Source organism: Eptesicus fuscus, chromosome 2 (assembly GCF_027574615.1).
Source record: "Eptesicus fuscus isolate TK198812 chromosome 2, DD_ASM_mEF_20220401, whole genome shotgun sequence".
In the NCBI taxonomy this organism is placed as follows: domain Eukaryota; kingdom Metazoa; phylum Chordata; class Mammalia; order Chiroptera; family Vespertilionidae; genus Eptesicus; species Eptesicus fuscus.
The window spans coordinates 23188252-23260340 of NC_072474.1; the positions used below are offsets into that span (position 1 = coordinate 23188252).

At 41.9% G+C, this 72089-nt stretch overlaps 2 pseudogenes; one reads left to right on the plus strand and one right to left on the minus strand.

Annotated features, from left to right (window-relative positions):
• Positions 1-6520: 6520 nt before the first annotated feature.
• Positions 6521-7449, plus strand: LOC114234216 (developmental pluripotency-associated protein 2-like; annotated as a pseudogene).
• A 31235-nt stretch (positions 7450-38684) lies between these two features.
• Positions 38685-39024, minus strand: LOC114234215 (60S ribosomal protein L34-like; annotated as a pseudogene).
• Positions 39025-72089: the final 33065 nt, after the last annotated feature.

Consider the following 72089-nt stretch of genomic DNA (forward strand, 5'->3'; position numbering starts at 1 on the left):
CTCTGTAAGACAGTTCAGGTGAATGTCACCTGAACACTCATCCTATATAATAAAAGCCTACTATGCAAATTGTCCAGTCATCTGTTCGGCCGTTCAACCAATCAAAGCGTAATATGCTAATGATATGCTAAGGATGCTCAACCGCTCGCTATGACGTGCACTGACCACCATGGGGCAGACTCTCTGACGTGTAGGTTAGCTTGCTGCTGGGATCCCGCTGATGGGGACTGAGCTAGATGGGCCGGACATGCCCTGGAGCCCTCCCACTGTCCCTCCCTGGCTGGCCAACCTCCCACATCCCTCCCCGACCCCGATCATGCACCAGTGGGGTCTCTCGACCTAGCCTGTGCCCTCTCACAATCTGGAACCCCTCGGGGGATGTCAGAGAGCTGGTTTCAGCCATGCCCACAAGCCAGGCTGGGGGACCCACCGGGCCTCTAGTCTAAAAATAAAATGAAATACAAAAATCTATACTGAGAGATTTAAAAATTGAACCGTAAACACTCAATGCTAAAACAGAACAGAAATATAAAAATGCAGTTTTGTAAGGGCTTTTCAAGGTCTTAGAGAAATACTTATCATAGAATACTGATTAATAAAAATATTGACTTCCAATCATAATTTCCAGGGCTATTTTTTTAATTTTTTAAATCCTCACCCAAGGATATTTTTTCCATTGATTTTTAGAGACAGTGAAAAGGGGGGCGGGGGGGAGAGAGAGACAGAGAGACAGAGAGAGAGAAAGAGAGAGAGAAACATCAATGTAAGAGAGACATATCAATTGATTGCCTCCCATATGAGCCCCAACCGGTGTCAGGAATCGAACCTATGACCCTTCAGTCCTTGGGCCAATGCTCTAACCATTGAGCAAAATTGGCCAGGGCTTTAGGGCTATTTTAAGCTTCATCTTCTCAATATAGATAATTACAGATTTCAATTCCTCTTCCACTTTACCACCCATCTCTCTCTCTCTCTCTCTCTCTCCTCTCTCTCTTCCTCTCTCTCTCTACTCTCTCTCATACACACACACACACACACACACACACACACACACACACACACATGCATATGTCTATACAGTTAAGAGGAAGTTAATCAGGCTGGTCAAATTTGTAATGTGAGATTTATATTTTCTTTTGTTACTCCATTGATCCTTCAACATTTTTCTCTTTCACTAATGTCTTCTCAGTCAAAAACTACTAAATCATCTCTTTCCTTCACACCCCCAATCATATTTGTTAGCATATTCTATTGGCTCTACCTTCATAATACATCTAAAGTCTTATCTCTTCTCACCACTTTAATTTGTTCCTCCCTTTTCAGAATTTTGTGATAGGAATCAAGAGAATGATAAATAGAGGGATGAGAAGAAAGGAAGTTTTGTGGTGTGTACAGTACATAGTTGGTGGAAAGTTGGTACTATAAAGGGAAAAACTCTACACTTGAATCCTATATAATTTTATTAATCAACTATAGGCCTGGTACACAAAAATTTGTGCACGCAGGGGGGTCCATCAGCCTGGCCTGTGCCCTCTCACAGACCAGGAGCTCTTGGGGAATGACCAACTGACAGCTTGGGCCTGCTCCCCATGGGGAGTGGACCTAAGCCACAGTCTGGCCTCCCTCTGTGGGAGGCAACCCGTGGGCCAATTGGGGAACGGCGCTGGCCAGTGAGCAGCCAGCCCCACCCCCATTGCCCCTCTGCCACTGCCGGTCACCGACACCCCCCAATCACCATCCCCTCCCTCTGCCTGCTGGCACCCACCTTGGTTGGCCTGATGCTGTCCACTCACCAACCCCACCACCCACTGACCGGTTGTGCCACTGTCCGGTTGATTTGCATATTAGGCTTTTATTACATAGGATGTCATCCTAAAATATTTAATTGAAAAATGAATACTTTATTATGTATTTTTATCTCTTTCATAGTAGTTGAGCAACACAAGTAAGTACTTCAATTACTTTGATTTAGACTGGTTGGACTATATGCTTTTGGGTAATGAATCCTTCTGTCTAAATGAGTTCTGGCTTAGTAGAATTACTGTAAAGACTCCCTTGGTTGTTTTTAATCATTCCCATACCTTCTATATTCTTCTTACATAGATTAATATATTTATAACTCTAGCCCTGCTATCTGTCCTAGCACCAACCTTGTATTTTAACTGCCTTCACCTCCTTAAACTTTATTTGCTAGTGTTCCTTCTAAACCTTACCCGGATCTTCTGGTCTCTGTGAACAGCTTCTGTTCATTTTGCTAAGCAGCATCAACTTTGCCTCCTGCTCTCCTCTACCTAATATATTACATCTCCTGCTACTATTCTGTCCACCTCAACCACTGTTCAGTCCTTAGAGAGCTAGAGTTTCTGACAAGAAGATAAATTAACTGTATTTCAGCAAGTCTAGAAGAGGCACAGTACTGCAAGAGATAGGTCTCCCAAATATAAATCAGAGAGCAATTCTGGAGTGATGTTCATCTCAGAACTTCTGTTTTTTACAGTCCTGATGGAGTACAAATGCCTGACTATACTGGAGAGCCCATGGTGTTCTGTTCAGGTACCCTTCCATCTCCCCTGCAATCCCTTGCATATCCATCTTGTGTTCCATCAGACCCCCTAAGTTTTGGCCTATGGGGAGTCTCCTTCATAGTTACAATGCATTCATCAAAATTTCATTATAGAATACTGAGAATCTTGATAAGGCTGTAAATTGTAAAATGAGTTTTTGAGAATTTTGGGGTTGGGTAATCCTATATCCCTATCACTTTCTTTCCATTCTTGGATTATTATTAAGAATAAATTTCATTCTGTAAATCTTCAGAAACAGTTACCAGTTTATATTGCCAGTTATTAACCACTAAGTGTTCCTATATACTTAATAGCACAGGAAGCACTAATGTCATTAGTGGACATAACTCATAATTTTGCCAAATAAATGCATGGTTCACCAGTAATTGAATCCTCCACTGTAAATCAGTGTGCCAACCCACTGGCCTCACACTCATTAAAATGGCTTTGTTTAGGTGATAGAGTTTCAGCTAACCCCTGGAGGTAAGTTATATAAAAGCAGTATTATAAAACAATTATAGAAATGGAGTCCTAAGTTAAATGACACTTAAGTCATTGTGTTCCATTAAGTCATTTACAGAAGCCTGAGCATAACTATGTCCATAAGTATACTCTGTTGAATGATTTAAGTAAAATAGAAAGCACATTTCCTGACCTCAAGCAGTATATAATTTAATAGTAAAAAGTGGGAAAAAAAACAAAACCCTAATTAGGCTGGCCAGTTTGACTCAGTGGATAGAGCGTCGGCCCACAGACTGAAGATCCCCAGGTTCGATTCCAGTCAAAGGCACGTACCCTGGTTGCAGGTTCCCCAACCCTGGTCGGGGTGCATGCAGGAGGCAACCAATAGATGTGTCTCTCACATCGATGTTTTTCTCTGTCTCTCCCTCTCCCTTCCACTCTCTCTAAAAATCAATGGAAAAATATCCTCAGGTGTGGATTAACAAAACAAAACAAAAGAAACACCAAAAAAAAAAAAAAAAAAAAACTTAATAAAGTGGGAAAAGAAAACCAAAATATAGCTAAACACATTTCCCATCCTTCAGTTCTCAATTCAAATGCCAGTTCTTCAAAATTTTCCTAGCCACTATCAATTTGGTTTTGCTCCTAGAACCTGTGAAAATTCCCTTTATTTGATGAACTCCATTGTTAAGCATTAGCATATGTGTGATTATTTGGTGAATGTCTCTCTCCTGTGCTGGCCTGTAATTGCCATGGAGATGGAGTCCATGTCTGCTTTTTGCTCATCATTGAACCCTCAAAACCTCATCTACTGGCTACAACTAGTGGTACTATTCAATAATATTTCTGAATAAGTGATTGAGTGTAAAATGTCTCCATTATATTTATAGCACTAGTTATATCTTTGAAAGAATGCCCAATGGTGAAAGAAGTCTACTATTTGACTTATTATAAAACCCTGAAAATGTCCTTTCCTTCTCTTTCTCTCTTTACCTGAATTTCCTTAGGACTAAAATGGGGATTAAAACATCTGAGTAACCTATCATTCCTTATATGGTTGTTTTCCCACTTACTATTACTACATAACAAACCACCCATTAAACAATGGTTTTAGGATGCTCACAGACTCTGTAGGTCAAGAATTCAACCAGGGCAGAGGAGACTTTGTCATTTCACCTCTAAAATGATTGCAAACCTAATTGGGAAGACTCAAAGATTGGAGGTGACCCAATGGCTGGGAGCTGGAATTATCAGGAGGCATCTCCACCCACATATTTGGCAATTAATGCTAGTTGTTGACAAGGAGCTCAACTGAGCTGTTTGCTAGAAAACCTGTGAGGGGCCTCTCCAACTGTCTTCTCCAAGTGGGCTAGTTGGACTTCCTTGCATTAGTGTAGTTGAGTTCCAAGAACAAGTCAGAAAGGAGCTATATTATCTTTTGTGATCTAACTTTAAAATTCACATAACCTTACTTGAATTTGTGCAGTCCCAAGTCCATCCAGTCCAAGGTGACATAGTTTATAGACCCAAATGCTCAATGGAAGGACTTTCAAATTCACATTATAGGGGGAGCATGTAGATGGAAAATATTGTTGAAGCATTTTTGAAATATACAATCTGTGTGTTTTTTTAAATTTCTTTATTGATTAAGGTATCACATATTTGTCCTCATCCCCCTATTTCCATCCCACACCCCTCCCCACACATGCCCCCACCCTCCTGTTGTCCTTAACCGCTGGTTAGGCTCATATGCTTGCACACAAGTCCTTTGGTTGATCTCTCCCCCCTACCCCCACCCTCCCCTACCCTCCCTCTGAGGCCCGACAGTCTGATCCATGCCTCCTTGTTTCTGGGTCTGTTCTTGTTCATCAGTCTATGTTGTTCATTATTTCCCCTAGATGAGTGAGATCATGTGCTATTAGAAATACACTTATAAGAACCGAAAATGAGACAAGCAATAATGGTTATGCTGACAGGCAGATGAATCAGTCTGTAGTGAGTTTCTTTCTGAGTCAACAGTTCTTTTGAGACCCAATTTCAATGTCCAACAGTTCCTTATGTGTACATGTCAGCACTGACATTTCAGTTCTGCATGGTGGACAAATGGTGTAAGATAATAATTTTAGCAGGTCCAAGCTTCTCTGGTTTGGTCCTGGCCAACCTGTAGTGACGCACAGCTGTTAACTGCTAGTATGGCAAGGCAACGTTGGTGTCTTCCATCTCTGGACTGCTTCTCTTCTTTCTTCATGGCTGGAGTAGTCCTGTCAATTCCTCTCTCTTGCTGGAATCCACATGGTCTCGGAGTTGTTTTCTGAAAATATACAAACATATTCTCGACCAAAAGTTAATAAAGGAATATTTTCTATAAATTTGACTTGGGATCCTATTTCATTTTTTGCCCAAATGATTTTCCTCTAGCTTGTTTTGACACCTTGTGTGTTTTTCATGGGTGTCTTGCTTTTAGCCTTACAAACAATCTGCCACGGTTGCTTGATAATCAAAGAAAGTACCAGCAAAAATACCAAAATGCATCTTTAAGAGTTAATTATTGTCCAAGTCTTGACCTTTGTTATTCTAACAAAATCTTTGAAATTATATATTTCTAAAGATCCCTTATGGTCTATATCGGCATCTTTATGCTGTTGTATTGGTTCTTGATAGAAATTAAAATCCTAGAAATACCGCTGAGACCCTAATTTAAAAATTGGATGGACATAAATTATCAATTGAAAGTGAAAATATGATTCATAAACATGAGAAAATTATTAACCTAAAATGTGTAAATAAAACAAAGTAATTTTAACTGCCAAATTAGCTTAAAAATTATAATGCCAGCAAGGACTCTACCCCAGCTACTAGTAGGAGTGGGTATTATTTAACTCTGATGTGTAACAAATTTTCCTTAAAAGGTAACAAATAAAACAACAAAAAATTATTATCTTACACAGTTTCTGAAGGTCAAAAATCCAGTAGTGACTTAGTTGGGTGGTTCTGGCTCAGGAGTTCTCATGAGGTGGCCATTAAGGTGTTGGCCGGGGCTGAAGTCCTCTGAAGGCTGGACTAGAGCTGGAGGACACTTGCATGATGTCTCACTCATGGTTGTTGATTGGAGGACTTGGGTCCTTACTGACTCTTGGCATGAGGCCTCACTCAGTTCCTGGCCACATGGACCACTCCTTGGGGCTACTTAAGTGTTCTCATAATATGGCACCTGGCTTTTCCCAAGTCATGGGATCCAAGAGAAGGCAAGGCAGATGATGCCACATGTCCTTTGACTAGCCTTCATTTTCATATATTATATTGGTTTACAAAGATTGACCCTACTCACATGGAAGAGATTACACAAGTGCATAAATACCAGGAGGTAGATATTGACATCATTATCAATAAATTGGTATAGCCACTCTGGATAGCAATATCACAGGATGTATCAAAAGCATTAAAATGTTTTCTATAACACTGCTGGCTTTGCCTTCCTCTGAGTGTTCCTGGAAATGGCAAGCTCAAGTTCTGATAGCAGTGAAAAGGGTTTCTTTGAGGATGAATTCACTGAAGAAAGTGTGATAGACTTCATTTGATGAGGTATGTAATGAAGAACATCAAATGAAACCTCAGAAGCCAAACTGAAGATGCCTAGGACAAACGGTAAAGTTTATCTTCCTCAAACAAATGAACAATTCAAAGCTTGCCCCAAACCAGTCCTTCCCTTGCTTTTCATTTTTCCTTCAATTAATAAAGAGTGTTGCGACACTTTGCAGAATTGTCAGGAACTATTGAATTTGAGTACCGATGGCAAGAAAATAGAGGTTTATCTGAGGTGCAGGGAACACGCTTGCTCTAAAGAAAAACAAATGAGTGGGGAGCATGGAGCCAGTGTAAAGAGTGTTGCTGAGACACCACAGGAGGCCACATCACAGTCATGTTTGAGGAAATGCAAGATGGTGACCAAGAGAGCAAGGAGTGAGTCAAGCTGTCAGATGTGTAAGAGAGAGGAAGGTACCAATACTGTTGTTGAAGTGACAGCTTCAGCCCAGGAGGCCGGCCATGTTGGCAACATGGTCAAGAATTGCTGCAAGATCCATGCAATCTGAGGCTGTGACTTCATGTTCCATTCTTATGCCTGCTGGGAACTTCCTGCTGCAAACATCTGGTGTCAGGTGGTGTGTGGTCCATGGCAGACCTCTCTTGGCAGACAAAAAGGGTTGGATTTGCCTGAAGTTCCATGCAGGTCAGGCCTAGATGCCTGACACTCCCACGAAAATGATCTCTCTCTTACTGACTGGCCTATGCTTTCCCATCCTTAGACCTGGAAGATAATATATTATGCCCTGGATGCGTTAAGAGGAAGAAAAGGATGATGGAAAGGTTAGTTAAAATGAGGAAGAAAAAGCAACCTGGTTTGAACACTCTCAATAAAGAATAAAAGGTGGAGAACTCACAGCTAAATTATTTGTATCCCAATGATTCCTGTGCTCTGTTCTGGATATCCACATTGTTATCTGATGCCTTGAGTACAGACATGAATGTCTGGATTCTGAACTTGAGGTTTGCCAAAATGTGACTGCCACTGCTGCTTCAAGTGTTCAGCTATGTAGAATATAATTTGGTTTTGTTTTAATTAACAGATTTTTTAGCAATTTTAGGCTTTCAGAAAAATTGAACAGAAAGTAAGAGTTCCCAAATTCTGCTGCCCGCTATTGCCCCTACTATCAACACCCTACACCAAAATGGTGTTGTTGAATTTGCATTGACCCATCATTATCACTGAAAGCCCACGGTTGACATTAGGGTTCACTCTTTGTGTTTTACATTCTATGGATTTTTTTTATTGACTTCAGAGAGGAAGGGAGAGGGAGAGAGAGAATCATCTGTCTTCTGCACACCCCTCCCCCCACCACTGGGGATCAAGCCTGCAACCCAGGCATGTGCCCTGACTGGGAATCAAACCGTGACCTCCTAAATTCATAGGTCAAGGCTCAACTACTGAGCCACACTGGTGGGCCATTCTATGGATTTTGACAAATCTATAATGACCATTATAGAATCATAAAAAATATTTTCACTGTCCTAAAAATTCTGTACTCCTATTCAACACTCCCTGCTCCCAATCTCTGACCCACTGATATTTTTACTGTATCCATAGCTCTGCCATTTCCAAAATGTCATATAGTTGGAACCATACAGTTGCCTTTTAAAAATGACTTCAGTTGCAGCAATATGCGTTTAAGGTTCCTCCAGGTCTTTTCATGGCTTGATAACCCACTTCTTTTTGGCACTAAATATTCCATTGTCTGGATGTACCAAAATTTGTTTATCCATTCACATATTGAAGGCCATCTTGGTTGCATCCAAATTTTGATAATTATGAATAAAACTTCTATAAGCAACAAAAAAAAGTTTTATAGGACAAAGTTGGCTTTCAAATGATGTTGGTTGCATGAATGATTAAATTAATAAATAACCTGTTAGCTCCACTGTTAGGAACCAACTCTAAATAAATAAGATGGAGACAATAAAGATTTATATATCAAGACTAGGAGCCCAGTGCACAAATTCGTGCACCTTGAAAGGAACTGTGGGCCATGAGGCTGCAGTGGGCACAGGACCGGGTCTCTGCCCATCCTCCGCTCCTCCAACCAGTCTCCCCATTGTGGCCCTCCCTCCCCCATCCCCTGTCTGCTGGCAGACCCCCTCCTGCCTCCGCTGCTCCCACACGCTGATGGCGCAGAGCGATTGGGGCTGTCACCAGCAGCAGCTGCGAGCAGCAGCTCCGGCGCCGCTGTCAGCAGGTGTGAGAGGCAGCTGCTGCCCCGTCCTCCCTCAAGAGCAGGGGGAGGTGGAGAATCCCTGAGGGGTGATTGGGGCCAGCAGCCACTGCTCGCACCCACTGACAGTGCCAAGCAATCGGGGCTGGCACTGGGTGCTGGCAGCAGGTGTGAGTGAGGCTGGCGCCTGCAGCAGTGTGAGCACCGTGGACCACAGTGCACGGGAGCAAAGAATTTTCAATAACCACAAGAGGCTTGGCCTAATGGCAGCAACCGGAACCCCGCCTTGGTCTGGTGCCCCCACTCACCTGCTCCACCAATCTGCCACGGCTGACGCCTGCTATGTTCTGCGCTCTGCCGCCTGCTGCCAATGCCCACCATGTTCTGTGCATGCCCCCTGGTAGTCAGCACACTTCATAGCAACCGGTTGTTTGGTTGTTTGATTGTTCTGCTATTCAGTCTATTTGCATATTAGCCTTTTATTATATAGGATGTTCATTATGCATTATTTGTAATAGGGATGAAGTAGAAATAAATTAAATGTTCAAATAACTGAATCATTAAATTCTATTATATCATGATTGTTTTCAAAGAATTTTAATGAGATGTTTCTGATATAATGTTAAATAAAAAAATGAATGCAAGAGAGGAACCAAGATGGCGCCATAGGTTAAACACCTAACCTGCAGCCGGGCACAACAATTTCAAAAATACAACTAGAGGTCAGAACGGACATCGTCCAGAACCACAGGAAAGTTGGTGGACTGAAATGCCCACAGCTGGGGGGAAGGAGAAGGCCACGGGGACAGTCGGGGAAGCCGTAAAAGCCTGAGGTATGGAGAAACGGGCGGAGACACGAGCACACGCGCCTGCGGGGAGGATGGAACCGGAGAGGAAGGGGCGGCTGATGACCTGGCTGGCGTTCACTGGCAGGAAGGAGATAAAGGCTCCGGAGTGCGCTGAGCGCCGGCTCCGATTGCACTGAACCCCATTCCGGGCGAAACCCTGGGAAACTCACTCACTTTCGCAACTCCGCCGCCCCCGCAGGCCGCCCGGCCCGGGACGCTGGGGACGCCGCCGCAGCGGCGGCGCCCGGAGCCCGGCGGCCTCCCAGCACCCGTCCCCGCCGCGCAGCCCCCGCGCGCCTGGTGCCGCGGGCCACGCGCCCCGCACACCGGACGGAGGCCCGGGCGCCCTCTCCGTGCACCTCCCGGCAGCGCTAGACTTCAGTAGAGTTGACTGAATTCAAGGGATTAAGAAGTATAAATTGGGGGGACGCCGCGGCGGCGACGCCCGGAACACGGCGATGGCGGTGCCTGGAGCTCGGCGGCCGCCCAGCGCCCGTCCCCGCCGCGCGGCCCTCGTGCGCCTGGTTCCGCGGGACGCGCGCACCGTGCACCGGACGGAGGCCCGGGCGCCCTTTCCGTGCACCTCCCGGCGGCGCTAGACTTCAGTAGAGTTGACTGAAATGAAGGGATTAAGAAGTACAAATTGGGAAGTTTGAAAAAGATGGCGGCGGAGGTTAAAGGCTGTTCTGTTGCCTCGCACCCAGCGAAATCGGAGGGGATGAGGTGTGGAGGCGCGTGGGTCTGGCTGGTGGCGGGGGAAAGGGGCTTTTGTTCCAAACCTAGGGGAGATAAGCTCTCCATCACCCTGAAATCCATCTTCTGGCGAACCGCGGGAGACCCAGATGCCTGCGGGGAGAGGCGGGACTCTTGCGGAGGTGCGCCCAGCAATCAGTGTTTGCTGCGCTGGAGTGCGGAATGAGGGGACTTAGATACGTGGAAGGCAGAAGGACCGGACTCACAGCCATCGTGGCTCGCTGCACCATGGCCTGTTGGCGCCCTGAGACCCCGCCCCGCCCAGGGACCCGCCCCGCACGTTTGGAAGACCTGCCCCGCAAGTCTTGCAGGCACACCTGCGCCCCAAGCAACGGCTTATGCATGTGGGTGGCCTGCCCTCTGGCAGCGGACCAGATGAACTGCTGTTCTAGTCGGACTGCTCCAGGGCCACTCAGACAGGAGGAGGAAACTACAGTTTTTGCTGTAATCCCTGCTGAGTGCCTAAGGCAGTAGCTGATCTACACCCCATTGGAGACCCAGAAACGAGGGCATCTAGTGGTCTGTGGGAGATGACACCAGATTTCAACCACGTGCATAAGGGACACATTCAACAGGAATATTCAGTGAGCGCCAAAGCTTTGCTGCACCAAGACCCGGCCCATAAACGTGTCTCCTGCACAGCAACTCTTCCTTTATAGACAAAGAGAGCCCCCCCAGTGACACCAACAACAATCAAGACTTAACTATACAAAGGAGGACCAAGATGGAGGCATAGGGCGGAAGCCTGATTGTTGCCTACCACAACAACTTTGGGACTACGACAAGAGAGCAGAGCAGACACCATCCAAGACCACCATAGGGCTGGCTGAGTAGATGCTCTACAACTAGAATAAAAGAGGGGTATGTGGGATGATGCTGATGCCGGTGACCCAAAGACCACACTTTAAGAACTACGGCTCAGGCGACACAAAAGAACTATGGCTCAGGCGATACAACAGCGGCCTGGAACGTGCTCGGCGCAGTTCCCCCAGCGGTCTCCGGCTGAGGGGACGGCTCCACTGGCAGCCAAGCACGGACAGACGAGCCCCTATGAGACATGGGGTGGGAGACTCCGCGCTTGCTGACCTCCGAGTCCGTCAAGAATCTCAACGCCCCGGAAGCGGCCAGGTGCGCATGCTCGGCGACCGGCCACCGATGCAGACCCAAGGGCCGACGCAGCGACGCCAGACCGGCCCACCGCCCTGCACCGGGCGCACCGGAGCTTCGCCGAGCCGCCGCCCGACGAGTTCTGCAGCAGCCATACTGGAGCTCTGGAAGGATGGCCAGGGGAATTGCTGAGGAGGGATTGACCGGCAGGAATTGGGATCGGGAAGACGGGGCCCCACTGAGACCCGGGTGCGGGCGGGGTTGCGCGCCTCTGGGCTCGGGTGTGGTCACACGCCTCTGGGTATAAGTGAGGCCTCACGTCCCTGGGTCTAGGTGAGGCCACATGCCCCTGGGTCCAGGTGAGGCCGGACTCCGGGTCCGGGTGAAGCCATGTGCCCCTGGACCCGGATGACGCTGGATCCCGTGCCCGGGCGAGGCCAAGCGTCCCTGGGTCTGGGAGAGCCCACACACCCCTGGGTCCAGGCGAGACCATGTGTCCCTTGATCCGGGTGAGGCCTCGTGCACCTAGGCCTGGGTGAGGCCACGTGCCCATGGGTCTGGGAGAGGCCAAGCGTCCCTGGGTCCGGGTGAGACCATGCGTCCCTGGATCCGGATGAGGCCTCGTACACCTAGGCTCGGGTGAGCCCAAGTGGCCCTGGGTCTGGGAGAGGCCAAGCGTCCCTGGGTCCGGGTGAGACCATGTGTCCCAGGATCCGGGTGAGGCCTCGTGCACCTAGGCCCGGGTGAGCCCAAGTGGCCCTGGGTCTGGGAGAGGCCAAACGTCCCTGGGTCCGGGTGAGACCATGTGTCCCTGGATCCGGGTGAGGCCTCGTGCACCTAGGCCCGGGTGAGCCCAAGTGGCCCTGGGTCTGGGAGAGGCCAAGCGTCCCTGGGTCCGGGTGAGACCATGTGTCCCGGGATCCGGATGAGGCCTCGTGCACCTAGGCCCGGGTGAGCCCAAGTGGCCCTGGGTCTGGGAGAGGCCAAGCGTCCCTGGGTCCGGGTGCGACCATGTGTCCCTGGATCCGGGTGAGGCCTCGTGCACCTAGGCCTGGGTGAGCCCAAGTGGCCCTGGGTCTGGGAGAGGCCAAGCGTCCCTGGGTCCGGGTGAGACCATGTGTCCCTGGATCCGGGTGAGGCCTCGTACACCTAGGCCCGGGTGAGCCCAAGTGGCCCTGGGTCTGGGAGAGGCCAAGCGTCCCTGGGTCCGGGTGCGACCATGTGTCCCTGGATCCGGGTGAGGCCTCGTGCACCTAGGCCCGGGTGAGCCCAAGTGGCCCTGGGTCTGGGAGAGGCCAAGCGTCCCTGGGTCTGGGTGAGACCATGTGTCCCTGGATCCGGGTGAGGCCTCGTTCACCTAGGCCCGGGTGAGCCCAAGTGGCCCTGGGTCTGGGAGAGGCCAAGCGTCCCTGGGTCCGGGTGAGACCATGTGTCCCTGGATCCGGGTGAGGCCTCGTGCACCTAGGCCCGGGTGAGCCCAAGTGGCCCTGGGTCTGGGAGAGGCCAAGCGTCCCTGGGTCCGGGTGAGACCATGTGTCCCTGGATCCGGGTGAGGCCTCGTGCACCTAGGCCCGGGTGAGCCCAAGTGGCCCTGGGTCTGGGAGAGGCCAAGCATCCCTGGGTCCGGGTGAGACCATGTGTCCCTGGATCCGGGTGAGGCCTCGTGCACCTAGGCCCGGGTGAGCCCAAGTGGCCCTGGGTCTGGGAGAGGCCAAGCGTCCCTGGGTCCGGGTGAGACCATGTGTCCCTGGTTCCGGGTGAGGCCTCGTGCACCTAGGCCCGGGTGAGCCCAAGTGGCCCTGGGTCTGGGAGAGGCCAAGCGTCCCTGGGTCCGGGTGAGACCATGTGTCCCAGGATCCGGGTGAGGCCTCGTGCACCTAGGCCCGGGTGAGCCCAAGTGGCCCTGGGTCTGGGAGAGGCCAAGCGTCCCTGGGTCTGGGTGAGACCATGTGTCCCTGGATCCGGGTGAGGCCTCGTGCACCTAGGCCCGGTTGAGCCCAAGTGGCCCTGGGTCTGGGAGAGGCCAAGCGTCCCTGGGTCCGGGTGAGACCATGTGTCCCTGGATCCGGGTGAGGCCTCGTGCACCTAGGCCCGGGTGAGCCCAAGTGGCCCTGGGTCTGGGAGAGGCCAAGCGTCCCTGGGTCCGGGTGAGACCATGTGTCCCTGGATCCGGGTGAGGCCTCGTGCACCTAGGCCCGGGTGAGCCCAAGTGGCCCTGGGTCTGGGAGAGGCCAAGCGTCCCTGGGTCCGGGTGAGACCATGTGTCCCTGGATCCGGGTGAGGCCTCGTGCACCTAGGCCCGGGTGAGCCCAAGTGGCCCTGGGTCTGGGAGAGGCCAAGCGTCCCTGGGTCCGGGTGAGACCATGTGTCCCTGGATCCGGGTGAGGCCTCGTGCACCTAGGCCCGGGTGAGCCCAAGTGGCCCTGGGTCTGGGAGAAGCCAAACGTTCCTGGGTCTGGGTGAGACCATGTGTCCCTGGATCCAGGTGAGGCCTCGTGCACCTAGGCCCCGGTGAGCCCAAGTGGCCCTGGGTCTGGGAGAGGCCAAGCGTCCCTGGGTCCGGGAGAGACCATGTGTCCCTGGATCCAGGTGAGGCCTTGTGCAACTAAGCCCGGGTGAGGCCACGTGCCCCTGGGTACGGGTGAAGCCAGATCCTGGGTCCGGGTGAGGCCGTGCGCCTCTGGATCCATCCTGGTGAGGCTGGGTCCCAGGCCCGGGTGAGACCACGCGCCCCTTGGGTATGGGTGAGGCCACGTGCCCCTTAGTCCGGGTGACGCCGTGCCCCTGGGTTCGGCCGAGACCAAACCAGAGGGAGTCGGACCTCCATTACCACCATTTGTCCACCATCCAGAGCTGAGGGGTCAGTGCTGACATGTACACATAAGGAACTACTGGACATTGAAATTGGGTCTCAAAAGAACTGTTGGTCCAGGGGGAAGCTCGCTACAGATTGATTCATTTGCCTGTCAGCATAACTATTATTGCTCGTCTCACATTCAGTTCTTATTAGTATATATCTAGTGACATATGATCTCGCTCATCTAGGGGAAATGATGAACAAAATAGACTGAGGAACAAGAACAGAACCAGAAGCAAGGAGGCATCGATCGGACTATCGGGCCTCAGAGGGAGGATAGGGGAGGGTAGGGGGAGGGTGGGGGGAGGGGGAGAGTTCAACCAAAGGACCTGTATGCATGCATATAAGCCTATCCAACGGTTAAGTTCAACAGGGGATTGGGGCATGCGTGGGGAGAGGGGTGGGATGGGAATGGGGGGATGAGGACAAATATGTGACACCTTAATCAATAAAGAAATTTAAAAAAAAAAAAAAATGAATGCAAGATAAAAACAATAATTAAATATGATCCCAATTAATTGCACTCATATATGAAAGTAAAGAATACTGTCAGGGAAAGGTCAATGGGGGAAAAAAAGGAGACAAATGTACTACTATTCGTAATACTTTAAACAATAAAATAAAATTTAAAAAAAGAATACTGTAAAAAAATACAACAGTTAATATTTTCAGGTTGTGAGTATTAGTTTTTCTTTCTTCTACTTCAATGTACTTTCAAATTATCGATATTGCAAATATATTATTTTTTATAATCATAAATACTATTGATTTAAATGTTGATTTATTGCTTTTCCTTCTCATGTATGTTCTTCTCAACAGTTCATGCTGCCCTACATAATCTTCTCAATAAGGTCATAGCTAAATTTTTGCACTTTACTATTAAAATGTAAATGTGGTGTACATAAAAAAACTATATTCCTTATCTCAACATCTATAATCACTAGAAAGTCAGCAATATACATAGCTATTTATGAGACTATATTTTTGCTATTATAAATCTGGGTGGAATTTCACTTGCATGTTACAAAATTATTCTAAAAAAATATTGCTATTCAAATCATAGAAATCACTGTTTGAGTGAATATGCAATGAACACCATTTGGAGACAATCACTTTTTGTTTTGTTTTTTCTTTCTTTTCTTTCTATAGATAATTCTAGTATAATTCTAGTGACTTTAGACTCTACACATAATTAGTCTGGACTGCAATTCTAAGTTTTACTCCCAGCAATTCTGAAGTTAACTTTGCCTGTTCTGCTACATTATAGTGACACTGTCTTTCATCCAGAAACTCCATTTTTTTTTTTTACAAATGGCTCATTAAGACATTAAGACACATGTTCCTGCGATGGCTGGTGTAGCTCAGAGGTTAGAGAACTGTCCCGTGCACCAAAGGGTCGTGGGTTCGATTCCCAGTCAGGGCACATGCCCAGGTTGCAGGTTGCAGGTTTGATCTCAGCATGTATGAGGCAACTGATCAATGTGTCTCTCTCTCCTTCTCCCTTCTCTTCTCTCTAGAATCAATGCAAAACATATCCTTGGGTGAATATTTAAAAAAAGAGAGCGAGAGATACCTATTCCTGAAGGTAAATGTAATAATTTAATTGTATAAGGTAGCACAAGCAGAAATTAAATGACCAATAGGACTTCCAAAGAAAATATTTAAAAGCCCTGGAAAGAGGAGGCTTTTTTCTGAAAGACTGGCCTCTTTCACCAGAGTCTTTAAAATTTTGTCCTTCTTTGCAAATAACCACTAATGTAAAAGAGAACTTGAACCTTAACACCAGAATATCCAGCTTTTCCAAAACATCTCTATACAACAGGTAAAAATGTCAACTTTCTTAAAAATAAGAGCTACACATAAATAAGACTATTTTCTGTTCTTTAAAAATTAAAGTCAACCCATCCTTCTTGAAATAAATACATGTTTGCTGTATCCTCCTTCTTTAAAATGAAGTATGCTTCAAACTAAGAACCAAGTTAAAAGAAATAATAATTAGGACAAGACCAACAAAAATGTTTTCATACATTCATTATGGGATCTTTAATATTTTATCTCCCCCATTAAGCTGGAAACAATGAATCCACTCAAATATGACATTAATTAAAATGCTCTACACTTCTATCAGAGTCTATTAGTTATTAGCATAAAGCTGTTAGCATTTTTATAAAGCAACTTACAAAGTTACTCTAAAGAAGATGGTAACCACATCTATCTATATATATAAAACCCTAATATGCAAATAGACCAAACTGCAGAACAACCAAACAACCGAACAACCGGTCACTATGACGTGCACTGACCACCAGGGGGCACGTGTGGAACATGGCAGGCATCGGCAGCAGGCGGCAGAGCACGGAACATGGCGGGTGTCAGCCATGGCGGGATGGTGGAGCAGGTGAGCAGGGGCACCAGATCAAGGCGGGGCACTGGTCACTGTCATCGGAGCGAGCCTCTGGTGGTTACTGAAAATTCTTTGCTTTCACACACTGTGGTCCATCTGGCGCTCACACCTGCTGCCAGCACCGGCCCCACTCGCACCCACTGCCGGCACCATAGCTGCCGCTCGCACCCGCTGCCGGTGCCCAGCACCAGCCCCAATCGCTCGGCACTGTCAGTGGATGCAAGTGGTGGCTGCCGGCCCTGATCACCCCTAAGGGCTTTTCCACCTACCCCTGCTCCTGAGGGGCAATCGGGGCAGCAGCCACCACTTCCACCTGCTGACGGCACTGGCCCCACTCACACCCACTGCTGGCACCGGCCCCAATAGTTCTGCGCCGGCCCCAATAGCTCCGTGTCATCAGCACGTGGGAGCAGTGGCGGCGGTAGCAGGGATGCCAGCAGACAGGGAACCGAGGGCTGTGGCAGGAGGGGCCAGGCGGGGGCACAGAGGATGGGCCAAGACCTGACCCTGTGCCCACCACAGCCTCGTGGCCCACAGTTCCTTTCAAGGTGCACGAATTCTTGCACTGGGACCCTAGTATTTAATAATGTGTGATACTATGCCAAGTGTGAGACTGTCCTTTCCTTGGAAGTAATAGTATAATTCACAATTGAAAGAGTAAGAACTGGAGAAAAGATATAAACACTTTTCTTTATAGGCCTTTTTCTGTCTTCAAACGTAAGTACTGGGTACTCTTACTACAGTGAAGCTGAAAGCAGGCTGTTGGTTGGCACATTACTACATCACCCAAAGGCTTTTTGGCAAATTGCCAAACTTACAAAAGAAAATGTTTGGATTTTACTATGAAACCTACAATTGATTAGTCTAATATGTACAAAGGCCTCAATTTGGTTTTGCATATAGTATAAATCAATCAATTATATATGCAAATTACATCTCTGATACGGCAAATACAAAATTTGTATCTGAAAATATAAATGCCCATCATTTTAAAGGCATTTGAATAGATTTATGTTATCTATACTCTTTTTTTTGAAAGTCAAAGAAGGACATCTAAAAATGTACCTCCCATCATTCCATTTTTATAGTGTATTATCTATCCTTAACTCAAACAATACACTATGTTGAATAAACAGTTAAAAGTTATTTAAGGGAAAGAGATGATGCTGTTTATCTTCACATACAATATGTAATTTCCAAGTACTATCCAAATTTCTTCATAAACATCCATTTTACCCATCCCAGAGGCAATGGGACTTAGCAGGTAAGAGCACAGACAGTGTAGTCATATTGTCTGATTGGATCCAGGCTCTACCATTTAATAGTTATGTGCCATGGAGAAGTTACACAACCTCTCATTGCCTCAGTTTCCTCATCTGTAAAATGGGGATGATTTTAAAGGTACATACCACATAGAGTTTTTACAAGGACTAATAAGTAATAAAGGAAAGGGCTTATAAGACTATCTGCCACAGCATAGTGCTATGTGTTAGTACATAGTGCATAGTGCTATTAATTTTTTCTGACCATTTCTGTTCTCGTTGCCACAACTTAATCCAAGAATACTTATGTTCCCCCAAGGTTGCTGCCCCAGCCTCCAAACTGGTGTTCCTGCTTTCCCTCTTTTCCATATCTAATACACTTTTTCTTTTCAAGAAACTAACAAGTAAATTTACCTATTGACAAGTTCTCACCCAAATAACTTGCCCTATTCCTAATTTTCTCCAAAATAAAGAACTAGCTCATCTTCATGGCCTTCCACAGTTTATGTATAACACTAGAGGCCCAGTGCATGAAATTTGTGCACTGGAGGGGAGTGTCCCTCAACCCAGTCTGTATCCTCTCAGTCCAGGAGCCCTCGGAGGTTGTCCGACTGCCAACTTGGGAAGAGAGCCTAAGCCGTCAGTCGGACATCCTTAGCATGCCGAGGAGGCAGGAGATGCTCTCCCTGTGGGAGCACACTGACCACCAGGGGCAACTCCTGCATTAAGTGTCTGCCCCCTGGTGGTCAGTGCACATTATAGCGACTGGTTGTTCCACCGTTTGGTTGATTTGCATATTAGCCTTTTATTATATAGGACTAGAGGCCTGGTGCACAAAACTCGTGCACTGAGGAGGGGTCCCTCAGCCCAGCCTGCTCCCTCTCACAGACTGGGAGCCCTCAGGGGATGTCCTACTGATGGCTTAGGCCCCCTCCCCATTGGGAGCGGACCTAAGCTGCAGTCTGGCCTCCCTTTGCAGGAGGTGACCGGGCTGATCAGGGGAAGGCGCCAGCCCCATCACCCCGCTGCTGCAGCCACTGCCAGTCACCGCAGCCGCCAAGGTATTTTCATCAACACGGACTCCAGTCCCTTCACCATGAAAAAATGACAACTTTCTTTAGGCATCTTCAAGATGTGTCTTTCATAGGATATGACATTTCTTTCTTTCTTTTTTCTTTTTAACCTCACCTGAGGATATGTTTCCATTGATTTTTTTCCCCTTTTCCTCCAATCCCAGGCTCGGCCCCTTCCCAAGCCTAAAGCCTCTGCCCCAGGCTTTAGGCTTGGGAAGGGGGACACACCCCCCCCCACCCCTTCGATCACAGGCTCGGCCCCTTCTCAACCCTAAAGCCTCTGCCCCAGGCTTTAGGCTTGGGAAGGGGTCCCCCACACACACCTCCAATCACAGGCTCAGCCCCTTCCCAAGCCTAAAGCCTCCTCCTGATGGCCGGCTGGGAGTGACCTGGGTGCCAAGGAGGTTCCCAGGACCCAGGTATGTATGCAAATTAACCGACATCTTTGTTGGGTTAATTTGCATACTCACTCTGATTGGCTGTGGGCACAGCAGAGGTATGGTCAATTTACATGTTTCTCTATTATTAGGTAAGAGGATGATATTTCAACATTATCTTTCTCTGGCTGCCATACATGTTGGTTCAACCAGGCTGCCTCCCTATCTTCCTTCTGCCTCCCTAAACTCTGCTCTGCTGTTTTTCCCAAATGTCTTCACCCCATCATTCTGTCTACCCAACTCCTATTCATTCTTCAAAATTACTGAAGTCCCAATCTGTTCACAACATAAATACTAAAATTCTTTGTCTGGGATGCACATTTTGGGTCCTTTGTCATATATTGCCAGAATTTCAGTGTGTCAGGGTATCCTCTATAATAAAAGCCCAATGACTGAATGGCAGAATGACCAGAACAACCAGTCGACCAGTCGCTATTACATGCACTGACCACCAGGGGGCAGATGCTCAATGCAGGAGCTGCCCCCTGGTGGTCAGTGCACTCCCACAGTGGGAGCGCCACTCAGCTGACCAGGATGAGCGGCTCTCCCACAGTGGGAGCAGCTGCTCAGAGGGCGGGTTCATAGCCATTTGGCTGACTGTGATGAGCTGTGCTCCCACAGTGGGCCGATCCCCACAGGCCATGCCCCCCACCAGTGCACGAATCCCATGCACTGGGCCTCTAGTAATAACATAAGACTACATCGTACCTAGCTTTCAGTATTCCTCCCAATTAGCCTGCTTCTCTGAGGATCAGGACTGTGTTTTATTCCTCTTTTATTAGAGCTACAGTCAGTCACATAATGAGCACTACATGGAATTGATTTGAATATTTATGATCTCTGTCTAAGCCGACATCATCACATTAGCATACTAGCATCTTGTAACTGACAAAAAGATGAGGGAAGCTCTGCTGGGAAAGCTCATGGAAAAATGCACAAAATTCATCAGATGATTACCCAAGGTTTGTATTTGGGGCAAAAGGACCAAAGACCACAAATATGAATCCTGATAGCTATCTTGGTGTCCTGGATGGAATTCCTAATAGTGTAGATTTCATCTAGTCCTGTTATAGCAATTCCTGTCAAAGGTGTAAGACTGAGACTCCAGTGGAAATGCTGTGACTATTTGAACTTACTGCAGTCAAATGACTAGATTGTCTGGTTTTTCTTCATTCCATTAATTGGATCATATATGGTCAAATAAATCAGTAGTTTTGCCATTGTGATTTTGCACTGTTGCATTTTGTCAGTGCCCTGGCCCCAGGCCCCACAGAGCATCAGGGGGATAATTCCACCTCAACCACCACCAGCTGGCCACCCAAAGAAAGGCAGGTGGGCTTTCTAATCTGCAGCCTTAGGAATGGAGGTGCATCGCCTCCTCTTCTCAGCAAGCCCTGCCAGTGTCTTCCCACATCATACCCTCAGAAGCTCCTCCCAGGAAAGCCCCAATTTGCTAGAGTGCTCAGATTGCACCAAAAGGTAAATGGAAGGTAGAGGCAAAACTGCTTTTATAATTGAGGGGTCATATGGAGGAGAGTTTGTGTAAAGAATTAATAGATATGAAAATTTTAAATAATTATTATAAAATAAATGTTGTTAAGCCATAGTTATCTGTCCACACAATCAATGTATCCACATCCTTTCCCAGAAAGCTTTGGAGATAGATAGAGATAGAGATAGAGATAGAGATAGAGATAGAGATAGAGATAGAGATAGAGATAGAGATGGAGATGGAGATGGAGATGGAGATGGAGATGGAGATGGAGATGGAGATGGAGATGGAGATGGAGATAGAGATAGAGATAGAGATAGAGATAGAGATGATAGAGATAGAGATAGAGATAGAGATAGAGACAGAGATAGATAATTTATATAATTTAAATATTTATAATTTATGTAATTTAAATATATAATTTATATTATTCCAATAATATATGTCAAGACTATACCACTTTACTACTTTTAACTTTTGTTTTCCCTTCTTCACTACTGTTTTCTGTTTTATTTTCCTACTGTCCTATATTTCCTTTATGTCTTCACTGCCCTTTAAAATTTAAAGTCCTGATTGACAACTTATTTCTGGAACAACCTCTTTTTATCCAGATGAAGACCCAGATGGAAGTTGAGTGTTTGTAAACTGGCCATTATGTGGGAAGAAGGAGGACGCTCAACCCAACAAGAAGCGGAGGAAGCCCTAACCGGTTTGGCTCAGTGGATAGAGCGTCGGCCTGCGGACTGAAAGGTGCCAGGTTCGATTCCGGTCAAGGGCATGTACCTTGGTTGCGGGCACATACCCAGTAGGGGGTTGTGCAGGAGGCAGCTGATGGATGTTTCTCTCTCATCGATGTTTCTAACTCTCTATCTCTCTCCCTTCCTCTCTGTAAAAGATCAATAAAAATGTATTTGAAAAAAAAAAAAAAAAAAGCAGAGGAAGCCTGCAGGGAGTAACAGCAGAGTGTGAGTCTTAGAGAATATTCTGTCTCAGTGCCATGTAGGAAGTCTAAGAGGCATGTAGACCATCGAGTGATGCAGGAGCCAAGAGAGTCATAAGAAGTCTGATTGCTCCAGCAGATTCATATAAGGTTTCAAGGGGAGGATAACAGCCACCTTCTGGAAGCGAAGGTAGACAGGACCCACCCAATCCTGCCACCTGCCAAGACATCAGGCTCAACTCTCAACTGGGAGCTCATGCCCTGGAGATGGGGCGGAGGAAGCACCTATTCCTTCATAGCCTAGAACAGGCAGCAGCCTGGCAGCCAGAGCAGAGATGGAAGGTGAGCTGCCTGAGCAATGGCCATCCTCATGTAACAACAGCGAATTACCTTTGTGTAACTGTCCCCTACACCTAGAATCTCAAATTCCACTCAAGTTGGGAAAACTGCATTTATATTTTAATCTCAAGTGCAACCTTCTCCCTCCACCTCATGGTAAAGTGTCCTTTCTCTGTGCTCTAATCGTATTGTAGCAGAGCTATATAGTTGTTTGTCAACTCAATGAACTAAGAGTTTCTTGAGGTCAGAAATTATATTATTTTTATCTCTGCATCCCCAAAAATGCCTTATACAATGTGCTCAATACATACTTGTTGATGAGCAAATGAGTAAATCAACAAATAAGAGGATAGAAGGATGAATGCATTCTTGAGTATTTGTGGTTTTGACAGACAATTGACTGTTTCTGAACCTGCTGAGACAGGGACACGGAATCCTGCCCTCTCACCCTGAGCAAGGAGCAGAGCTCCTGCAGACGCTAGGATATAGACCAGAGACACCAGGATGGCACATGGACAGATGCAACAACTGACACCACCTCTAATAACAATAAGACTTCTCTGTCTTTTCTTTTCTTCCTGCCTCCAACCAGAGTTAAAAATCAACCACATACTGTTGATTTTTCTCATTTAGAGTATTTTACACTAGAACAGACTTTTCTGCTTAAGAAATAAACTATATGACTGCAACTATATTATGTACAGAAGAAAGCAAGTTATTGTCAATAAGATAACAACAATGCCACCTTTAAGGCTTGTGATAAGAAGTTAGTTTAAACTTCTCTGAAAGAACTGCGATTAAAGACAAGAATAATTACTATCTTGAGGGGCAAATCTGTTCTACAACTTTGAATATGAGAAAGAGAAAAGATCTCAAGTCAAGCCTCTGTGATCAATGATTTCAAGTGCAGCAATGATGTTTTAACCTTATTAATTAGTTTATTCTAGCACAATGCATTGGGTTATATAAAAATGGTTGAATTTTACAAGAAGGAAAAGTGAAGATTGCTACCAAAAAGCAATAATCTGATTCTCACTTATGAATTTGCTCAAACAATTGTTTCTTAGATATTGTGTTTAGAAACATCTCATTTAACTCCCCTATCTCTTTTGTGCTTTCCAACATCAGGTGTCAAAACATATCAGAGAAATTTATAACACTAGGAATACGGTCAAGCCTAAATCCTATCTAATAAAAGAGTAATATGCAAATTGACCACCACTCCAGCACACAAGATGGCTGCCCCCATCTGGTCAAAGATGGCTGCCCCTATGTGGAAACAAGATGGCTACCACAAGATGGCCAGCAGGGGAGGGCAGTTGGGAGGGACCAGGCCTGCAAGGGAGGGCAGTTGTGGGTGATCAGGCCAGCAGGGGAGGGCAGTTAGGGGTGACCAGGCCGGCAGAGGAGGGAAGTTGGGGACAACCGGGCCTGCAGGGAAGGGCAGTTGGAGGGGGACCCAGGCCTGCAGGGGAGAGCAGTTGAGGGGGACCAAGCCTGCAGGGAGGGCAGTTGCGGGGAACAGGCCTGCAGGGGAGGGCAGTTAAGGGCAAACAGGCTGGCAGGGGAGCAGTTAAGGCATCAATCAGGCTGGCAGGGGAGTGGTTAGGGGGTGATCAGGCTGGCAGGCAGAAGCGGTTAAGGGCAATCAGGAAGGCAGGCATGTGAGCAGTTGGGAGCCAGCAGTCCTGGATTGTGAGAGGGATGTCCGACTGCCCATTTAGGCCCGATCCTACCGGGATCAGGCCTAAACGAGCAGTTGGACATCCCTCGAGGGGTCCGAGATTGGAGAGGGTGCAGGCTGGGCTGAGGGACACCCCCCCCCCATGCACAAATTTTGTGCACCAGGCCTCTAGTAATAGAATAAATGAATGGTATTATTAGACCATACCATCTATATATATGACTTCACTTTTCCATGAATGAAGAAATAAAATTTTTAGAAGTTTAATATTATAACTGAGAACATAAAAAAAAAATAGCCAAGTCTAAATCAAGCCTACATTCTTCTCCTCCAACCTAAAACATTCCCTGACTGAAATAAATACATGTGTCCTTTGACATCAACAAAAATTATTCTGGTGGTGTTACTCTTTATTATAGATTTGAAAGTTTAGGCTTGAAATTATGAAACAGGATGTTCAAATCCATATAGCTCACAGGCAGTAGAACTTACATTTGAAATTTTGTTCATTGAATTAATAAAATGCAAGTAAAGAGAGAGTTCTGGTAGATAAATAAATCAATTTTTAATTTGACTATGGACATTATTCAAATTCTCTATGGTTTTTTCCTTCAAAATAAATAAGAGCATCATTTATCACAACTGTTTAAAAATGTCATAAATTTCTGCAAATGATATGGAAATCAGATAAATTCAAAGAAATACTTTACAACAACAACAAAAAAGGTATATCTTTGGGCACTATTTCCCAAACTGTGCTCTTAAGAATATTAGTTTGTGGGATGTTAAGGAATATTATAAGGTGGAGGCCAGAGATAGAAACTCAACAAAAATCAGTTGCTTTTCTATGCATAATGAACAATTCAGAAAAGAAATTAAGAAAACAATTCCCATTTAAAATAGTATTAAATTGCATTAACTAACCATATTGTGGCAATTAATTCACAATATATACATGCATCAAAACATCACATTGTACACCTCAAACTTACATAATGTTATATGTGAATATACCTTAGTAAATCTGGGGGGAAATTTTTAAATAACAATAAATAATATACCATCAAAAAGAATACTAAGCAATAACTTTAACCATGGAGGCAAATACCTATACACTGAAAATTACAAAATGTTGCTGAAAGAAGTTAAAGAAGACACCAATAGATGGAAAGACATCCTCTGTTTATGGATCAGAAGACTTAATATGGTTAAGGTATCCATATTACCCAAAGTGATCAACAGAATCAATGCAATCTCTATCAGAACCCCAATGATTTTTTTTTTTTTGCAGAAACAGAAAAATCCATCTTAAAATTAATATAGATTTCAAGGGACCCTGAATAGGCAAGACAATTGTGAAAAAGAAGAAATTTGAAGGTCTCATACTTTCTGATTTCAAAACTTAAGACAAATCTATGGTTAATCAAAACAGTGTGGCACTGGCATACATACACATGTATATTTCCATGGAAAAGAATAGAGAGCCCAGAAATAAACCTTCATATATGTGGTCAAATGGTATTGACAAAGCTTCCAAGACCATCTAGTGGGAGAAAGACAATTATCTCAATAAATGCTGCAGAGGAAACTGAATATCCACATGCAAAAAAATTAAATAAATATAGTTGGACCCTTACCTTACATCATATTGAAAAATAAATTTAAATGAACAAAAGAACTGCTTATCCAACACTCTTGTATCTCAAAAAATGGCAACCTCATCTTACCAGCTGCTCACATCAGTAGCCTTAGTCATCCCTGTCTTCTCCCTTAATGTCATGCTACACATTCAATGCATCAGAAGACCAATAAGCTCATTCTTCTTAATATATCCTAAGTCTGACCACTTCTACTGCCTCGAAGCTATAGTTACCTTTCCTCTATACAGAGATTGCTAACCTCTTGCCCCTTTTTTCCTTCTCGTTTTATATAGTTTATTTTTTCATATAGCCATTCTATTTTCTACACAGTTATACTATTCCTTTAAAACAAGCCAGATCATGTCCCTCCCCTAGTTTAAAACCCATAATTGATTCTTATATCACTCTAAGTAAAAGTAAAAGTCATTATAGTTGTCTAAAAGGCCTACACTATCTGCCTCCTACCCCCCAGAGAACTTCTTTTTTTTATGTATTTATTTACTAGAGGCCCGGTGCACAAAATTCATGCACGGGGGGGGGGGGTAGTCCCCTCAGCCCAGCTTGCACCCTCTCCAATCTGGGACCCCTCGGGGGATATCCAACTGCTGGTTTATTAAACTGGCAGTCGGACATCCCTCTCACAATCTGGGACCACTGGCTCCTAACTGCTCACCTGCCTGCCTGCCTGATCACCCCTAACTGACCCCTTGCTGGCCTGGTCACCCACAACTACCCCCCCTGCCAGGCTAGTCGCCCCAAACTGACCCCCCACTGACCTGGTTGCCCCTTACTGCCCCCCTGCCAGCCTGGCCACCCCCAACTCCCCCCCCCCAACAGCCTGGTCACCCTTAACTGCCCCCCCCCCACTGGCCTGGTCGCCCCCAACTGCCCCCCTGCGGGCCTGCTGTTCAGACGTTTGGTCGCCCCTCAGTGACCCCCCTGCTGGCCTGGTCACCCCACGCAGCCTGCTGTTCAGACGTTTGGTTGCCCCTCACTAACCCCCCTGCTGGCCTGGTCACCCCAAGCAGCCTGTTTGGTCATCTGTTTGGTTGCGATGGTTGCTTAGGCTTTTATATATATAGATTGCCTAAAGTTTTACATATGTCTTCTTTTTCCCCACTTGACCCCCCCCCCCCAGCCATTCCCACCCCAGGAAAGCCCCCACAACCCCAGTGTCTGTGTCCTTTGGTTATGCTAATATGCATGCATACAAGTCCTTTGGTTGCTCTCTAACCACCACCACCCCTTCCCTGCCACTTGTCTCTGGGTCTATTCTTGTCCATCAAATTATGTTGATCATTATATCCCACAAATGAGTGAGATCATGTGATATTTATCTTTCTCCAACTGGCTTAGCATAATGCTCTCCAGTTTCATCCATGCTGTTGCAAATGGTAAAAGTTCCTTCTTTTTTATAGTGGCATAGGATTCCATTGTGTAGATGTACCACTGTTTTTTAATCCACCCATCTGCTGATAGGCACTTAGGTTGTTTCCAAATCTTAGCTATTGTAAGTTATGCTGCTATGAACATAGGGGTGCATATATCCTTTCCGATTGGTGTTTCTGGTTTCTTGGGATATAGTCATAGAAATGGGATTACTGGGTCAAATGGGAGTTCCATTTTTAACTTTTTTTTTAAATATATATTTTATTGATTTCTTACAGAGAGGAAGGGAGAAGGATAGAAAGTTAGAAACATCGATGAGAGAGAAACATCGATCAGCTGCCTCCTGCACACCCCCTACTGGGGATGTGCCTGCAACCAAGGTACATGCCCTTGACCGGAATCAAACCTGGGACCCTTCAGTCCACAAGGCAATGCTCTATCCACTGAGCCAAACCAGTTAGGGCCATTTTTAACTTTTTGAGGAAACTCCATACTGTCTTCCACAGTGGCTACACCAGTCTGCATTCCGACCAGCAGTGCATGGGGGTTCCTTTTTCTCCACATTCTCACCAACACTTGTCGTTTGTTGATTTGTTGATGATAGCCATTCTGACAGGTATGAGATGGTATCTCATTGTTGATTTGATTTGTATCTCTCGGATAATTAGTGACTTTGAGCATGTTTTCATATGTCTTTCGGCCTTCTGTATGTCCTCTTTCGAAAAGTTGATTATTTAGGTCCTTTGCCCATTTTTTGATTAGATCATTTATCTTCCTTTTGTTAGTTGTGAGTCCTAGGTAAACTTTGGAGATTAAAGACTTATATGAAATATCATTGGCAAATATGTTCTCCGATGCAGTGGGCTTTCTTGTTGTTTTACTGATGGTTTCTTTTGCTGTACAGAAGCTTTTTATTTTGATGTAGTCCATTTGTTTATTTTCTCCTTAGTCTCCATTGCCCTAAGAGCTGTGTCAGTAAAGATATTGGTACGACATACTAGCATGTCTGCTATTTTGCTGCCTATGAAGTCTTGTAGGATTCTTATGGTTTCCCATCTTACATTTAAGTCCTTTAGCCATTTTGAGTTTATTTTTGTGTATGGTGTAAGTTGGTGATCTAGTTTCATTTTTTTGCATGTATCTGACCAAATTTCCCAACACCATTTATTGAAGAGACTATCTTGACTCCATTGTATGCTCTTGCCTCCTTTGTCAAATATTAATTAGGTATAATGTCTGGGGTCAATTTCTGGGTTCTCTGTTCTGTTCCATTGGTCTATATGTCTGTTCTTGTGCCATTACCAGGCAGTTTTGAGAACCGTGGCTTGGTAATATAGCTTAATATCTGGTATTGTGATCCCTCCAACTTTGTTCTTCTTTCTCAGGATTGCTGAGGCTATTTGGGGTCTTTTTTTATTCCAGATGAATTTTTGGAGAGTTTGTTCTAGATCGTTGAAGTATGCCATTGGTATTTTAATGGGGATTGCATTGAATCTGCAAATTGCTTTGGGTAGTATAGACATTTTTATGATGTTGATTCTACCAATCCATGAACATGTTATGTTCTTTCATTTGTTTATGTCTTCCTCTATCTATTTTTTTAATGTCCTGTAGTTTTCCAAGTACAGGTCTTTTACCTCCTTAGTTAAGTTTATTCCAATGTATCTTATTTTTTTTGGTGCAGTGGTAAATGGGATTGTTTTTTTTCCATTTCTCTTTCTGTGAGTTCATTATTGGTGGATAAAAAGGCCATAGATTTCTGGGTGTTAGTTTTGTATCCTGCTACATTGCCAAATTCGTTTATTAGGTCTAGTAGTTTTTTTATGGAGTCTTTGTGGTTTTCTATGTATAGTCATGTTATCTGCGAATAAGGACAGTTTTACTTCTTCTTTTCCAATTTGGATGACTTTCATTTCTTCTTTATGTCTGTTCACTATGGCTAACACTTCCAGTACTATATCGAACAGGAATGGTGAAAGTGGGCATCCCTGTCTTGTTCCCATTCTCAGGGGAAATGAGTTTAGTTTTTGCCCATTGAGTATGATGTTGGCTGTAGGTTTGTCATATAAGGCTTTTATTATGTTGAGATATGATCCCTCTATTACCACTTTGCTGAGAGTTTTTATCAAGAAAGGATGTTGGATTTTGTCAAATGCTTTTTCTGCATCGATTGATATGATTATGTGATTTTTGTCTCACAATTTGTTTATGTGAAGTATCACATTTATTGATTTGTGGATATTGTACCATCCTTGCATCCCTGGGATAAATCCCACTTGGTCATGGTGTATGATCTTTTTAATGTAATGCTGATTCTTATTTGGAGAATTTTGTTGAGGATTTTAGCATCTATGTTCATCAAGGATATTGGCCTGTAGTTCTCTTTTTGTTTTGTGATGTCTTTATCTGGTTTCTACTCTCTTAGCAACTTTTTTATATAATACAGTATTACTAACTATTGGCACCATGTTATACATGACATCCCCAGGACTTTTTCATCTTATAACTGAACATGTATGTCACCCTTAATGGTGGCTTCATAGAAAGAGCTTGGAATGTTGCTTCCTCTTGAATTTTTTGGAATAGTCTGGGGAGGATAGGTTTTAGTTCTTCTTTGAATGCTTAGTAGAACTTCCCTGTAAAGCTGTTCGGACCAGGGCTTTTGTTTCCTGGAAGATTTTTGATCACTGCTTCAATTTCTTTGGTAGTTATCGGCCTATTCAGGTTTTTTTATTCTTCTTGGTTAAGTTTTAGGATTTTGTATTTTTCTAAGAATATGCTCTTTTCATCTAGGTTGTCCAATTTGTTGGAATAGAGTTGTTCATAGTATTTTTTTTTATAATCCTTTGTATTTCTGTAGGATCAGTTGTTACTTCACCTCTTTCATTTCTGATTTTGTTTATTTGGGTCCTCTCTCTTTGCTTCTTGGTGAACCTGGCGAGAGGTTCATCAATCTTGTTTATCCTTTCAAAGAACCAGCTCTTGGTTTTGTTGATCTTTTGTATTGTTTTTTTGATCTCTATGTTGTTTATTTCTGCTCTGATCTTTATTATTTCCTTCCTTCTGCTTATGCTGGACTTTCTTGTTGCTCTCCTTCTAAATCTTTGAGTTGTAGAGTAAGATCATTTATTACCATTATTTCTTGTTTTTTGAGGTAGGCCTGTAGAGCTATGAACTTCCCTCTCAAGACTGCTTTCACTGTGTCCTATAGATTTTGGATTGTTGTGTTTTCATTGTCATTTGTTTCCAGGATGCTTTTTATTTCTTCTTTTATCTCTTTGGTAACCCAATCATTGTTTAATAGCATGCTATTTAGCCTCCAGGTGTTTGATTTTTTTCATTGTTTTTATTGTAGTTGATTTCTAATTGTATGCCGTTATGATCTGAGAAGATGCTTGATATGATTTCTATCTTCTTGAATTTGAAGAGACTTTGCCTGTGTTCCAATATGTGGTCTATCTTTGAAAATTACCCATGTTCACTTGAGAAGAATGTATATTCTGTGACTTTGGGGTGAAATGTTCTGACAATGTCAATTAATTCCATCTGATCCAGTGAGTCATTTATGATTGATGTTTCTTTGCTGATTTTTTGTTTAGAGGATTTTTCCAGTCGGTATTAAAGTCCCATACTATTATTGTATTGCTTTCAATCTCTCCCTTGATATCCTCCAGAAATTTTTTTTAATGTATTTTGGGTGCTCCTGTATTGGGTGCATATGTGTTTTCCAGCATTATATCCTCTTGTTGAATTGCTCCCTTTAATATTATGAAGTGGCCTTCCTTATCTCTTGCTATGGCCTTCACTTTGAGGTCTAATTTGTCAGATATAAGTATTGCTACCCCAGCTTTTTTTTTCATTTCCATTCATCTGAAAAGCCTTTTTCTATCCCTTCACGATCAGTCTGTCTGAGTCCTTTGTTCTGAGGTGGGTCTCCTGAAGACAGCAGATATATGGTTCATGTTTTCTTATCCACTCAGCTACCCTATGTCTTTTATTGGGGCATTTAATCCATTTACATTTAAGGTTATTATTGATAGGTACTTGTTTGTTACCATTTTTATTCTTCATGCCTGTGTTCCTTCTTCCCTTCCTATTTCTTCTTTTTACAGCAGTCCCTTTAGCATTTCTTGCATTGCTGATTTGGTGATAATAAACTCCTTTTTTGTCTGTGAAGCTCCTGATTTCACCCTTAACTTTAATTGATAGCCTTGCTGGGTACAATATTCTTGGTTTCAAACCCTTGCTTTGCATGACTTTGTATATTTCATTCCATTCCCTTCTGGCCTGATGTGTTTTTATTGAGAAATCAGTCAATAGTCTGATGGGAGATCCCTTGTAGTTAACTTTCTGTCTCTCTCTGGCAGCCTTTAAGATTCTTACTTTGTCATTGGTGTTTGCCAATTTAATTATAATGTGTCTTGGTATCAGTCTTTTTGGGTTCATCTTGTTTGAAACTCTGTGAGCTTCTTGGACTTGTGTGAGTTTTTTCTTCTTCTCAATATCAGGGAAGTTTTCTGTCATTATTTCTTCAAACAGGTGTTCTATTCCTTGCTCATTTTCCTCTCCTTCTGGGACTCCTATTATGTAGATGTTGTTTCATTTGGCTCTCCTCCTGTTTCTTAAGTTTTTTTTCCAGTTGATGCTCTGCTTGGGTATTTTTTCCTACTTTGTCTTCTAGCTAACTGATGTGGTCCTCCTCTTCTTGTAGTCTACTGTTGATGCTTTCTATTGTGTTGTTTATCGCAGTGATGTCATTTTTCATTTCTCCTTGGTTCATTTCCTCTTGGTTCTGACACATATTGTTGAATTTGTCTTCCATTCTTTTCAGCATCCTTATGACCGTCTATCTGAATTCTCTCTCTGACATATTGCTTGCCTCCATTTTGTTTACTTCCTTTTCCAGTGATTCTTCCTTTTCTTTCATATGGGGGCTGTTTCTTATCTCCCCATGTTTGCTCTTCTCAGGGTTTCTGGTTATGTATCTCTCTCTCTCCTGCATTGACTCTCTCTAGGCGATCTCTGACTTTTTTGTCCACTGACTGACTCACCAGCTGTGTTTAATTCGTCAATTCTGGGTGGATATTGTTCGATTCTGCTGTTCCTTCTATCTGCTCTGTGAGAAGGCACAGGGCCCGTCCATGTATTTGGCGCTGCTTTTTCTCCCCCGAACAATCTTTTTAGGTGTCTGCGGCTGGGGAGGCTAGAGTCTCAGTGTTCGTGGGTTTGCAGCTAAGGCAGCTGGTCCCTGGGCGATGTGATTGTAGGGTCCCAGGAGGTTTCTGAGGTCTCTCCGGTTGAAGATAAGTCTGGGCTTCTGATCACAGCCACACTCCCCTTCAAGATGGCACGGTCTCTGTGGTAGAGCTGGCTGCTCCGGGAGAGATTTCAGCAGTAGTAGAGGCTGCTCTGCCTGGGGAGCCTGGTCTGCCAGTCCCCAACAGTTCTGTGGAATATAGCTGTCCCTCACTCACAAATACAGACATTCCCAGCATGTCCGCACACTCTCATTTCACTCACTCACACACTATCTTGCAGCCTGCCATCCCATCAGTCGCCATCTTGAATCCCCTGGTCTCTTGTCCCCAGAGAACTTCTTGACTCATCTTATGCCATTCCTCGCATTATTCACTCTAACATATCTGCTTCATTGTTTTCCTTAGACAATACCCTGAATATTTCCTTCTTAACACCTGAGTAGTTGTTATTCCTTTTTAAAATTTTTATTAAATGTATTGGGGTGACATTGGTTAATAAAATTATATAAGTTTAAGGTGTACAATTCTATAATGCATCATCTGTATATTGTACTTTGCATTCACATTTTTTCACTATGCATACCAAAATTTGAAATATATATATATATATATATATATATATATATATATATATTTGTTTGCTTGTTTAGTGTCTATCTCACTTCACTAGAATATAAGCTCCATGAGAGAGAGTAAGGACTTTTTTTTCTATACCATTATAGGACCTGTCACATACAAAACCTCAAGGAATATTCTTGAATGAATGAATAAATGAATACAATTATTGCTACATTTATACATATAATTTACAACTTTTATAATTTACAACTTACTTCATTGCTCCAATTCAATTCTAAAAGTTGAGTATTATCATTTTGATAATGAATGGCCATAGCTCAACTTAGTGAACAAAAATTAGTTTTAAATTATAGTGCTGACTTCTGGTCAAGATAGCAGTGTAGGTAAACACACTACTCACCTCCTCCTACAACCACATCAAAATTGCAACTAAACTACAGAACAACCATCATTCATAACTGTCTGAAATCAAGCTGAATGAAAGTCCTGCAAGTAGAAAATTAAAGAAGAAGCCTCGTGGAGACTGGTAGGAGGGATGGAGACTTGGAACCCACTGGTTCCACAACCTCATATGGTGGACAAAAATCAGGATGGATATCTCCACTGCAGAGGTCTACCCCTAAGGAGCAAAGGGTCCAAGCCCTGTACCAGGTCTCCCAGCCGAGGGTCCCAATGCCAGGAAGAGAATTCCCCATAACTTATTATTGTAAAAACTATTAGGCATTGAGACTGAGAAAATAATAGGCTGCTGGAGTCCCAGGTAGTGCCTCTTAAAGGGCCAGCACACGGACTAACTAGGATAAACTCTCTCTGAGCTCCACCATGGAGACAGCAGCTTGAAAGGCTCCAGAGACATAAGGGGAGAAACTGAATTGTCCAGCATCAGAGTGAGTGGTGGAGGGGCAGCTTTCTCTCAGACTGAAGTGCTTGCAGAGGTCATTGTTCCTTTGCTGAGCCCTCCCCCACCAATGAGCCAGCAGGCAAGTGCCATATCTGAGACTTCATCAACCTGGCTCTCACTGTTTGCCACAAATTGGTTGTTATAGAATAGTCATGGGGATGCATAGGAAATATAGTCAATAATCCTATATAATAAAGAGGTAATATGCAAATTAATCCTCACACCCTCACAAGATGGCTGCCTACAACCAGGTCAGCAGGGGGGTTAGTGAGGGATGACCAAACGACTGAACAAGCAGGCTGTGTGGGGTGACCAGGCCGGTGGGGGGTCCATGAGGGCTGACCAGGCTGGCAGGAGGGGGCAGTTGGGGATGACCAGGCCAGCAGGGGGGCAGTAAGGGGTGACCAGGCCAGCAAGGAGGGGGCAGTTGGGGGCAACCTGGCCAGCAGCAGGGGCAGTTAGGGGCAACCAGGATGGCAGGGGGGGCAGTTAGGGGTGATCAGGCCAGCACATAGAGGCAGTGAGGGGCGATCAGGCTGGTGGGGGCGGGGGGCAGTTAGGGGCAACCAGGCAGGCAGGCAGGCAAGTGAGCGATTAGGAGCCAGTGGTCCAGGATTGTGAGAGGGATGTCCAACTGCTGGTTTAGGCCCGGTCCCCTGGATTGGGCCTAAAACTGGCAGCCGGACATCCCCCAAGGGATCCTGGATTGGAGAGGGTGCAGGCTGGACTGAGGGGACCCTCCTTCCCATCCACAAATTTCATGCACCAGGCCTCCTGGGAGACTTATCAGGACAATCACTTAATAAGTTACTAGTATGTAATGTCTAATCCCTGGGGTATACACCTGAAACTAATTTATGTCAACTGTAACTAGAAATTAAAAATGATAAAATAAAAAAATAAATTTTAAAAAAATGAATTACAATGATAATGGACCACTAATAGGAGGAAATTTTTTATTGCTCTTTATATATTGCAATTCAGAGGAACCCTTGTTCCCATGATATCTTGGTCTTTTGGAGAGTAAAAGAATCTGAAAAATACTGTTTTTTGAAATCTTGCCAGTCATTGTTTCTTTTTTTCCAGGAATTAATGACAAACAACAGGACTGACAAAGGCAGCTCCGACTTTACTGATTTGGAACCTCTGTTATCATAGTCATACTCCAAAGCTGTGTTAAATGTCTGGTCAAGTAAATTTATTATTTTTCTACCCATAGTGGATATAGCCTGTGAATCCTCCAACCCAATGATAAAAAGAAAAATTATTTGTAGTTGTTTCTTTTTAGGTAAAATTTCTTTCTATGTTTATAGAGATTCAAACTCTATACAAATTCTACAATTTTTATACCTCAGCCCAATAATAAATTTTGTACTGCAAATGAGATGGCTCCTCTGACCCTTTAGGGTATCCATTCTCAGGCAAGAGCCTGTTCTCAGTGTCAACCTGCCAGACCTGGTCTCCCAGGGTGAGCGAGGTTCCAGCACCATGCTCATGTCTTCTCCATTCAAAATGCATTTCTCATGTTTTAGCTAGAACTAATATGCTAACTAATTCAGGCCAAGGTATAATGATGAATAACTTTACATGGAAATTTTGAAATGAGAAATCTTTTTCAGCATTACTCCAATCATACCACATAGGGAGTTCTTTATTATACTAAATATTATAAATGCCTTCTCAGGAAGCAAACAGAATGGGACTGAGTCTAGCATGACAAAAGTGGTTAAGCAAATTATAGCAATGTACTGAATGGAATATTAAGTGTTCATTAAAAATGATATCCATAGAGATTATATAACAAGTATGCAAAAAATATGATTTTAAGTGAAAGTTATAGATATAAAATTGCATTTACCTTATGATTATGTCTGCTAAAAGTATGTGTGGATTTGGCTAAGGACTGGGAAAACATAAAAAATAAATGTAATTTGTCACATGTTCAGATATCTTTCTTTTAAATTTTTCATTAATTTTATAGCTATTTTAAATTTAAAATGGTATAATTTTATGTAATGTTTTTAGTAGTGTTATAGTAATACATTCTGTCTTCTAGGTTTTCTTTTTTAACTACTCTTTATAGTCTTCAAAATTAATAGTCTTATATGATGATATTTTGGCTATTCCAATATAATGTATTTTAAGATCTATCACAAAAAGTCTAACAAATAGCTTACCTACTAAACCTGGAATAGTTTTAATTAATTAAAGGCAAATAATAATTTTTACATTAGTGTTATAATATATAAAGCTTATTTGGAGAATTTTAATAATCTTCTTGTAATATTTATTTCATTATGGATTTACTGAAAGCAATTCTTATCTCAAACAATCTTTAACATTATTTATTTATTTTGATTGTAACATTCACTGCTGGAGAAAACTATATCTTTATCAAATATTTAAAATCATCTGTAATTTCTCCATCCCCGGGATTTATTTGAAATGGCAGGTTTAATTTAACTTCTGTCAAACTGTACCTTGAAGAGATATACATCACAAAAATCCTATGAAATCTTGAATCTGTGGCAGTTAAATATATGCCTTTGTTTGACATTTTATTTTGGCTGCAAGTGATTTTAAATACCCAATAAAAATACTGATTCTAATGTCAGATTTAGACAATTTTGCCACAGAGAAAACACTTCTAATATATCATGGTTTTAGGGCAGTTTAAACACCCTTCCCCAGTATTCCCCCCCCCCCCGATCAAATAACAAAATATTGATTCTACCAAACTAGGCTCCAAAAGATAATTAGATGAGTTGAGAATAAATTCTGCTTTTGTGAAGAAGTGACCAAAGGACACTAGTGCTGCTCACTCCCTGATCTACGACTGTTGGGACAGGGGAGACCTCCTGGGTGTTGTGGAGGAAACTGAAGAGTGACTGTGTATCTCAGCAGTGGTGGTCCATTTTCCACTAGAACTTTAAGTAGGAAGAGACTCTTCTGACAAAAGAGCATTTAAAATGACCCTCCCGTTACCCAGCATGAGCTCAGCAAAAGAGCATAGAATTCTCAGGGTGAAGAGTCATGAAGTCGATTCATCATGTAGCCACAACCAGCATTTTATAGATTATAAACAAGAAAAGCAAACAACTCAGTGCTAATAAACTAAAAGCCACTTACTATTTCTTGTATTTATTCACTGAAAAAAAATTTATTGAGCACCTCCTATAGGTCAGGCACTCTTCCAACACTTAAGCTATAACTGCAAAAAAAGGCAAAGTCCCTGCCATTAGGGAGTCTACATTGTACTGGAGAAAGTCAATGATGAACCATCTGAATCAATGGGTATAATAAGATTGACATGTGCTCCAAGGAAAACAGAGGTGGGTCAGAGGATGGGAAGCATTTAAAAGGTTGCAGGTCTCCTATGTTTGATGGAGGTTCAGGGAAGGACTCTTGGATTAGGTGACATTGTATGGAAAAGCTGAATGAAGTGAGAGAGTTGAACTATGAGGTTTTGGATGAAAGGGCTTCAGACAGAAGCAGCATCATTTGCCAAAGCCCTAGGGGCCTTAGCATGATTGAGGAGGCCACAAGGAGGCAAGGTTGGCTGAAGGAGAGTGAGGTCAAGATCGATAAGAGACACAGATAGAAAAACAGGTAAAGGCCATTTCACAGATGACATTAGTTGCCACGGTAAGTACTGGAGCTTTCATTCTGAGTGAATTTGTAAGTCGTTATTGGGACAGGGGTAAAGCATGATCACAGAGCAAGAGGGGAAGCTGGGGGACACATTAGAAACCTATTGGAATAGGTCACGTGAAACATGATAGCTGCTTGGACTAAAAAATATTTCATTGGTAACTCATTAGGATATATTTTGAAAATAGAGCTGACAGGACTGTCTGATATTTTGAAATATGTGGTTTAAGGGAAGGGTAAATAACTTTTTGAGAGTCAATCTCCGGGTCAAGATGAGATAACTCAAGTAAGTGACTATAGACAGAGGAAAGACCTAAAGACGACACCTGAGATACTTCAATATTTGAGGTCACAAAGCCAACTAGGATCTAGAAAAAAAAACAACAAAAAACAACAGAGACTCAGCAATTTAATGAGAAGAAAAAGGAGATGATATTCTCGTGACCAACAGACACAGTTTCAAAGAGAAAGGAGCAACCAATGATGTCAAATGCTGCTGCTCCATCAGTCAGAAGGGCTGGGAACTGACCACTGGGCTTAGCAACAGGGAGCATGTGGATAAAAAACGGGTGTAGAATGACGCAGAAAGATTGGAGTGGGTTCTGTAGAGGATGAGAAGACAGAAAGTATCCACAACTATTTCAAAGAGGTTTGCTAATGCAGGCAGCAAAGAAATCAGACAAGAACCAGCGGGAGGTGAAGGTCAGGAGAAGGTTTTTGGACAGGAAATATTTCCAACAGCTTTTATATATTCAAAGATGTAAAAGACCCATCCTTATATTATCTCGTGGCAAGTATCAGAGTTTGCAGCTTCATTATACAGTCAATATGCAGTTTCATTATAAAGTCAAAGAAAAAAAGTCAAATAGGTTTTTTTCTCAATTTCTCAGCAATATTTAAAGCATAGTTCTTAAGGAATCTTTAAGATTAATTACTTTTTAAAAATGCAAGTCTTTTGAAGAAAATGTATTTTTTAAATTCTTGATACAAGATCAGCTAAACATAAAATTTAACATTTGACTTCCCAGAAAAAAATAAAATCATTTATGAAATGGAAAGTAGAGAAAGAAAACACACCTAGTGTGCTTCTCATTTTCAGGAGAAAGTTCGCTCCCTGCCATTTCATTGAGAATAATTTAATAACATAACGAATGTTGTTAAATGTTTGTATCCTTAATAACAATTTATTCTACGAGGCTTTATTTTTACAAGAGAAATAACAGAGCAAGTCTTTTATTTGTTTTTATTACTCAAAACAAGCTTTCTTTTTTGTTTGTATTTAGCTTTCTGACTGTGTTTGTGCCTTCAACACTTTCACAACAATTTTCTGCTCCTCAGTAAGGAGAGTACGCTTGATTCTGTCACGGACACATTTAACACACATGGATCCACCCTGATGACATGTTTTCTTGTTTTAAACAAACTCATTAGAACTTTAGGTCTCACAGTACAGGCTCCACTAAGTCAGCCTGGGCTCACGCCACATGCAGATTTGGTGCTTTCTCAATCTTCTTGGTGTAAAGGTAAACAATTCTATTACCAGGGGTTCAGGACAGCCTAGTTTTGTTAAAAGCTCTATTGTAGGACAGCCTCTGATGGTATGTTAAATGCTAGACCATTCTGAATGCTCCCACACTGGCTCAAAAGACTGAGTCTGAGAGATCCCAGCTCCTGTGACTTATATGTGATATATACCAATATATACCAGTATATATATATTAAAGCAGGAAGACCTGTTGAGACTTTCTTTTCTTTCTAATATAGTTTTTTTAAATAAATCTTTATTGTTCAGATTATTACAGTTGTTCCTCTTTTTTCCCCCCATAGCTCCCCTCCACCTGGTTCACACCCCACCCCATGCCCTTACCCCCCTGCCCCACTGTCCTGATCCATAGGTGTATGATTTAGGTCCAGTCTCTTCCCACACCCCCCATACCCTTTTCCCCCCGAGGATTGTCAGTCCACTCCCTTTCTATGCCCCTGATTCTATTATATTCACCAGTTTATTCTGTTCATCAGATTTTTTATTCACTTGATTTTTAGATTCACTTGTTGATAGATATGTATTTGTTGTTCATAATTTTTATCTTTACCTTTTTCTTCTTCTTCCTCTTCTTAAAGAATACCTTTCAGCATTTCATATAATACTGGTTTGGCGGTGATGAGCTCCTTTAGCTTTTTCTTATCTGTGAAGCTCTTTATCTGACCTTCAATTCTGAATGATAGCTTTGCTGGGTAGAGTAATCTTGGTTGTAGGTTCTTGCTATTCATCACTTTGAATATTTCTTGCCACGCCTATCTGGCCTGCATAGATTCTGTTGAGAAATCAGCTGACAATCATATGGGTGCTCCCTTGTAGGTAACTAACTGTTTTTCTCTTGCTGCTTTTAAGATTCTCTCTTTGCCTTTTGCTCTTGGCATTTTAATTATGATGTGTCTTGGTGTGGTCCTCTTTGGATTCCTTTTGTTTGGAGTTCTGTGCACTTCCTGGACTTGTAAGTCTATTTCTTTCACCAGGTGGGGGAAGTTTTCAGTCATTATTTCTTCAAATAGGTTTTCAGTATCTTGCTCTCTCTCTTCTTCTGGCACCCCCATATTTCAGATGTTGGTACACTTGAAGTTGTCCCAGAGGCTCCTTACACTATCTTCATATTTTTGGATTCTTTTTTCTTTTTGCTTTTCCAGGTTGGGTGTTTTTTGCTTCTTTGTATTTCAAATCTTTTACTTGATTCTTGCAATCCTCTAGTCTGCTGTTGGATCTCTGTATATTATTCTTTATTTCAGTCAGTGTATACTTAATTTCTAGTTGGTCCTTTTTCATATCCTCAAGGGTCTCACTAAATTTATCAGCGGTTTCTAGAAGATTCTTGAAAAACTTTATAACCGTGGTTTTGAACTCTATATCCAGTAGTTTGCTTTCCCCCATTTCTGTCATTTGTGATCTGTTTCTTTGTCTCCACATTTTGGCTGCTTCGCTGTGTTGATAGAGTGGCTTTGTGTGTTAGGTGTCCTATAGGGCCCAGTGGCTCAGCCTCCCCAATTACCTGAGGTGGAGACTCTTGGTGCACCCCTTTGTGGGCTGTGTGCACAGTCTTGTTGTAGTTAAGCCTTGATTGCTGTTGGTATCACTGGGAGGAATTGACCTCCAAGGCCAATTGGCTGTGAGGATCAGCTGTGTCTATGCTGGGAGAACTTCTGTGCTGGAGACACCCTTATGGGGCAAGACATGCTTCAGTGGAGCTTTGGTGCTCACTGAGTCTGCCCCCTGAGTGTGTCCCTTATGGATCTGAGGAGTTGTAATCTGGATGGTCCCACTCTGACCACTGGGTACACTGGCTCTTGGATCTCCAAGGAGGTACAAATTTAGCTCTGCCTAAGGCCACCCAGCAGGAGCTGCAGAGAGATCTGCAGATTCCTCTTCTTTGTTTGGGGTTTGGAGGTGCCCAGTTGAGGCCCAGCTGTGAAGCAATGCAAGCTGCTGTGGGGCCTTGGGCCTTCTTTTGGAAGTTCTGGGGCTCTCTGACCCAGCTGCAGTTTGTTAGGTAATTTTACATAGCAAAGGGCCAGGCCATTCATATGCAAAAGCCTCTGCGCACAGCTTGGGTGGGACAGAGTCTCAGGGAATCAACAGGGTGGAGCAAGCAGCTATGGCTGATCCTCAGCCCTGCCCTAAGAGGCCCCTGGGTCTCAGTGTCCCTTGGTAATTGCTGCAAGCACCTCTGAGAGAAAGCCACCCTCGAGTTCTGCCCGATACCAGACAGTCCAGTTTCTCCCCATATGAGTGTGGGTCCCCAGAGTCTCTCCCAGAACTGGAGTTCAGAGCAGTCAGGAGCTTGTGTCTCCCTCCCGATTGAAAAAGACAACCACGTACTCAGTTGCCAGCCCTTTCCGTGCACTCTCGCCTCTGTACCTCTGCACTTCACTTCTGCACCTCCTCTGAGTCTCAGTGTGCTTTTCTCTTTCCTTCTAGTTGTAGAATTTCCACTCAGCCAGCCTTCCTGTGGTTCTGGATGATGTCTGTTTTGTCTTTTAGTTGTAGTTTTGAAATGGTTGTGCAAGGCAGCAATTTTAGGTGTTTACCTATGCCACCATCTTGGTTTTCTCCTCTAATATAGTTTTATTGATTTCAGAGAGGAAGGGAGAGGGAGAGAGAGATTGAAACATCAATGATAAAAGAGAATCATTGATTGGCTGCCTTCTGCATGCCCTCTACTGGGGATCAAGCCCACAACCTGGGCATGTGCCCTTGACTGGAATCGAACCTGGCACCCTTCAGTTTTCAGGCCAACACTCTATCCATTGAGCCAAACCTGATAGGGCCATATGTGGTATTTTTTTCTTTTCATATGTGGTATTTTTAATAACAATCTCCTAAAAACGAAAAAGCTTAGGGCACATGTTATAATTCTTTGAGTGCATTTCTATAGTAAATTATTGTCATATAAAGTATCAAACTTTCTAGTGATCTTATGTCATAAAATAAATGGTTACTTTATCTCTTGAACCAGTGCCTCTCAGAATTTTTCAGAACTATGCATGTCCCTCCAAGGGGCAGTCACTTGGTATATCCATATACCCTCAACCCATCTATGGCAACACCAGGTGAGAAGAACCTTAGATTCTGACTCTCAAATATGAATTGTCTTCATCTCTTTTGAGAGAAAATAACAGTAAGATCCAGACCAGGCTCTCTGACAATTACTGAAGATACAGAATAACGGGATCTCATTTGCTTTAAGTACCTGAAATGCCACAAAGTTGAACTGTGACTGTGAAATTCCAGAAACCTGTCTGAAATTTTTCTTTAAAAGAAGGGGAACTCCAAAAGCAACTGTAGCTGGCCAGGAATGAAGTATGTATATTATTTAAAAGGTGCTCAAAAAATTTCATGATGTTGTATTCAATCAAAAAGTTCAGAAATGACTAGATATAGTCTTAAAACTGCTTTGCTTGCGAATGTATAAAGGCTAGTGTTATCCATCTACCACCTTGGTTGAAAATAATCTCAGTGTAGGAAATCTAAACATTTTTGAGGAGTATCATGTTCCAGTACATCCACTTTTGGAGAGGGGCTGATGGGTTAATGGCTTATCATTTCCAATGTGAAGAGGTACAAGCATTATACTCCAATTGTTTAATTTATGTATTGCTATATTCTACCATATTTCCAATGCTTAGAACAGTGCCTGGCTCATAGTAAGTGCTCAATAAATTTCACCTATAAAATTATTCATTCAATGAATATTTTATTGAGCACTTATTACATGGCAGGAATTGTTCTAAAACAGCAGTTCAGGAATAGAACACTTTAAATGAGTTATATATTATGGAAATCTAATACTGATAAATTCTACTGAAATAATTCTTGCCATAATCAGTGAAATAACATCTAGGAACACATTCTACAGGATCACTTGCTTTTGCAAGGTCCATGTCCTTGACCAGAATTGAACCCATGATCCTTTGGTCCAAGGGCAGATGTTCTATCCACTGAGCAAACCGTCCAGGACTTAACAGTTTTTTCTCAAAAAAAAAAAAAAAAAAAAAGTCAAACTTAGCTCTGGCCTTGTGGCTCAGTGGTTTGAGCATTGGCACCAAAGGGTCACAGGTTTGATTCCCAATCAAGGGCATGTACTTACCCTGGTTGCAGGTTTGATCCCTGGCTCCCATCTGGTGCTTGTGGGAGGCAACCAGTTGATGTGACTCTCTCACATCAATGTCTCTCTCTCTCTCCTCTCTCTCTCTCTCTCTTTCTCTCTCCCCTCCTCCTTCCCTTCCATTCTCTCTAAAAATCAATGGAAAAAATATCCAAGGGTGAGGATTAACAAAAAATAAATAAATAAAATTTGAAAAGTCAAACATAGAAACAAAGAGTAAAAAGGTGATTGCCAGGGGCTGAGAAATAGAAGTTGGTAAAAGGGTACAAACTTTCAGCTATAAGATGAATAATGTCTGAGAATCTAATGTAAAATATGATGACCAGCCGAAACCGGTTTGGCTCAGTGGATAGAGCGTCGGCCTGTGGACTGAAGGGTCCCAGGTTCGGTTCCGGTCAAGGGCATGTACCTTGGTTGCGGGCACATCCCCAGTAGGGGGTGTGCAGGAGGCAGCTGATCGATGTTTCTCTCTCATCGATGTTTCTAACTCTCTATCTCTCTCCCTTCCTCTATGTAAAAAATCAATAAAATATATTTTTTAAAAAAATATGATGACCATAGTTGGTAACACTGTATTGTGTAATTAAAATTTGCTAAGAGAGTAGAACTTAAATGTTCTTACCCCCCCCCCAAAAAAAAAGACAAATAAGTGATATGATGGATGTATTAATTAACTCAATTTGAGGAGAATCCTTTCACAATGTATATGTATATCAAATCACCACAATGTACACTTTAAAATATATTTTTATTAATTTCAGAGAGAGGAAGGGAGAGGAAGAAAGAGACAGAAATATCAATGATGAGAGAGAACCATTGATCGCTGCCTCCTGCACACCCCACACTGGGGATTAAGCGTGCAGCCTGGGCATGTGCCCTGACCGGGAATCGAACTGGTGACCTCTTGGTTCATGGGTTGACACTCAACCACTGAGCCACACTTGCCGGGCAATGTACACTTTAAATATCTTACAATTTTATATGTCAATTATACATCAATAAAGCTGGTATTTTTTAAAGGCAGCCTGATTCTTGGACTCATCGCCATTGGTAGTTAGCAACTTCTTCAGTGGCCATCTGCTTACCCATCCACACCAATGGTTGCTGCTTATGATGTAACCTATTTTGTTGTAAATATCAAATGTCCTCTCAAAACAAAATATAAAACTATAGCATTTCTCCAAAATGAACAACTATTAAATGAGTTTATTTTTCTATGCTGAGTGAGTATTTTATTTTTTAGACTCTTCTCTAAAATAGTGCAAGTATAAAATAGCCCCCTACACTCACCTACTTCTTCAGAAGGCTTATAAGCAAATCTTTTGCTTAAATTTTTAGGATCACATGATTTTCTTCCAAATAAAGCCAAAAGTGAGCACTCACTAGGGCACAAGGGCTTTCCAATGTAATGATTATGCAAAAATGAATCTAAAAGAGAAACATCTGCAGCCATGCACTATGGGCTGATGAAGACTGCAAAGTTCAGGATTCCGAAAGAGGATTCTTCTGTCAGAGTAACCTGCTTGTGCTGGGAAAGATGGAGGAAGAAGGAGAGGCTGGGAAATACTGATGCTGGGAAATAATTCTGCACCTAAAGTATAATGAATGAGAAGGACATGAGATAACTGTTCATTACACTCCTGGGACAAGGCGATTTCTAAATCCAGTGAAACTAAAACACCCACAAAAATGAAAAACCTTCAATGTCGAGAATTTGGCCAAGTATATTCTATCAAGTTCTCCTCAGTATGAAATGAACTCTCAAAGCAATGACAATCCAGGCTCAGATGCTTTAGATCACCAAATGCCCCGATGCCAAGAAAAGACACATTTGTCCTAATGTTTGACATTAGAGAATTTTTTTAAATGTGTGGTTTCCTAGTAATCGTGGGCTTTTACATTTCTTCACTATTCATGTTCATATAGGCCAAAGAGAGAGAAATAGTTAATACAAAACAGCACCTATAATTTAAAAAAAAAATGTTGTTTCTGTATTTCGTACTGTCCACAGGGATGAAAGTATTGTCAGTTGGAAACTGATAGATGGTCTTAGTTCCTTAGTACTCAGTAGTTGCAGCTTAGTTGTTTATCTGTCCTGTACTTCACCCAGGACATAAGCACACACACACCTTAGTATATTCAACATCACATGCTAAATTTCAGAGCATTCAGGGACAACAAAAACAGAAAGAACATCTTTTGGAAATGATTCCATTTAGATTTAGAAGCTTAATATAAGCACAAATGCTTTATTGTCAGAGGAGCAATCCTATTACTAGGATTATTTGCAAACCCCACAAGTTGTTACCACTTTATCTTGGAGATTATTGCAATGGGCCCCAGCAATGATAAACAGGCACTGGGATTCAAATGCGTTTTTCTCTAAGTATTTTTCTCTAAGTACAAGTCATATTTGCATGCCTTGTATACCTTACAAAGTGAATGTTGAGTGGATATTTAAAGCACAAGACTGTATGAGACCTCCAAGGGAGCTAATGTAGGTGGAGGAAATGGCCCAGGGCTGAGGCCTGGAGCATTCCAATTGCAAAGGTCAGAGAGATAAGAAATACCAGGCAGGTGAATTGGAAAGGGAAGGCAGTGAGGTGAGGGGAAACCAAGACAGAATAGAAACCAAATAAAATGTTTAAAAGACGGCAGAGTAGTTAACTGCTGTAAGAGCCAGTGATAGACCCCCTAAGAATACTATAATCATTCTCTTACTCTTTAGCATAATACCTGATACAGAATGAAAATGAATGAATATTAATAAATCTTGGATGACTATAAATATGCTTCAAGCAGTGGAAAAGCTGAAAAAATGGCACAAGGGACACAATAGTCAAGAATTATGCTTAAGGAAGTGATAAAATGAAATTCACTTTAAAAGCTATTCTTTAATTAAATGGTAGTTTGGCCAATCCCCAGCAGCAAGACGTGAAATGGTAGGAAGGAGTGATTATTTGTGTGGGGGAAGGAAGAGAGGGCTGCCAATGTACAAAGCACTCAGTTTTAAGCATCATGATTTATAACTTCAGAAATATTCTTTTTTTGTGATGTATAGTATGTTTATTTTGGGGGGAAATGGCTGTTGTTTCTTTAAAAACTGGTTGTTTGAATTAGTTTAAATTTTATGTGATGGGTAATTATTTTACTCTGTCTCTGTCTTCTCCGGTAGCTTTCATTATTAAGCTTTTCTGTCTTTAAATGATTCCAATTCCCCTTTCTGTTTAATTATATTTAATATGTGAAAGCACAACACTAAATTTTAAACTAAAAATATCCTAAGGAATTAATTTTAAAAGTGAACTAGCGTTGCCAGAATGTTGATAATGAAAGTAATGTTATTTAGAGAAATTGTCTATTTACATATATACCAAGACACAAAGGATATGAAGAACTGACAGACAAAATTAACTTAGTAAAATAAAAATAAAGACAAGTAAATATAAAACAAGGTCAGAACACCATAGCTATACCTTAACTATAAGACTAAGCATTAGTATATAGTTATGGATGGTGTAGTTATAAAAACTGAGCCACAAATTAATTCTAGAGCTTCCTGATGGCCAATAATTTCTCCAAAGGAACATGCTGAAGGCTGCAATTCCCCATGTGTCATGGGTCTACATACAAGGGCCACGGAGTAGTGTGGTAGATGATACCTTCAACTGCTTCCCAAATGCTTACAATAAATGCAAAAATATATGCATCCCACAATGTAATTAATTTGAAGGCAAATGCAAAATAAATTTAAAAGGAATTCTGTGAAAAAACCAAAATAATATAGACCACTGCATAGCTCTTTAGTGCTTTGACTTAATTCGCAGAAAAGAATGGGCTGCTTGGAACAACCCTCCATAGAAACCATTTGTTTCAAAGGAGCTTAGGAAAAATCCTAAAAATAATAAGTTCTTAAGAATTCATGATTTGCCTGCTGTCTTAATATAACATCTGTCTCAACTGCGCTGTTGTTAATGTCTTGGTAATGAGAACTCTCTCACTTTAATATAATTTTGTACAATACCTGGCATGGCATCTTGCAGAGGCAAAGGTTCTCAAAATAAAAAACCAGAAGCATTCATTTCTCTAAGAACTTTATCTGACAAAAGAGGGATAGAGCGCTTCCTCTCAGCTAACGGGGTCCCCTTCCTCCTTGTTCCCAATTGGCGGGACCGCACCATGTTCATCGATGGTCACACAATGGAGAGAGAGACAGCAGTCTCCCCTTCATCCATGCGGATGTATTTCAAGACCCCCCAGTGGATGCCCGAAACCACGGGTAATACTGAACCCTATAATACTATTTATTGCTGTACATCTGTATCTATGGTAAACGTTCATTTATAAATTTGAGATTAACAGCAATAACTAATAACAGAAAAGAACAATTATAATGATGTATTGTTATAAAAATTATGTAAATGTGGTTCGTGTGAGTGTGTGTGTGTGTGTGTGTGGGTCCAAATATCTTATTGTACTGTACATACCTTTTCACTTAAAGGAAGCGCTTTACAGCATCCCTTTGACAAATCCAATTGCCAGCATCACTGCTCTTGCACTTTGAGGCCATTATTAAGGCAAATGAGGGTGAAGGGAGCATTCGCGCTGCGGTACCTCAGCAGTTGATCTGATAGCCTGGGCTGCTCAGTGACCCCCTGGGCAGGAAGCATGGACAGCCTGGAGATGCTGGACCAGAAAATGGTTCACGACTCAATGGCAGGCAATTTAAAACTTATAAATTGTTAATTTCTGGGATTAGCCATTTAATATGTTTGGACCTTAGTTGACTTCTGGTAACTGAAACTGCCAAAAGCGGAACTCTGAAAAGGGAAGAACTACTGTCTCCTGAAACCAGCATCCGCAGTTTGGACCTTCAGAAAAGCACCACCAGCTCTCTAATCGTAACCTTTTTCACAGCGTTCAGTGTAAGTTATAGATCCCTTTAGTCCTTATGCTCCAATTAAACAAGCACGAGCTGCCCTAGCTGTTTGGCTCAGGGGACAGAGCGTCTGCCTGTGGACTGAAGGGTCCCAAGTTTGATTCCGTAAAGCGCACATGCCTGGGTTGCGGCCTGGATCGTGCAGGAGGCAGCCGATCGATGATCCTCTCTCATCATTGATGTTTCTATCTCTCTCTTCCTCTCCTTTCCTCTCTGGTATCAATAAAAATATGTTTTTTAAAATAATAAGTAAATCCTATATAATAAAAGCATAGTATGCAAATTGTCCCCTTGGCACAGAGTTGTCAGGGAGTTCGACCAGGGTGCGGGGCCAGCCGGGGGAAGGGAGGGAGGCCCTGGTTGGCAGCTGGCAGCTGCTAGGGACCCTATCAGTGCACGAAATTTTGTGCACTGGGCCTCTAGTAAATAAATAGTAAGCAAGCATGAGCTAATGTGCAGAGTTGACCCAAAAACAGAAAAGCTAATTTTTGAGTACCTATGTAACAGTATTCACACATATTTTACTTAATGATACACATATATCATTAAGATTCAACTAACAGGTAACATTCATTTTAGACTTGAGCTATTAACATTTATAGAAATACAATTTTTGTCTGTTGTTACACATCTGGTAAATAGTAAAGCCTGGCTCAAACCTTAAAATCTATGCTCATTCTATGATTATCCAATAGTTCTCTCAGTTTCCTTATTCTTCTCTGTTCAGAGATTTAAAGTAATACGTATGAAAACAATATATACTTTTTCAAAACTAGCACCTGATGTAAGCCCATGTTCCTCTTTAATTGTCAGTTCAAAACTTTAAAGCAATGCTTATTAGAATAACTAGAAGCCTGATGCATGATATTCGTGCAAGGGGCTCGGCCCCCTCTGCCATGGCGGCTGCCTTGGCCCCCGCCCTCCGTGGCGGCTGTCTCTGCCTCGACCCCCCACCGCCACAGCTTCCTGCGGAAGGTCATCAGCAAAGTCTAACTAGCATATTACGCTTTTATTACTATAGATACTTTTTTCAGAAATAAAGCCTGATGTAATATGATCATGCATCTGAAATTTGAATGCACAACTAACTTTAGAGTGCATTGCAAGAGGTGAAAACTTAGAAATTTTTTTTTCAAGGAAAGTAGGACTCTCATCCACAAAGGTACATGATAAGATATAAATTCAATATTTTTCCCCTTATGAACAAATATTGAACAATAAGCATTTTTAGGACACTGATAACAGTAACAAAAATAACACATTAGTTCCTTACAAATGCTTATATAAAGATTTCTGAACTAAAAATAATGCCTATTTTATTAATTTTTAATATATATATTTATGTATATGATCAATTTAATAAGCCAGGTATACACATTTCCTTGAGAATTTTGGGAAACAGCTAAAATAAGCAGAAGGGAGGATGTTGGCCAGTGCACAATAAGATTGCCAGTGCTCAAACTTGGTTAACATTATCACATTATCTGAAATTCAAAGGTCCCATAAAATAAAGTAAAATAATTATGGAGTCAAATTACATATAAAATTCTAAAACATTAAGAATAATTACTCTTTAAATACAGGCTTAAAATTGGCATGAGTTGAATAATAACAAAGTTAAAACTGTATGTCATTTTTGAAATATTATTTACCAACCTAGAGAAAAAAAATGAGGTGTTCCTTTTTCTTCTAATATCACAACTATCTGAAAGGATTTTCTTCACAACTAACAAATTTTACTTGGTGTAATTTTGAGATAATTTCAAAATGCAGATATAATTTCTAATATGAACTGTCAAGAAATTGTGTACTTTTTGCAATAAAATCTCCTGTTTTCTGTAATATCTCAGAAAACCTTTCTACTCAAAGTTGCAAGAAGATTTTATTCTGTTTTCTTGTATAAGATTTAAACTTGTAACTTTACCACTTAAGTCTTATATTTCACCTCAAGTTATTTTTCTGTAGGTGAGGCAAGAATTGATGTTCACTTTTTTTCACACATGAATATCCATTTGTTGAAAAGACTTTCTTCATTAAGTTGCCTCAGCACATTTATTGAAAGAAATTTACCATGGAGGTATGATTCTATTTCTGGATTCCCAACTCTATTCCATTGATCTATATATGCACTATACACACTGGAATCACAAAATAAAATAATAGATATTATTCCATTTATTATGGAATAGTAGATAGTATTCCACATTAACAATCTAAAATTATGTAAATTAATGTTCCAATTTAAAAAGAGACAAAATTATTAAAATTGTTCTAGTTTTTTAAATCAGCTGTGTCTTTTTATATGCAATATACTGTATTAAAAATATAAAGCTATTGAAAGTATGAAAGTAGAAAAACCAAAATTTATATGCTAAGCAAATACTAAACCAAAGGAAAGCTTGCATAATTCCATTAACACCAAACAATTTGTTTATAAACTAAGAGTACTACTAGGAATAGGTCAATTTATAAAGATAAAGGTTTGACTACTCATGGAAGAGCATCAGTTCTAAAATTATATGCAATAATATAAGTTCAGTGAATATAAAGTCAAAATTATACAAATGCAGTGAGAAATAGAAAAGTCTATCAAAATAGTAAAATGTTTTTAATACAGACCTTCCATTGATCAACAGGTAAATCGGGTAACTTACAGCAATCGAGCACAAGTGAAAGTGCAAAAAAGGAACCCCTCAAAAAAGTCCCACTGAAAATGCCACACCCAAAATTATCTGAATCCCTCCAACCTAATGGATTTATCATCTCATTATTCTCTTACAAAAAAAAAATTCTAACCGTTTAACATCCCTGAACAGGCAAGAAAAATGACTGTTTTTGTTTGAGTTAGCACCAATTGCTACAACAAACAAACCTAATAAACCTCCACTGCTTTAACAAAATAAAAATTTATTTTTAATTCATGTCACAATCCAATTGAAAGTTCTTTCCATATGGTTATTTAGAAATCCAGGCTATTTCCACCTGGTTATTCCACCATCCCAGAGGAATTTAAAACTGTTGTTAGATCTTCTCCATCCATCCAGAATTTGGGAGACGAGAAAGAATGGAGATTATGAGGTTTTTATGGGCCAGGCTTGGAAGTGACATGCAAACTTCTATAGGATTTAGTAACATGGTCAGATATAATTGCAAGGGAGAAAATTATCATAAGATGGTGTGCTCTGGAAATAGATAAAAATGGTTTTAAGAATCATCATAGCAGTGTCTGCCACAATGCCCCTCCATACTAATTAACCATAGAGCAAACAATTCTATCCCACTCTCTACAAATGCTTTCTATCTGGATATCATTCATATGATAGGATTGCCATGGTTCCTTTCTTAACCTCTTAAACATTTTTCTATGTTATGTCCTTGATATTTTCAGAACTCCTTCCTAAAAAAAGTGAGATGCAGTAAGGGAACAAGTAAGTAAAAACAATTGCTTTTTTGTTGAATTAAAGCATAATCTCCATACAGTAAAACCACTATTTTTGTTAACAGAGCTATGAATTTTTACAAGCACATATAGCTGGACTATCTGCACCTCCAAGGTTTAGATTTAGAATTTGTATTAGTCCCCCCAAAATTCTCCTCTTTCTTTTGTACTCAGTTCTCTCCCCATCCCTATACCCTGGTAACTACTGATCTTTCTGTTGTTTAGTTTTGTCTTTTCCAAAAAGGCATATAAATCGAATCATAGGGTATGTAGCCTTTCAAAAAATGATGAATCGGACTTCAAAATCAAGAACTTCTGGTCTTTAAAAGACACTGTTAAATATTAAAAGGACAGATCACAGACTAGGAGAAAATATTTGCAAATATCTTCTAATGAAGGACTTATATCCAGGCTATATAAAGAGCTCATAAAATGCAATAGTATTTAAAAATTATTTTTTTAGGCAAAAGATTTGAACAACCACTGCATCAAACAAGATATATGCATGGCAAGGAGCACATGAAAAGATGCTCAACATCATTAGTTATCAGGAAAATAAAAATTACAATTATAATATAATGCCTGAGGCTATGAATTTTTTAATATTGGCAATACTAAGTGATCAGAAAAAAATGCAGAGCAAATGGAATTCTTCTAATTCCTAATGAGAATACAGAGTATACACCCAACCAATTTGGACAACAGTTTGGCAGTTTCAACCCAGCAATTCTACTCCTAGGTATTTTTCCAAGTAAAATAAAAACTTAGATTCACATAAAAACCAGCATACAAACAATCCAAGACAGCTTTATTTATAATCAGCAAAAACTGGAAATAATCCAAGTGTCCTTTTACTGAGGAATAGATAAACAAAAACCATTACTTCTCAATGCTTTGTTTGAAAAATGGCTCCTTAGGCCATTTATGAGATATAAAAAGAGTTTCAGAATTTGATATATGAAGAAGTTATCTCATATTAAACTGTAATTATAGTTCTACACTATTGTTTTAGAGGTAAAGTTTGCTATCTTGTTTTCATTTCTCATTTCAATAAACTATCAGTTCTCTTCAAGAAAACAGTGGGAAGAGACCTGTTATTTGTTTGGGGAATGTGTGAGATTTAAATAACTACTAGGCCAAAAAGATTGTGAGAAAGATTACTCCCGGTGAGACCATCAGTTATTGGCACTAAGCAATTGCTTTCAGCTGTGTCCTAGATTGCAAAAGTCAATACTGAGCTCAGAGCTTCTTCAAAAGCCCAGGGAAGTTCTTATTGACAGTGAGGCTCTCACAATGCATATCCATTTCCCAATCATTAGGCAAAAGTTGCATTCAATACATTCTTAGTAAAATAGGTCAATTATAAAGACAATATTATATGTGAGCCTAACCATAAACCTAAAACTATTAGGTTCTAAAGAAATACTGGTTAATAGTAACTTTGTCATGCTTAATTTATTTTTTATTGAGATATAATTGATAGGTAACATTGTATTAGTTTCAGGTGTACAACCTAATGATTCAATATTTATATATTGTGAAATGATCACAACAATAAGTCTAGTTAACATCCATTACCACCCATAGTTACACTTTTTTTGCTCTGATGAGAACTTTTATCTACTCTCTTAGCAACTTTTTTATATAATACAGTATCACTAACTACCGGCACCATGTTATACATGACATCCCCAGGACTTTTTCATCTTATAACTGAACATGTATGTCACCCTTAAGTTTAAATGTTACATTTTCATTTATTTCTTAGTTTTTAATTATTTAATTTCTTATGATTAATTTTTAATTTTGCTCTAATTACTATGCAACATTCCCAATTTAATTTTCCACAACATACTTGAAAAGTCTGCATTATACATTAGTAGGTGAAAAACTTGTCACCTCCATATTATCAAAGCTTTGACAAAACTTATGTCTAATTTGTTGACAGAATTCTAGGGAGGTGGTTGGCCAGAAACATGGGGATGGGGTGGCAAGGGGCGGGGGGTTGGGGAACGGGGCGGGGGGCAGGAGAGAAGAAGGACCAAATTTCAGATAAATTGGGCTGATGCAAGATAGAAGGTTCTCAGTCATATTTGAGGGTCATCAGAGTGGTTCAAGGATATACAATGGTGTTAGGGGATCAGTTTGACATCCTAAAAAGAGTTCCTACAGCAGAATAAGTGAGTGAAAGGGATAAAAGCCATTATCACCTACTGTAAGAGACTGAAGACAGCCCTCTCTGTGGCTGGTCTCAGGCACCCACACCGAATCATCTTGCCCAGGTAACATCAGCAGCTGGGCTGTGGAAAATGCTCAGCGTGGCCATCAGAGAAGCATTAATGGACCACTGGCATTAGTTCCCGGCTTCACATCCTTAGGGGACCCTGTATGTGAGCACTTCAGCAGTGTGACAGCCTTGATATCTGTTGTGTAACATCTCAAGGGCCAGCGCTACCCTCTGAGGAAGAACTTCAGTGCTTCTGGAGGAAGGCAAACTGAGCAGTAAAGCATCAGGTTTACCTATATCTGAATCTTAAGAGTATCAAAATCTTGTGGACAGGAGAAATGGCTGTTAGAATAATAACGTTTTATTGCTATTTAGTATTCAGCAAAAAGAGACAGTTCATTCAACTATTTACTTTGACTATATACATGGTAAATGGCTCTTGAAAATGTCTCCCAAAGCAACCCAGGGTTTTTCCTCATAACTAAAAGAAGTCTGGATTTTAGATGGGATAGATTCCAGGGTTATTCCTCCTGTTACTTCTTATACCCTTATTTTACTTCTATAATGTAATTAGAAACTAACTGCATTTTAATGTTTAAAAAAAATTGAGTCACGGGTAAAGACTTGAGTCAATTGTGTTTTATCAGATTGAAAACATATTTGCTGAAGGCACAAGGTGAACAGTAAAGATTAACACACTATTTTGATCTCCTGTAAAAATCAACAACACTGACTGAGGGTGTTTCCACAGATAAAACAGCAGATGTTTTTCTGTCAAGGTTAATTTTCTCTTAGAACTTATTGGGTAAAAATCTTATGAGTAAACACAAACACAATTCCCTGGATGGACCAATATTTTAGAAATAAAAATAAATTGCCTCAAAGTGAAATAAATCAGAAAAAGACAAGTATCACATGATCTCACTCATATGTGGAATCTAAGTAACAAAATAAACTGATGAACAGAGTGGACCCAGAGACATGGAAGCATGGAACAGAGTGCGGAATCTCTGAGGGAAGGCAGGGGAGGGTGGCTGGGTGGGAGGTAATCAACCAAAGACCTTGTATGCTTATATGCATAACCCATGGACACAGACCATAGGGTGGTGAAGGCCTGGGAAAGGGGGGAAGGCAGGTCATGGGGGTGGGGGGAAGGGGACATATTTGAAATTCATTCTACATTGCATTCATGTTTTAAAAAGTAGTATTTTAGCCCTAGCTGGTTTGACTCAATGGATAGAGCTTCAGCCTGCAGACTGAAGGGTCCCAGATCCGATTCCAATCAAGGGCACATGCCTGGGTTGCAGTCTTGATCTCCAGTAGGGGACATGCAGGAGGCAACCGATCAATGATTCTCTCTCATCATTGATGTTTCTATCTCTCTTTCCCTCTCCCTTCCTCTCTGAAATCAACAACAATATATATATTTTTTAAATAGTATTTTAGAATTTAGTTTTTTTAAAAGTTCTAAAAATTATAATTTAAAATTTATATTTATAAAATATAAATAAACTTAATGACTTTTTTATTGGATAAAACCATCAGAAATGCAACATTTTGAGGAGGTACCACAGTGGTTAATGACAGCCTTTGAGGTCAGTAAGTCTGGGTTGAAATTCTACCTCCTAATAACACCCAAACTAGGATGTCTTCTTTAGCAACTTACTTTCTTTTCACCAAGCTTTACTTTCTCTCCCTCCAGCAAGAATATAATATTAACACCTACCTCACAACTGATCAAGTCAACCAATCCTCCTGACGTATTGTTTTGTCAGCTGTAAAAGTGGGCCGTTAATAACGGTCTCAGAGACATTGTTAGAACTAAAATTAAACCTGGTAAAACATATTAAATGAAAAGAAATAGAACAATATCATAATTAAGTTGCTTTGTATTATTTGTGGAACATGGTGCTGTATGAATTAGTAAGTAATTAAATACACATCATTATAATTCACCAGGATAATTATCTAGTGAGTTGTCAAACTGTATCTCGGGCTTTCATGCAAATTAGAAAACTTGGGCCCTAACTGGTTTGGCTCAGTGGATAGAGCGTCGTCCTGCGGACTCAAGGGTCCCAGGTTCGATTCTAGTCAAAGGCATGTACCTTGGTTGCGGGCACATACCCAGTAGGGAGTGTGCAGGAGGCAGCTGATTCATGTTTCTTTCTCATCGATGTTTCTAACTCTCTATCCCTCTCCCTTCCTCTCTGTAAAAAATCAATAAAATATGTTAAAAAAGAAAGAAAGAAAGAAAGAAAACTACACTTGGAAATGGCCCGATTTACACTGCCTTTGCCTTTATAGCATTAAGTGGGTTTGTCCTACAGATCAATGTGCACCAGGCATGACCAGACAAACCTATTTTATACCATGGCCTGGTCAAATCTGAATGCAGGTTGGCATGTGAGCTAAAAATGCTTCTGAACCTTGGCACTATTTTTCTTTCATCAGTTCTCAGCTCAGATTTCTTCCCTAAAGAAAGCTTATATTTTATTGCTTCATCTCAGCTTCTCAACCCTAGAGTATAACATTTCTAGAGATTTCTGCACAGCAATGAAGATTTTTTCCACCCAGAAAAAAATGTCTCAGACCTTATTGTTGTTCTGACATCTTCCTTATATCTTTTTCTCCTTCAGACACCAATGCTAAACTCAAGGGTATCTTTTTAAAATATATTTTTCTTATATCACACAGTCAGAAAACTTTTATACAGTTGTAATTCCTCTGAAATCTCCATTTTAAATATCCAAGTGTGGTAGCATTCACTATTATCACTTTTATGCGGGTGTTAAGGATGGGAAGTTATTCCTGAATAGAACTTCAATGTACTAAGCAGCAGTATTACTTTAGACCTAAGAATTACCTGTGCTCAGGAGCTGACAGGCTCCTGATATTTAAATATATTTAAGTGCCTCTGCCTGAGCATATCATCACCTTTGGAACTTATCTAAGGTAGGGGTAATGACATACATCAAGACAGCATACTTTTAATTTTTTATAATGAAATATTTAAAACATAGCAATATACCATATATATATATATATATATATATATATATATATACAGTATAAAGAATAATATTAAAATAGGCACAATATAGCCACCACCTTAGTTTAAAAATAAAATAATATCAATATTTTTATATTTTACTTTTTGTCCTTTTCATTTACCAATTGCATATTTTGTCCCTCCTCAACAAAACCTTTGAATATTGTGAACCATTGTATTTATATTTAAAAGGATATGCTCTTAGTAACTTATAATTAAAAGGCATATGAAATAACATGGGTGTAAGGTTCAAGGCGCAGGAAACGGGAGTCGGAGACCAAGGCATGTTAAAAGAGGAAGTTTATACCACCCTAACGAGCGAGATAGAAAAACCAGGATTAGAGGAGAAGGAGGTGGAGAAGGACCCGCCGGGCTGTCTCGCAGACTGGGGAGAGCAACAACACGTGCAGAGGTGAACACGCCTTTTGAGGGGAGGAACGGGAAGGGGTGGGGCCCAGGGCACTCGGCACGCACTGATTGGTGGTTCAATGTCTCGGGGATGTCCCCCGGCAGACACAGGTTACGACGTCATACTCCGCCCACCAGTTGGGGGAAGGGAGGATCTATCAATGGGGAAAAAGGATAATATCAAAAGTAACATCTAAAAGCTGTTACTTGTTCAAAAGAAATTTTATATTTAAATATAATGTTATTACTATAAATGACATGCAGAAAGTTTAGAAGGTAGGAAAAATTATTGACAAGATAAAATTTACAGTAAAATATACTGTATTTATACATATTTAACAGTAAAATGTACTTTTTAAAGGTAATTAATTTTTCCTAGCTTTATTGAGGTAAAGTTAACAAATAAAAATATATATTTAAGTTATACATAGTAATATTTTGGTATACATATACACCGTGAAATAAAGTATACCACAATCAAGCTAATTAACATATCCATCAACTCACATAGTTACCTTTTTTTGTCATGAAAACACTTTATTCTATTAGCAAATTTCAAGTATGCCATACATTGTTGTTTTTTGTTTGTTTGTTTTTGAAATATATTTTTATTGATTTCAGAGAGGGAGAGAGAGATTGAAACATCAATGATGAGAGAGAATCATTGATCAGCTGCCTCCTGCATGCCCCTTACTGGAGATCGAGTTGACAACCCGGGCATGTGCCCTTGATCAGAATTGAACCCGGGACCCTTCAGTCCGCAGGCAGATGCTCTATCCACTGAGCCAAACCAGCTAGGGCTATACATTATTGTTAACTCTAATCACCATGCTCTACATTCAGTCTCCAGAACTTATCTTATAACTGGAAGTATTATAACATCTTCTATTTCCCCAATTCATCAGACCCTATTCAACTCTATGTTAACATTGATTCAACATTTTTATATTTCACATATCAATGACATCATATAGAATTTTTTTTTTTTTTTTTTTTTTTTTTGGTACCTGGCTGGTTACACGTAGCATACTGTCCTCCAGGTTGTCTCAAATGGCCAGATTTCCTTATTTTTAAGCTTGTGTAATATATTTATATTATGTGAGTTCTAGTCTCAATCATTAAATTCTACAAGTTTTAGCCAGGCTGCGGTGGCTCAGTGGTTGAGCATCAACTTATGAACCAGGACGACGGTTTGATTCCTGGTCAGGGCACATGCCCAGGTTGCAGGCTCGATCCCCAGTGGGATGTGTGCAGGAGGCAGCCGATCAATGATTCTCTTTCATCATTGTTGTTTCTAGCTCTCTCTCCCTCTCCCTTCCTCTCTGAAATCAATAAAAATATATATTTTTTAAAAATTCTATAAGTTTCCATTTCCTTATGTATAAATGGACTTTTACCATTTATAACATATTAGAGGCCTGGTGCATGAATTTGTGCACAGGAGGCGGGGGCTGGAGGAGGGACCACAGGAGGTTGGCCACTAGTCCCGAGGAGGGAGCCGGCCCTCAGCCCCCCTGGGAAAGGGGCTGCGTCCACCCGTTTCCTGTCCTACCCTGGGCATGAAGGTCCTGCTGGAGTTGGGAGAGGAGGCAACGGTCACTGGGCCGGGCATGGAAGGAATGGACGCCGACACCACCATTCGTGCACCACCACCACACGGTTCCCTGCCTCCCCCTCTCCTCCTTCCCTCACCACCATGCCACCACCATGGTGGGCAGGCAGCCCCATGGGAAGGGAGAGGACAGGAGTGAGACAAACCCTTGTGTCGAGGGCTGACTTTCAATAGATTGCAGCAAGGGTGCTGCTCTGTAACATAGGAAACCCCCACCCAGAAGCAAGTCTCTATGAATGGTTTAGCACCAGGAGCCGATGGGGGCCAGCTGGCCAGGGGGAGGGGTTGTGGGAGGTTGGCTGTGGGAATGCACTGACCACCAGGGGGCAGCTCCTGTGTTGAACATCTGCCCCCTGGTGGTCAGTGCATGTCATAGCAACTGGTCAACCAGTCTTTCTGGTCTTTCTGGTCGACCCGTCATAATAGTCACTTAGGCTTTTATATATGTAGATATTTTATCAAATGCTTTTTCTGTATCTATGACATGATCATGTGATTTTTCTTCTTTAGCCTTTTGATTTGTTGGATTACTGTCGCATCCATTTACGGCTAGGGTTCAGGATCTGAAGAAGGGGCCGCACACAAATGAAAACACTAGAAAGAAATATTAATTTAGAAGGCATGGGGGGCCAGGTGGAAACTTCCCTCCAGTGGAAAAGCTCCCAAAACCCTGGACCTGTCAGCTTTTATTCAATTTTAGATACACATCTTGCCCTCAGTTAAGCACGGCAAACCGGTAGCAGGCAGGCTATCTCAAAAGTCAGTAAAAGATCAGTAAAGATTTACTTTGAGGCTATTAGGTCAGGAAATTGCTTCAAGCCATCGCTATCTCAACAGAACAATTGGTGCATGGTATTAGCCCTGCTAATCGTCCAAGGTCCATTGGCCTTCCGAATTCCTAGTTGCACTTTCATGACAATGTTGACAATGGATAGCTTCCTGCAGATTACAATTAATTGATTTTTGAATATTGAACCAGCCTTATATACCTGGGATAAACCCACTTGGTCCTGGGGTTTTTATACATTGTTGGATGAGACTTGCTAATATTTTGTTGAGAATTCTTGCATCTATGGTCTATTGCTTTTTGTTTTTGTAATTTCTGTGTCTGCTTTTAGTGTGAAGGTAATGCTAACCTCATAGAATAATTAATAAATATTCCTCCTATTTCTATCCTCTGAAAGAAATTTCACAGAATTAATAAATATAATTTCTTCCTTAAATGTTTGGTAGGATTCACCAGTGAACCCATCTAAGTCTGGTGCTTTCTGTTTTGGAAGGTTATTCATTATTGATTCAACTTCTTCAATAGATATATAGGTCTATTTAGATTATCTATTTGATCTCTTTTTTATCTGTCTATTATTAGAATTTTATATTTTTTCAATAATTTGGGAAGGTCCATATTTCTTTTCCACAGCTACTATATTCTGGACCATTGGAAACATTGATTTTCATGCATACAGAACCTAAGTGGCAGCTGATTAACTCTAAATTTTTACATGTACATACACTCGAGATCTTAATATTCAACTTAGAATGCACCACATCAACTGGCTGATTCAATGCCTTTGAGTTCCAAATAAGGAGAAGGGTCACAAGGCCAAGCCAAAGGAAAAAAATATAAATGAAAGAAAACTAATATTGGATGAATACTATAAGGTACACAATTATCATGTACTTATGCAACAAATATCTATTGGCTATCTACCACATGCCAGTGTATGGCACTGTGTTAGATGCCATACAATCAGACAGCCCTTCTAGAGCTTATATGCTGTGAACATGGCAAACAATAAGCATGTAAAGAGATAGCATAGTATAATCATCTTAGTTTTTGATATATTCTCTGAAGAGAATTCAAGAAGACTAAAAGGATAGAGAGAGATTGGAGAAGGAAGAATATCCTATCTAATAAAGAGGGAATATGCAAATTGACCGTCACAAAGATGGCAGCGTCCATAGCCACAAGATGGTGGTGCCCAGTCCCCTCAGCCCCACAGGAGTCTCCCAGTCCTTTCAGCCCTGCCGGGGGTTGGCAGGCACCAGAGTCCCACAGTCCTTTCAGCCCAGCTGGGGGAGGGAGGAGGGGCGGCAGGTGCATGGTGCGGCCGGACCCACCCTCAGCCCCCCAGCTGCCCAGGGCCAGCCTGAGGCACAGGCAAACCTCAAATGTCGGCTGCCCAGCCGCCCAGGGCCACCCGAGGCTCAGGTAACCAGGGCCAGCTGAGACTTGCACTGCCGGCAGTGGCAGCAGCAGAGGTGTGATGAGGGCATCGCCTTCCCCTGATCACCAGATCACCTCCTGCCCTTAGGGCTCCCAGACTGTGAGAGGGGGCAGGCCAGGCTGAGGGCCACCCCCCTCCAGTGCATGAATTTTCATGCACCAGGCCTCTAGTATTTTAAATAAGATGTCAAGTTGAGCCATTCTAAGCTGATAACATTGAAGCAGAGATTTACACGAAGTGAAGGAATAGCCATCTCATTTCATCTGAGAAGAATTAGCAAGTGAAAAAGCAAAAATCTATGACCCAGAAATGAGTTCAGTGAGCTTGGGGACAGCTAGGCCAGGGAGGCTAGAATGTAATTATGAGAACAGTGGAAGGACAGAGATAAAAAGAGATGGGAGTGTATAAGTCATTATAGAACACTAGAGGCCTGGTGCACGAAATCTGTGCATGGGTGGGTGTGCCCCTCAGCCCAGCCTGCACCCTCTCCAATCTGGGACCCCTCGAGGGATGTCCGACTCGGACATCCCTCTCACAATGCAGGACTGCTGGCTCCCAACTGCTCGCCTGCCTGCCTTCCTGATTGCCCCTAACCACTTCTGCCTGCTAGCTTGATCACCCCCTAGCCACTCCACTGCCAGCCTGATTGATGCCTAACTGCCCTCCCCTGAAGGCCCGGTCATCCCTAACTGCCCTCCCCTGCAGGCCTGGTCACTCCTAACTGCCCTCCCCTGCAAGCCTGGTCCCCCCCAACTGCTCTCCCCTGCAGGCCTGGGTCCCCCCACAACTGCCCTTCCTTGCAGGCCCGGTCGCCCCCAACTTCCCTCCTCTGCTGGCCTGGTCACCCCTAACTGCCCTCCCTTGCAGGCTTGATCACCCCCAACTGCCCTCCCTTGCAGGCCTGGTCCCTCCCAACTGCCCTCCCCTGCTGGCCATCTTGTGGCAGCCATCTTGTGTCCACATGGGGGCAGCCAACTTTGACCACATGGGGGCAGCCATCTTGTGTGTTGGAGTGGTGGTCAATTTGCATATTACTCTTTTATTAGATAGGATGGTAAAGTGTTTAGGTTATATTCTGGCAGTGGGGACAAATGAGATGTACCATGATTCAATCTTACTCTTTAAGGGGATAACAGACTGTGGGAGCAGAGAAGCAAGAATAAAAACAGGTGAACCACTTAGGAAGCATGTGCAATAGTTCATGCAAAAGATTACGATGACTTGGACAGAAAAGTAGCTTCAGGGTGGCAGTTTTGGTGTCTTTAACTCCAATCCCATTGTTGTCATAGAAGTGGGTGGGTGGAATTTCTTTGTCACTAGTAGGAGTGGGGTTCTTGCAATATCTTGAGAAAAAGAATTTTCTAAGACTCACATGGGAAACCAAGTAATTTTTATTTGTGTAGCGTTACATCCCTTGGTTTTCAAAGTCCCAGATCCCTTAAACCAGTCTTGGAAAAGGTGCAGCTGGGGCTTCAATAGAGCTAGAAACAAAGCCAGTGTTCAGAGTTTCTGTTCTATGGTGCAGTTGAGTCCGGCAGAGAATCAGGCTAGATTCAGTCCATCAGTCCATTGTGTGAGCCATGTGGGTAAATGCAGGGGAGCATGCCCCCTGCAACAGGAGTCCCAAGAGAGCAAGAGGGCCAAGAGAGCAAGTGGAGGGAATTTTCTTTGCTCAGGAGTGAAGTATCTCAGATTTTTGTACCCTTGCAGTGGCCACACCTATTCTGGACACTGACTCAATCCCAGGTGTGAATCCCATGTGTGACTGACAGGAAAGCATCTTCCCACATCACCCATACCTTACTAGGGGTGTGTCTATTGTCCAATCCCTTCTCCCAGCGATCTGCAGGGAACAGAGTTGGAGAAAACTATTAACTGCAGCTTCCTGGCAAAGCTGCATATATGGCATGTCTATATTATCTAGTCTCCTCTTTGCTCCTTTTCTGTTATTAATAACCAGGTTATTATAATGTTATCACCATTACCATTCTATGGCATCATGTGCTTTCCTTCACTTGAATGGTACATGCTCAGTCTTTCCCATGATGCTGAGTAATCACAAGTAATCAGTTTGTCTTTTATTTAAAGGAGTTTTTAATGATAAGATAATTTATGCAAGAGTCTTGTGATAGAGTTTAGCATCACAGGTTTCATTTCAACTATTTATCCATTTATCTTGTTTAGGAAGTAACGCTTTTATTCACACTTATTAGATGATGATCTATTCAGAAAAGCCAAACACACAGTTTCAAATTGGTGAGGGTAGTATATTAACTGGTGTTGTGTTTCACTTTGCTTTTTTCCTGGCACCTAGGAGTTGGTCTGGCACTCACAGGTAGGACGTGATGTATTCCTTTTTCTGAGCACAGACAACTGTACAGAACATGAGCATCAGATAAGTACATTCTGTGGCCATGCAGATCAAAACAAAGTCAAGATCACTGTGTTAGTTTAACACAGACAAAACATGAACAATTGGCAAACCATCTTAATAACCAAACATCTCCTGTCCTAGGTGATATCGAGGCAATATAGTAAGAAACTAGGAAAATTCCTTGGCAAGTGGAACGGGGAAAATGAGACAGACAGCTGTCTGATCCAAACTGGCCTTTCCCAGCACCCTGACTCACCTGCCTCCTTCTCCCTTGCATAACCACTTCCTTAAGCATTAGGCCAGGCGTCCTCAAACTACGGCCCGCGGGCCACATGCGGGTGTTTTTGCCGTTTTGATTTTTTACTTCAAAATAAGATATGTGCAGTGTGCATAGGAATTTGTTCATAGTTTTTTTTTAAACTATAGTCAGGCCCTCCAACGGTCTGAGGGACAGTGAACTGGCCCCCTGTTTAAAAAGTTTGAGGACCCCTGCATTAGGCCCTCAGGACCAGGAGGTTCTGATCAGCATCAAATAACTTTAGGAACAAAGACTCAGGTCTATTGACCACACAGAGTTTTGGTAAAACTAAAGATAACATCTAGGCCTCAGTTGTGTTTCAGCTCCAGGCCCAACAAAGCAGCAAAACCAGATGAAGCAATGCCATGGCTGACATCAGAACCAGATGCAATGACTAATGACCCCCTACCCTAGCGCTAAAGAATCGATAGAGACCAGGACCCTGAAAGGACCCACCTGGAAAGCTGATGATTATTCTATTGAGATCCTCCCCTGAGGCCTCCCCTAAAATTCCTGCCTTTGGAAAACAGATAAAAACCCTTAAGGCAAAGGATCCAGTGTGCACTCTCTCTCTAAAGCAAGCCCATGCCCCCTCCCCCTTCTTTCCTAAAGTACCTATTTGCTTTCTTTCTCCAAAGGCCTTTTGCCTCAGTAACTTGTTACTTTTGCCTCAGTAACTTGCTTCCTGAGTCCACACAGCCCAGCGGGCTCACTTATTCTGCCTCTGTGACTCTCTTTCTAAAGGGCCAAGGCAGCCATGCTCAGTATCAACTCTTCCTCATATTTCCAAAGGGCAAGGCAGCTCTGCCTAGGCTCACTCCTGTTGCTATGATCTTAAGTCCTTCCTTTGTTTCACTATCCCCAGCTTCAATAAACATGCTCTCAAAATCACTTGGACTCCTGTTGTGACATCTTTACTTCACTAAAGGCAAGAACAGAGCGCCCACATTGCTACTAACAATATGAGTAAATGCTTTACTCTTGTCTGATCTCCTTCAAGGTAAGATTATTTAAGATATCTTTTAGAGGCTGAATTGTGTCCCATTGAAGCAGGTTGGTAAGAAACTAGAAAAATTCCCTGGCAAACAGAATGAGTAAACTGAGACAAATGATTGAACAAATGGCTGGAATGATTGAGTAATTAACAGCCAGCAAATAAATCACAGGACCCTATCCTCCCTAACTGAAGATGCCTAAGAGCAGGTGTTTTAAATCACCATAGTCAGGGAGGTAGATGAAAAATAATAATTAGAACCAGACGAATGCAAGATAAAGGTAAAACTAACCAGAAAATGACCCCAAAGCTCATTATACCATCATTATAATGAAAACTGACACCACAAGTAGAAGTGGGGGTGAGGAGAACGAATGCCAAGACACATATGGAATGGACCATATTAGAAACAAGTTCCCATCCCAACCAGAAGACAGTGTCAGAATTTGGCACAAAGCTTGGAGATGACATGAAATCCCTTGGAAACATATAAAATCCCAAGAACTAACTGACCAAGTGTGCAACTCACTGGTGAGTTGGCCCGTGTCCACTCAGACATGTACTTTTTACTTCTTTTACAGTGGAACCTACGCCCTAGCCTTTCTTTTTCTCTACCTGAATAAAACTTGCTTTGTTCTCACTCAAATTCAACCTTGAAATTTTTCCTGGGTGAACGAAGAACCTGGAGACCGTGCTGGGTCAGGGCCAGCCCCCAGCACAAAAGCTGTCCCGAACACCATCAAGATTTATATATTGAAGTCCTAACTCCCAGTAATTCAGAGGTGACTATATTTGAAGACAGATCTCTAAAGAAAAAATGTTAAAATGTGTGGGCCCTAACCCAATATGACTGGCATCCTTAGAAGAAGAAAACATTAGAACACAGAGGGAAGGCCATGTGAGGGCTCGGGGAGAAGATGGACACCTACAAACTGAGGAGAGAGGCCTTAGAAGACATCATCCATGCCGACAACTTGCTGTTGGTCTTCTAGCCTCCAGCACTGTGAGAAATAAATTCTGTTTGGTAAGCCACCCAGTCTGTGGTAATTTGTTATAGCAGCCTGTGGTCTAATAAATATATTTGGTCTTCGTCCTGGTATCTGGCACAGAGCTCCTAAAACTCTTGTAATTTCTTAAATTACAGAAGTGTCTTGATATTCATAACAAGCCCTTTGGATCACACCTGAGTTTTTGCTAGTGAGGTGACTGGGTGGGGTCCCTACAGAACCTCAGGATGGGTCTGGTTGCCACAACCTTTTACGACTAGGGTTCAGGATCTGAAGAAGGGGCCACACACAAATGAAAACCCTATACAAGAAATCTGAATTTAGAAAGCATGGGGCGGGGGGGGGGGCGGGGGGGGCAGGTAGAAACCTCTCTCTTGGAGAGGCACACCAACTTCTAGCCAGTCTGCTTTTTATTCACTTTTAGATAGACATCTTGCCCTCGGTAAAGCACGGCAAACAGGTAGCAGACAGACCGTCTCAAAGGTCAGTAAAGATTTACTTTGAGGCTATCAGGTCAGGAAATTGCTTCAAGCCATCGCTATCTCAACACAGAACAATCGGTGCATAGCTTTAGCCCTGCTAAAGCTCAAGGTTCATCAGCCTTCTGAGTTCCTTGATGCACTCTCATGATAGTATTGACAATGAATGGCTTCCCACATCTGGTCACTAGAAAGATCAAGTGATTACAGGGTTGGAACTTTCAGCCTCACCCGCTGACCTCTGGGAAGTAAGGCGAGGGGTGGTCAGCTGAAGAGTAAATGTCTCTAAAACTCTTAAAACATGAGGAGCTTCTGGGTTGATGGATGCCATGTGCCAGGAGGTTGGTGCAGGAACAGTAGCTCCAATGCCTGGGGCCCTTCAGAATGTACTCTATGTACCTCTTCCCACTGCTGTTCATCTGTGTTCTTTATGATAAACTGATAATCAACATAAGTAAATGTTCTCCTGAGCTTTGTGAATCATTCTAACAAATTATCAAACCCTAAGGGGAAGTCATGGGAACCCTTATTTATAGCCAGTTGGTCAGAAGTACACATGACAATCTGATCTTGCAATTGGTTTCTAAAGTGGAGACAATTGTTACCAAACTAAAGGCGTTGGTTTGCCTGTGCACATCAAAGCCTAATAAGATGCAACAGGAGTTTAAGAAAGTAAAGGTTTAAGGAAATGGCACCAAACTCAGAGGCACAGGTGAACTAGTGTTCTAAAACCTAGCTCACCGATGGCTCACATAGGGACAGATGATATATTTTTTAAAATTTTAATTATGGTGATTAATGGAGTTGGGGTCATGGGATCCACAGATTGGTTGAGTCCAGAGTAGGGAGTAGTTGGCCATCATATCAGATCCCAAAGTCAGCCATGGCATCATTCTGTCTCGTTTTGTGAGGGTATGGTAGGTAGGTCTGAAACACAACTGAGGTCAAAATTTTATCTTTAGTTTGACCATAACTGTTTCTGTGGTGAACAAACCGGAGACTTTCTTCTTAAGACAGTTTGATGCTGACCAGAATCTGGTGTACTAAGGGCTTAAAGATTAAAGAAGGGACTGGACAAACAGAAAGAAGAAAGATTGTGTTAAAGAAATGGAGTTTCTGCATGATTACACAATCATGTAAGACCGAGGCCTCTATCTATGAGATCTGATGCTATCTCTACACAGGTAGTGTCAGGAATAAGATAAATGTGTAGGACACCCAGTTGGTGTCTGCTGAAAATAGAATGGCTTAGTGGTATTGGAAAATTTTCCAGACAGCCGTAGAAAACTAATATAATACCTAATTATAGACTTGTCTACCTCTGTCCACCACCATTCCCTTCCTGGCAGTGTCCAATCCAGAGCGAAGCTCTCCTTCCTAAATCCTCCCCCAAATCACCTAACCCAGGCCCAAACTCTGGAAGTCCTTTCTTACTCCCTCTTACTGAAACATCCCATTGTCACCAAGATGTGTGTCCCCGTCTGCCACAATAGGTATGCTCTCGCTGGGCTTTGGCTGGGGGGCTATGACAGTGTCTTGAGTTCATTGAGGTTTTCTTTGTTAATTACTCTCAGATGCTTATATTCATCAGTTTTACTGAATTACAAAGTATTTTCCCACCCAGGTCGTTTCAGTGCCAATCTAGGGAACTCACAGTTTAAAGGACCAACCCCAACCATCTTATACCCCCATCCAGCAAAAGACAGCTCTGGTTATGTCATGAAAATGATACCGTTGTAATAATCTGGTTATTACTTAACAGTAAAGGAGTAAAAGGGAAGACTAGATATAGGCATGCCGTGTATACAGCTTTGACAAAAGCTACATTTAACACTGTCCACGTCTGTTCCCTTTTCATCGATAGGGGAAGGGACTAGACAAAGGCAGTTTAGACGCATGCCCAGTAAGGTCTGAGTGATGTGGGAAAAAGCTTGCCCATCAATCACACCTGAAAACAGGTAATTGGCCAGATGGGCATGGCCACTGTAAATTCTCAAAATCTAAATATCTGCACTTCCAAACAACAGAAGTTTAGTCTCTCCTGGCTCCTGGCTCTTAGGACTCCTGCTGCAGGGGGCCATGCTCCCCTGTGCACATGTGGCACATGGCCATGTTGGGCTCCATATATGGACTAAGGGACTTTAATTTAATCTGGCCTGAATGCTGAACCACACCCAACTGCAACATGGAACGGAAACTCTAGACACTGGCCTCGTTTCTGACTTTACCGAATGCCCAACTGCATCTTTTCCAGGACTGGCTTAAAGGGCAGGGGACTTTGGAACCCAAGAAAAGTAACTCCATGCCAATAAAGCCTTCTTCCACATTCCACCCTCCCGTGAGAGTCTAAGAAAATTAATTTTCTGAAGATATTGTAAGAGCCTCACTCCCACTCTTGTCTGGGATGTCTGGTCCGTTAATTTCTCTGGCATCAAAAATATCTTCAAAGCTCTTTGTCAGTTCCCCTTGCTCTACAAGTATGCTAGGTGCTTTGTATAATTTACATCCTATCATAATTAAGGTTGCTTTCTGTGAACCAGACATTAGCTTCCTCAATTTTAAGTGAAAGTTAACACCATCAAAATAAATGCTAAGACAGAATTTCAACTCAGTTCTGTCTAACTGCAAAGCCCATCAGGAATTTTCATAAGACTTTGTTAACATAAAACATTCATTTCAAAGGACACTTCTAAACTTATGGAAATGATCTACTTGTTGTTAGGGGGTAATTTGCATTGCTAAGTAGCTCCAGCCGACATTGAAGAAGTAGCAAAGAAAAAGGAAACCATACTGGGATCACAGTTAACAAACAAAAAGATAGTCAGCAGTTCCTCAGCACATTTTTTTTCTTTCTGTAATTGTATAGAATACTTAAAAAAGCAATGTGTTGCAGGGGGGAGGGGCGGGAAATAGACACAATACACCGATATATTGACTGTTTGTACTATAGATTAGATTAGCTATTAGAAAGCTTTCATAAAATGACTATTCAGTAAAATTTTTTTGAAAGAATGACTGAATAGTTTAACATCTTCACACTTGATCCTCACAAAAATCCTCGGAGATAAGGAAAAAGGAAGTGACCCCCAGGAGTGATTCTTTCAATTTACTAAGGGTAAAGGAATCATTTCTGAAATTTTTGCTTTGAAGACAAAGGCATTTATTTTTCTCCCACTGCTTACAGAGAATAGCTTACTTCATATAAAATAGACTTAGAATTGATAATTTTATAATGTAGTGCTCTTTTCTTTCTTTGATTGGCTTATTTCTGCACTTCAAGAAAAGAATAGAACAACACTTAGGTTGTAATAAATGACATCCATTTTCTTTTTTTGTATTTTTTTAAATTTGTGGAAACATACTTTCTTTTCATAGTTTGCTTATTTTATTTTTCAATTACAAGTTGACATTGGTTTCAGGTATATAGCATAATGGTTATGACACTGTTGTAATTAACTAAAAATTAATAATAGGAAAGGAGAAAAGGGAAGGCCAGACATTATAGGTATGTTTCCCGCAAAACACTGGGGGAAGGAGACTGGACAAAGGGAAGATAGATGCATCCCAGTAGTTAGGATGACATAGGAAAGTACCTGCTACTTGTCACACCTGGGAACCAAGGTCATTGTCCAGAATGGGCGTGGCCACTGCAAGCGCCTGAAGATTTGGGGTATTTAATCCCCTGGGTAAAGAAGTGCACTCTCTTGGTTCCTCTTGGCACACTTGGCTCAGGGCTCACGTTTGGCTTCCTGGTATTCGCCCATGTGGTCTATGGCCATGTGGACTCCCACACACAACAGACTAATGGACTACAACTAGACAAACGCTGTACTGGACCTGTCTCCACCAAGAAAAGGGAATTCAGGACACTGACTCTGCTTCTAGCTTTACTGAAACCCAGCTACACTTCTTCTATGACTGGACTAAGGGAAATGGGACTTTGGAAACACAGGGATTTAATCCCATGCAAATAAAAATCACTTGTTCTCCTGTGCAAGTCTCAGAAAATACTTTTTCTCAGGATATTGTAAGAAGTCCACCCCCAGCAGCACCCAGTGGGGAAGAGGACCCCCACCCCACTTCATCCAATATTGGTTAGATATTTATATAACTTAAGAAATGATCTCCCAAATAAGTCTAGTACCCACCTGGCACCATTCATAGTTATTACAATACTAGAGGCCAGGTGCATGAAATTTGTGCACAGGGGGCGGGGGAGGGGTCCCTCAGCCTGGCCTGCACCCTCTCACAATCCAGGACCGCTGGCTCCTAACCGCTTGCCTGCCTGCCTGATCACCCCTAACCACCTCTGCCTGCCTGCCTGATCACTCCTAACTGCCTCTGCCTGCCTGTCTGCCTGATCACCCCTAACTGCTCGCCTGCCTGCCTGATCATCCCTAACCGCCTCTGCCTTGGCCCCTGCCACCGTAGCTTCATCCGGAAGGACGTCCAGAATGACGTCCGGAAGGTTGTTTGGCTGTCTGGTCTAATCAGCATATTATGCTTTTATTATTATAGATTATTGACCACATCCCTTATGCTGTACTTTACATCCCCATGCTTATTCTGTAACTACTAATTTGTATTTCTTAATCCCTTCACATTTTTTCACCCAACCCCAAACTCCCTTCCATCTGGCAACCATCAGTTAGTTCTCTATATCTATGAATCTGTTTCTGTTTTGGTTGTTCACTTATTTTGTATTTTAGATTCTACATACAAGTGAATCATATGGCATTTGTCTTCCTCTGTTAAATTTGTTTTACTTAGCATAATACCCTTTAGGTCCCATCCATATTCTCACAAATGGTAAAATTCCTTTTTTATGGCCAAGTAATATTCCACTGTGTATATGTGTGTGTGTGTGTGTGTGTGTATGTGTGTGTGTGTGTGTATACACATAAAGCAAATGTAATATATGTATATATTACATCTGCTTTATCCAATTGAAATGACATCTATTTTCTGAATTAAAAGACATCAATTTTCTATTTTAAAAAAATTTAGCATGCGTATATGTTTATGTAATAGGTTATCATCATGGATTAATAATAAATCATTTTGTAAGGTTACTTAGTTTTCTATTTAAAATTACAACATTAGAGCAGTTGATAAATATCAGTCTGATGACCATTCTCTGGTTCCCCAGATTACACCATATCCTGCTAATGCTTGGAGAGGTGCAAGTGTTCTGACCAGACCAATCTCCTACGTGGTTACTCAACACCCAGGTCAACAGCCTCATGATAAGTGAGTACACTTACCTATGAGAATACCTGAAAATTTTGTCTGACTGATTCCAACTATCATCATTAACATTTTAGACTTGAGGGCAGTAATCAGAAAACAGGTTGGTAAAGTTTGCTCAGAAATTTTTCAGGCACAACTTCAACCATCAGAGGGTCCTCTCACAGAGTAAGCAAATTTTGACTCTGTCACACATCAAAACACTAGTTTGTGGCCTAAAGAGTGGGGAAAATTTACCCACTCTTAACACTGAGAATTATAATTGCTAGTATTTCATGTCTAAAGATCTTTTTTTTTCATTTTTTTTATTAAGGTATTATATGTGTACATATCTTACCATTGCCCCCCCCCCCCCTCCACCCCACTCCCATACATGCCCTCACCCCCCAGTGTTTTGCATCCATTGGTTATGCTTAATGTCTAAAGATCTTTTAAGCATAGGTTTTTCTTTTTGTGTAGAATTTTAATATTTCTGAATAGATTCTGTATCACTATTAATAATTCTTTTCTTAAATTTGCTGCTTTAAATTTAGTCAGATTTTAAGAGACCCAAGTTACTAGGTAGGAGGCTTCTGTGTCACTCTGTCCCAAAGTTGTTCCCATATAAAACTATATATAAATCTGGTCACCTTAAGGATGGTACCAGGAGAAAAAAAAAATCTCTGGTTTGACAAAGTTTCCCTAAATCTATTCAGATCATAACTAATACATGATTTCATAAGATTA